The 69,527-nt window shown below is 40.7% G+C and overlaps 8 protein-coding genes across 12 annotated transcripts in view; 5 read left to right on the top strand and 3 right to left on the bottom strand.

Moving 5' to 3' along the window:
• The window catches only part of fibpa (fibroblast growth factor (acidic) intracellular binding protein a), a 5,119-nt gene extending 3,237 nt beyond the window's left edge, over positions 1-1,882 (bottom strand). The window contains exons 1-4 of the mRNA XM_030396376.1: positions 1,470-1,882; positions 1,255-1,339; positions 486-684; positions 1-15 (exon numbers count right to left, since the gene is read on the bottom strand). The exon at positions 1-15 is cut by the window's left edge and continues 112 nt beyond it. Of these exons, the coding sequence (XP_030252236.1) occupies positions 1-15; positions 486-684; positions 1,255-1,339 (299 nt within the window). The 5' untranslated portion in view covers positions 1,470-1,882. The remainder of the gene's footprint in view (positions 16-485; positions 685-1,254; positions 1,340-1,469) is intronic.
• A 4,360-nt stretch (positions 1,883-6,242) lies between these two features.
• ccdc85b (coiled-coil domain containing 85B) lies at positions 6,243-9,042 on the top strand. The gene has a single exon (XM_030396378.1). It carries the CDS (start codon positions 7,188-7,190, stop codon positions 7,788-7,790), a length of 603 nt encoding a protein of 200 aa, XP_030252238.1. The 5' UTR covers positions 6,243-7,187; the 3' UTR covers positions 7,791-9,042.
• Positions 9,043-11,549: 2,507 nt separating this feature from the next.
• On the bottom strand, positions 11,550-15,181 carry fosl1a (FOS like 1, AP-1 transcription factor subunit a). Its single transcript, XM_030396377.1, has 4 exons — positions 14,791-15,181; positions 14,030-14,287; positions 12,938-13,045; positions 11,550-12,818 (listed from the first exon to the last, which is right to left on the bottom strand). Exons 1-4 carry the CDS (start codon positions 14,893-14,895, stop codon positions 12,261-12,263), a joined length of 1,029 nt encoding a protein of 342 aa, XP_030252237.1. The 5' UTR covers positions 14,896-15,181; the 3' UTR covers positions 11,550-12,260.
• Positions 15,182-20,015: 4,834 nt separating this feature from the next.
• Positions 20,016-27,435, top strand: yif1a (Yip1 interacting factor homolog A (S. cerevisiae)). 4 transcript variants are annotated; one of them, XM_030397297.1, is made up of 9 exons: positions 20,016-20,169; positions 20,600-20,651; positions 22,142-22,389; positions 23,167-23,271; positions 25,030-25,108; positions 25,249-25,306; positions 25,406-25,561; positions 25,684-25,777; positions 26,711-27,435. In XM_030397297.1, exons 2-9 carry the CDS (start codon positions 20,621-20,623, stop codon positions 26,867-26,869), a joined length of 930 nt encoding a protein of 309 aa, XP_030253157.1. In that variant the 5' UTR covers positions 20,016-20,169; positions 20,600-20,620; the 3' UTR covers positions 26,870-27,435. The 4 variants fall into 4 exon arrangements, with proteins under 4 accessions (XP_030253157.1, XP_030253155.1, XP_030253156.1 ...); XM_030397295.1 differs by having other exon boundaries at positions 20,018-20,169; positions 22,139-22,389; XM_030397296.1 differs by having other exon boundaries at positions 20,065-20,165; positions 22,139-22,389.
• A 657-nt stretch (positions 27,436-28,092) lies between these two features.
• LOC115568390 (forkhead box protein N2-like) lies at positions 28,093-33,989 on the top strand. 2 transcript variants are annotated; one of them, XM_030395624.1, is made up of 5 exons: positions 28,093-28,242; positions 29,732-30,362; positions 30,622-30,743; positions 31,862-31,917; positions 32,379-33,989. In XM_030395624.1, exons 2-5 carry the CDS (start codon positions 29,778-29,780, stop codon positions 32,723-32,725), a joined length of 1,110 nt encoding a protein of 369 aa, XP_030251484.1. In that variant the 5' UTR covers positions 28,093-28,242; positions 29,732-29,777; the 3' UTR covers positions 32,726-33,989. The 2 variants fall into 2 exon arrangements, with proteins under 2 accessions (XP_030251484.1, XP_030251483.1); XM_030395623.1 differs by having other exon boundaries at positions 28,093-28,250.
• An 865-nt stretch (positions 33,990-34,854) lies between these two features.
• LOC115568987 (atlastin-3-like) lies at positions 34,855-47,170 on the top strand. Its single transcript, XM_030396798.1, has 14 exons — positions 34,855-35,055; positions 37,078-37,300; positions 38,051-38,185; positions 38,606-38,710; positions 38,797-38,847; positions 39,078-39,134; positions 39,224-39,316; positions 39,424-39,562; positions 39,671-39,798; positions 39,880-39,936; positions 40,989-41,060; positions 41,161-41,352; positions 41,554-41,793; positions 44,262-47,170. Exons 2-14 carry the CDS (start codon positions 37,097-37,099, stop codon positions 44,322-44,324), a joined length of 1,536 nt encoding a protein of 511 aa, XP_030252658.1. The 5' UTR covers positions 34,855-35,055; positions 37,078-37,096; the 3' UTR covers positions 44,325-47,170.
• Positions 47,171-49,820: 2,650 nt separating this feature from the next.
• On the top strand, positions 49,821-56,234 carry cfl1 (cofilin 1). Its single transcript, XM_030396718.1, has 4 exons — positions 49,821-50,000; positions 53,753-54,063; positions 54,148-54,224; positions 55,194-56,234. Exons 1-4 carry the CDS (start codon positions 49,836-49,838, stop codon positions 55,304-55,306), a joined length of 666 nt encoding a protein of 221 aa, XP_030252578.1. The 5' UTR covers positions 49,821-49,835; the 3' UTR covers positions 55,307-56,234.
• Positions 56,235-57,693: 1,459 nt separating this feature from the next.
• prss23 (serine protease 23) lies at positions 57,694-61,540 on the bottom strand. The gene is made up of 2 exons (XM_030395298.1): positions 61,102-61,540; positions 57,694-59,472 (listed from the first exon to the last, which is right to left on the bottom strand). The coding sequence occupies exon 2, from the start codon at positions 59,452-59,454 to the stop codon at positions 58,333-58,335; it is 1,122 nt and encodes a 373-aa protein (XP_030251158.1). The 5' UTR covers positions 59,455-59,472; positions 61,102-61,540; the 3' UTR covers positions 57,694-58,332.
• Between the last annotated feature and the right edge of the window lie 7,987 nt (positions 61,541-69,527).

The raw sequence follows: 69,527 nt of genomic DNA, 5'->3' as shown, positions 1-69,527 counted from the left end.
TCGAAGGCATAGTATCTACAGCAGGAAATAAAAAAAGCCATGAGAGGACACTTGTGAGAATATATTCTCATTTATAGGAATGCAAATTCTAAGCAATTTAGTTGCGCTGATAGTTTGATTCTTTATTGGTAAATCATTAATATGATTATTAATCCAACATATGAAATATTTTGGACATTTTTTCATCATAAAACTGTTTAAACCACTGACTTTATCTGTACTCCCTGCAAAATTAGAGTAAGATAAATCAAGCTCAACAAAATCACGCCCATATTAAGGCTGCTAAATGACTAAATGTAATAAAATCAGTTTGTATTGAACATCTTTTTTTTTATGTGTTTGTGCAAATCTCTGAGTGTCGGTTAATTATTCGGCTTATTCGCTATGGTCTGCTATGCTAACTTCTAACTTGAAAGAAATACACATAAATCCTTAAATAAATGTTGACAATTACAAGAGAATCAATGAGAGCATCATTACTACACCTCTCGATGAGGATGGCTTGTCGATGAGGAGGGATTTGGAACAGTAGCTGGTTGGCTAGTTTGGCTGGACTGTACAGCAGACGCTCACACATCTGGAAAGTCCTGTATTGGTCCATGGTGTCACTCAGCAGAACATCTGCGCTTGCCTCACACTCCTCCATCACTCCTCCTTCCATTCGTACCTTCACTGCATCACTCACTGTTGGATGAATCAGACTCACTTGGTTTTACAGGGTTTTGTGGGTGATGTGTAACAACTGGTGCGTCTACCTCTAAATTGATACACCATCATACTTCACAATGGCTACTATAAAGGTGCAGGATGTGGATTTATGTTGCAGTTTTCAAATGCTGTAGCACATTACGCACATTAATACTTCCCAGTTTTTTTGGTTGGTAACCGTTTAAAAGAAAGCTATGTCCATTCACAGCAATTTAACATAGTACTACTGTACAGTGATGTTGCTTGATTTCATTCTGATGAGTAGTTTTCAGAAGAAAAAAAGAAGAAAGAATTTGTGTGGCAGCAATACTGATATTTCTTTATTTCCAATATTTCTTATTATCCCACAACCCCTTTAGACTTTATCTTATGATCCCTTGGGTGGTCCTGAACCCTGATTAGGAACAACTGCATCTGATTATTTTTTTTTAACAAACTCCATTAAAACACACAGGCTGCATTTTGAAAGTAAACGCCAACAGACCAGAACTTAGTAAAAGCAACCCTTCTCATGATTATGTTGCCTATCTGTGGTTTGATCCATACCTGTGTATCCATCCAACCACAGCTGGTAAACCTCTTCATCCATGATGGTGGTGTTACCCACGAACACATCCAGCTCCATAGCCATCTGTTGGAAGGCACAAGAGTTCAAGCAAATGTGTCAGGACAGTAAAATGTTTGTTTATCTTAAGTAGCTATCAACAAATAGCTGTGGGATTATTTTAAGAGTGCCAAACACAGCCGGTGTGTCATTATACCTTCTTTTTTTTTGCCTGTGTTGTCCCAAAGAGATCCAAGTACGAAGCTTCAATAAGAGCAGCCGTGTGAGGTATACCGTTAACTTATATTAGCTTAACTTAAAAGTCATTTCCATGGCGTCCTAATAGCTACTTAGCTAACTCCCCCCATTAACGGTTAGCTTCCTTTGCTAGCTACGTCGCAAAGTTAGCAGCGTCAGCGGACACTAAACTGACAACCAGTCAACAAAACGGCGAATGAAGACCAGATAAACACGAGGACATAATCCGGTAAATAGCAGACGTTTCTTTAAAACACGAACATGTAATAAATGGCAGCCTCCTGTCTGTATTGCTATGGGTGCGCAGTGTCAACAACAGCAGGCATGCTACTTCCGGTTTGTGACGTAACCGGAAGCGCTGTCAAGATGAGCCCTGATGGACACTGAGCTGAACACAAGGCTCAGGAGGAACATGTCAACATTTTACATAAAATACACCTTGTTAACTGTCCTTTTGTTAAGTTGTTAAGACTGTTTAAAGACGTTGATGTCTTCTACTATTTTCGGACAAAAAATCTTATCAGTTATATTGTTATTGTTATATTGTCCTATTGTCTTAAGTGCAGATAAGATGAATTTTGTAACATAAAGTATATTTTTCAACCGTACCAATAAAAGACACAGTGTTGCACACTACATCTGTGTGGTCTTGAGATCCATATGATTACTTATTGGATTTTTGTTTTGTTTTTGTTGCATTATTTGTTTAATGCAAAAGGTTTTTTTTTGTGAAATAACCTACAATATTTGTGTTAAATTATGTGCTTTTATTCTGAAACGGTCATTCCTGGATAGTCATTTATTCTATAGCGACAGTTTATCATCAGTTGTACCCTGAATTCCCTAACATTCTAATTAATCAGCGTTCATTTGCCATTCCAATGTCTCTTTGTTGCCTCTTATTTGCTACATTGTAACACTCAACGTTCCAACGTTCCATCACAACAGTGAAGCTGGTCGGCTTGTTTCCAGGACTACAGTCACAGTTACAGTAGAGCCAAAGCAGACGTCATCCATTATGAATGGAAGAGAATGTGGCTGAGGCTTATATCGGCCTTCGATAATGCGTAATAACATTATTGGGCCATTCATCCAGTCGGACCCAAGAGACAGATCTGATCAGTGAGTATAAGATGCAGGCGGAGTTCCAAACTGAAGAATTGGCTGCCTGTAAAAATGTAAAGTCAAAACAAAAGGGGGGCAGTATATCACCAGGGTAACCACTAACTGCTGCTAACTGTGGCTGCCCTTTGCTCAGTTAGCTGTGCAGCTAGCTGTTCAGGCTGGGAGCACAGGGACAAGGGGAGCGTTGAAAGGTAACCAATATCCTTAATATCCGCCAACTAATGTTGAGTAGTGTATATAGACATCAGGTCAAAACTCCCATTTATGTATACTATGCTGATAATTTTAGTATTCATTTTAAGTTTTTCAACTAAAATTCTTACATGTTGCCTCTTTAACACCAATCTGAGATAAAGCAGAAGGGGAGACCAACGTCAAATGCAACATTTTTTACATTTTCCGTCATAACTCACAGACAACTTGAAATAAACTAGTCAGCCTTTGATATAATATGTCCACTTCTTAATAATACAATCTATATATTTTCACAAATAAGGACAAGACTATAATATCAAACTCAATACAAGAAGATGAGTGTTACAAGTGCCTCATGCAGTCATATTAACCCACTCTCTGTCAAATAAAAAGAACACCTCAGAGTAATCACATTACTGCTATAGTATCTAATTGTGTTAAGATGTAGCGAAGCAAAAGTCTGTTTCTATTTTGGAATGACTGGGCAACTATTTTAGTGGTAATTAGATTTTAATTATTAAAATTAGGTCAGCTGATGACTCAAAGCTGAGTCCTCTATCCGTCTCCCTGGGCCTGAATACAGACACAGTCCTAATGGACCTGCTGTTTAGGGTTTCTGTCAATTCAAATTAAGTGGATTTTAATAAGAGATTGTGCACTAGTAGTACAGCACTCTAGATAATGGAAAGCATGATAACCAGTTTCATCACATATTAATGAATTTGATACACGTGTAGACTACAGATTTACCTCAGGGTTTCTTTTTTTATCACCCCTGCCCTCATTACTGTGCGCCGCCACACTTATAAACCCAGGCCTGAAGCTGAAAGGAAGGGTTTGCTTACATTCCTAGCAGTGTGCCGACCAGGGCCCCAGAATCTGTAACGACCTGCCGTAATGCCTCCAGTCTCCTGTGGGCCAAACGTGAGCCGTAAAGTCGGCACACAGCTTTTTAATCCTATTGGCGAGTAACACCGTCTGATATTCTGCTGGCTGAGTACTTTGGAGAGACTTCACAGTGAAAGGAGTGGATAACTAAACCAAAAAAAAAAACAAAAAAAAAAACAGAAGACTCCATAATTGTGAGTATTACTTTACAGTACAGACCAAAGCCCTAACACTCAACACCATGATACCATTCATTTAAAGTGGGCTGAGAAAAATCAGACCACAATGGATGCTTACGCGAAGATTCAAATTACAGCAGTGCGTTTAGCAGCCGGGCAACAACCTATTGTTGATCTCTGGCCTTTCATTTGTGCGCCTAGTTATTTCAAAACGTGTCAGATCAGGGATAGGCCTCTGTGTGAGCGCCAGCCCCTCCTATGTGCTTTGCCTGCTGCGTGTACACAATCTGCTCGCTTTTCCTCCGGCGATTAATCTAAATAAATCCCTCCAAATCCCTCTCCTCACCCTCCCTTTCTGTGTTTCTGCATGTGTCCTTCAAAATCACAACATAAGGGAAAACGACTCGGTCAACATGTCTTTTTGTCGGGATCTCTCTTGTGCTGCACATCAACACTCTCATTTCTAACCTCACATGACACCCTGATTCCATCCCCAGCTCCCCCTTGCTCGGTTAACACCCTACATTGTTATGGCCTCAGTGAAACAATGGAGGTGGGACAGAGGGCGGAAGGATGTGGCTGAATGCCTCAGCATAAACCCGTGGAAAAAAAAAAAAAGGGCTGCAGTCACTTTCCGTCTGTGTTCTTTGAAAAGAAACGAGAACAACCGGGCGTCACTCATGATACTACACTGTACAGCGCATCTGTGTCTGTAGGGAACTCCAAAGGCAACGCAGGGCCAATTGATTGACCCTATTCCTCCTGGTTTACTGAGGTTGGGGATGTAAATGTGTCATATATCTTTAGTTTTGGGGGGATGAGTTCACTCCAGTGAGCAAGAATACCCAGAGGAAGTGGCTTCACACAGGCCTTTCCTCTTCATTTCCTCTCTAAATAATGCCTGTCCCCACAGTTTCACTTCCATGGCATGATAAGGGTGAAAAAAAAATAATAATATGTTTTTGAATCCAAATGGGGGCGCACACGTTCCTCCCTGAGAGAGCACATGGAGCAGATCTTCATCCTCACATCTTGTTGTTTTGTCCTGGTGTAGCTGAGGTGGTCAGAGGCAGTCGAGCTGGATCGATAGGCTGATCGATTCTCTCCTGCCATTTGAGACCGTGCCTCAAGTATGATGCGCGAAGAGCAGCTGGAAACCTCAAAGGAAACCACAAATATTTCTGATTACTATCTAACCGACGTGTCAAAGCGGCAGTCGTCACGAAAAGTGGCACTTCCGGAAGAAACATTCAAAATAAAACAAATGTTGTAGAGTAAAAGATGAGCTAAAGTAAGAGTCTTTATTTTGGTTCCAAAAAACACATGTTGTAATACTTCCAGCTCTATTCCAGTGATGAAGTGTCTAAGTAGATTTACTCAAGTACTCTACTTAAGTAGTCTACAATTTTGAGGTACTTTTTTGTGGCGTTTTGCTTCTACTTCAGTACATTTTCTAGGCAGGTTGTACTTTTTTACTCTGCATCTTTAATTTTCATTGATTTCAACTTAAGTTCCCACATGTTGCACCTTCAATTCGAAGTGTTATTAACTCAAATTCTTACATATTGCACTTTTGATTTTAAGTTTGTCTATTTCTTACATATTGCACCTTTAATTTTAAGTGATTTTAACTCAAATTCTTAGATATTGCACCTTTAATGTTCAGTGTTTTTAAATTCTTCCATATTGGACATTTAATTTTAAGGGTATTTTTAAATTCTCACAAATTGCACCTTCAATCTGATGTGTTTTTAACTCAGACTCTTACATAGTGCACCTTATATTTTAAGGTTTTTAAATTCTTACATATTGCAACTTCAATTCGAAGTGTTTTTAACTCAGATTCCTACATAATGCACCTTCAATTTTAAGGTTTTGAAATTCTTACATATTGCGCCTTTAATTTTAAGCTATTTTTTATTCTTATAACTTGGTCCTTTAATTTTTTGGTGATTTTAACTCAAATTCTTACATAATACATCTTTAATTTAAGGCTTTTAAATTCTTACATATTGTAGCTTTACTTTTACGTTTTTTTGTTATTCTTATATATTGGTCCTTTAATTTTGGGTGATCTTAACTCAAATTCTTAGATATTGCACCTTTCATGTTCAGTGATTTTAAATTCTTACATAATGCACCTTTAATTTTAAGGGGTTTTTTTTAATTCTTACATATTGCAACTTCAATTCGAAGTGTTTTTAACTCAGATTCTTACATAATGCACCTTTAATTTTCAGTGTTTTTAAATTCTTATATATTTCACCTTTAACATTTCGCACACCGCTGCTTTTATTTTGAAGGTCGCGGAGGCTGTCTTATGGTGGTGTGTGCGCGTGTGCGCGCGCGCTTGACACGCATCTTACTGCCGAGCGGAGTCAGAGCCGTGAAAGTGGCGGAGGCGGACATTGTTGTGGTAACAGTCCAGCCCGAGAGGATGAGCGGAGATGATGCACTTATTCTGAGCGGATAGAGGTCGAGATTGGATTGTGATTTATTTTGTTTGTCTGTTGTTTTCTTTTACTCTAAAGAATGAATCGGGCTTCATAAAAAAAAAAGAAAAAGAAAAGGCTGCTGCACCGTGCGGAATCATCACTGCAGCCGAGCGCGGAGCGGAGTTCATTCAGCCGAGGCGAGCCGAGCACAGCCTGATGAGACGATGCCAGCGACGTGAAAACCACAACATCTGCAGGGTGTGCGTCCGAGGCTGCTGGATTAAGCCTCCGTGGATCGAGCGGGGCCTTCGTGCAGAGAGAGTCCAGAAGAGCTCAGCGGGCTGCCTTCAAAACACTGCGAGAGGAGGTAAAATAAGGACAGCTGTGTTCTCGGAGGCCTTCGGAGAACACAGCCTGCTGCTGCTGCTGCTGCTGCTGGGAGGATGACAGATTGACATTATCGGAGGGGTTTTGCGGTGCATCTTCATCTTTTTTTCCCCACACATCAGGGCGATCATCATCATCCACGGAGAACAATCACTGGGTTAAAAGAAAACAGGACTGAAGTCAGAGAGACTTGCAGAGGAAGAAGAAGAAGAAGAAGAAGAAGAAAAAAGCCATCTAAATAAAGACATCACATGTTCTCTGCTATGATTTGGCCTCCGGTGCCGTCGTGATGACATCTGGATCACACTGGATGCAGATACAGACGAGGATGTGATGCCCGAGTGTTGAAGCATCGAAGCATCCAAACACATCTCAGCGCTTTTTTTAAATATAGATTCTCAGGTACCCTCGTAGGTGTAGGTGTCTTTTTAAAAAAAAAAAAAAAAAAAAAAAAAAAAACAGAACAAAATGAGTACCGAAGGTGAGATAATCAACAGGGAGCTGTCAAAGATGTCTGACGAGGATTTGCTGGCGTGCTCCAAAGAGGAGCTGGTGAGCCGGCTGCGTAAAGAGGAGTCGGACAAAATCTCAGCCCTCATCCAGCGAGGACGGCTGATAAAGGAGGTGAACAAGCAGCTGCAGGGACACCTCCTCGAAATCAGGGAACTGAAGACCATCAATCAGCGCCTGCAGGAGGAGAACGTGGAGCTGCGGGACCTGTGCTGCTTCCTGGACGACGACCGGCTCAAAGTGAAGAAGCTGGCGAGGGAATGGCAGCTGTTCGGCCACCACGCAGCCAAGGTGATGCGGGAGGACCTGGGCGGCTACTTGAAAAAGCTGGCGGATCTGGAGCGCATGCAGGACGGGCTGGTGAAGGAGAACCTGGACCTGAAGGAGCTGTGCCTGGTCCTGGAGGAGGAGTGCGTGAGCAGGAGCGACTCCAGCCCGGGAGGGTCCACCGAGCTCAACCTGCCCTGCATGGTGGCGCGGGACCTGGGGGACGGGAGCTCGAGCACAGGCAGCGTGGGGAGCCCGGACCAGCTCCACCTGGTGTGCTCACCTGATGACTGATGACAGGTTGATGTCAGCAGGGGCTCGTCCGGCTCTAAAAAGAGGAAGCTGTAGAGTATTATGGGTTGATGTGATTGACAGAGGCTTTGTCAGACAAATTGGCGCAGAAGCATTATAGATCCTCCTGGATTTGCTGCAGAGATCTGTGTGCCACCAAGTGTTTGACTCGACAAAGAGACACGTTTCAGGACTTTGAAGACATTTTACCAGATGATACTGCGTCTAAAAATTTTACAGTGTTTTTTCTAGCTTTCTGTTTTTGGGAAGAAAAAAAAAACCTCTCCTTTTTTCAGTGGTCTGTTGATGATAAAAAATAGAAAAAAACGAAATGGGACCAAAAAAGTGGGTCACATATATAAATTTATCTCATGCACTGGACTTAGCCTACACTGGTAGAAGCCTTGTTTTCTATTGCACTGGACAGCGTTACCATGGATCTCTTAAATCACACGATCTAAAGATTCATTACAATCCAGTTTTGAGCCATATTTAGTCCACCGAATCTCCAATAGCACTGAAAATAGATGAGTTGTGATAAAAAAAAGAAGACGAAAAAGAGAAAACATTGAAACTATTTGATATTTGCTTTTTTTGCTAGATGCCCAATAATGTGTAATATTTTATGCACTCTCTTCCTCAGGACAGGATTGGAGTGCCATACGTGCATGATGATTGTCACAGCATTTGTACAGGCCTGTTGAACCAGTCTGATGTGGAGGCCCCTTCAGGTTTACTGTGGGTGGGGCAGTGGATCAGACGCTGGTATAGATGTCCTTGGACCTCACTCAGAGCTGTCACCCCCCTTTTTTTAAAACAAACAAACAAACAAACAAAAAAAAAACAATCCGACTGGGAAAAAACTCTTTGTAACAAACTGGAAAAGGTCTAACAAACGTTTGAATGATTTCTATTCTATTCAAGCTGTTTTAAAAATTCACTTGTGTTACATTTTTTTCTTATGAAGTTGTTGTTGTTGTTCAATTAGCATATCACAGATTGTTTGAGCCGGCAATGCTCGGCTTCCTCTTCTGTAACTCATGCTTTGTATTTACCCTGTAACATTAGGGATAATCTTGACTTTTGACCCCTTCCTTATCTTGATTTATCTGTATTAACTACTAACCGATTTCAGTTTAAATCATAGATAATGCACATGGATTAGAAAAGATTTATTTTGTCGTTTAGCTGTTTATTGGTGGGCTATGCTCGTAGTGCATTGAAGAGCTTTAAATACAGTGGGTATGACACTTTGTGTGCTGTTCTGACCTTTTCTTCTTGTCGCGTGTTCGACTTTGCAGGAACAAGCATTTACATTTACATGACACACAGTGAAGGATTGATTTCCGCACTTGTTGTTCTGACCTTCGTGTCCGAACTGGCCGGCGCTTGATTGATGTTCCCTTCATGTCATACAGACTGACTTTATGGATGTTCATCAGTTTTATTTTTGGATCCCTATTTGCACAGTCTGGAGAGCTGAAGAGGGCAGTAATGCTTTTACCCACTTAGTGATGTGCAGGCGTCCTCTGACAGCAGCACACAAACACACACACACACACACATATTTTTTTTTTTGCTCTCCAGCGCTCAATCTGACTCTCGTTCCATCTCTGTTTCTCTCTCTAACCCCATTTTAGCAGAGCAATCCAATGCCCTCTGAGCCATGTATGTATTAGCAAGAGATTCGCTTCAGTTTGGGGAAATTGAGTAACAGAGAACACAGTGTTCATAGTCGAGGGACACTGAGCGGTCATCAGGGTTTGTCAGTACATGCTGCAGTACATCAAATCCTCTTGAAGGTTCAAGTTCACGGAAATTCAAAACATTCATCAGTCGTCTACTCGCTGGAAAGTCAGGTGAAAGTTTCGTAGTCCACAAAAACATTTCTGGAGCTTCACGGCAAAACAGAGCTGCAGGATTCTCCTAAACAAGTGAAGAAGATTGTCTTGTATTAAAAAAATATAAAATGACTTCATACAGCTTTCCGGCTTAACCCAAGTCTCCAGAAGCCCTGAGATCCCAAATTATGTTGCTAAGACGTTATTTACAGACTGGACATGTTAGCTTAAAGGCTAAAAATGACATCTTTTCAAATCAATTTGGGATCTCCAGGCTTCAGGAGACTTGGATGACGTCGTAGAAGCTTTATACATTTTAAAACGAGTCCCCGTCTACCTCTGTTGTTTAGGAGAATACTACAACGCTTGTTTACTGTGAAGCTCCAGAAATGTTTTGTCACCTGACTCTCCATCAGCATGGTGATGAGTCGATCATGACTCGATTCTCATTTTAAGGTAAACAGAGCTGCGCCTGATGATAATTTTCATTGCTGAGTAATCTGCTGATCATTGTCTCGATTCATTGATTAGTCGTCTGGGTAAAAAAGATGGTGAAAAACATCAATGAGTGTTTCCCAAAGCTGAGGATGACTCACTGAAATGTGTTGATCTGTCCACAACCAAAAGATATTCAGTTTTTAGTGCCAGACAGGAGTGAAGAAATGAGAAAACATTCACATTTAAGAAGCTGAATTTAACAGAATTCTGACCGATTATTCATCTGGAATGGCAATTGGTAGAGAGCATACCTCAGCCAAGGCCCAACCGTCCACTTCTATACTCGCTCAGAGATACCAGCCACCTGAATACCTGATATTTTTCATCAGTATCCATGTGGCAACACCCGATCTCACAATGGTAACAAATTATAGCAGTTTCACTTAGCAATCACCTGTTTAATCGGCCATATGTGAGCGGATAGTAGCGTGAAACCGAAACCTTCCCTCTCTCTCTATCCTTTATATCATCCTATTTCTCTGTGAAAGACTTGGGTCAGATTTTACACGACGGTTTAAAAGATGTGACTTCATGCACATTCTCAAACGCCCTGTTCCCCAGAGCTTCTTTCTGCTCGGCTGACAGACAGCAACAGTGGCTATCGTTAGTTTAGACATGGAGTCCGCTAACATAAACTAACAACCGGCTTCCAGCACAACACAGAGCCTCTTCAAAGAAAACTCCCTCAATCCGCCCCTTCGTCCAGATCCACACCAAAAGTTGCGGGGGTCTGTTCTGGGATGAGACTCAGCCTCCATCCAAGTTTAGTGGAAATCTGTTAGGTAGTTTTTGAGTTATCCTGCTGACAAACCAACAATCAAACAGACACGCGGGTGAAAACATCAACTTCCTGTGGGCGGAAATGAACAAAACAGTTGGTGATTAATTGAAAACTAATCAATTAATCATAGCAGCCCTATCTGAAATAAATGAATTACGCCCAATATGACTTCCCATTTTACAGTCCAACACTCCAATACACAAAGATTTTCATTTAACGATATGATATACAAAAGAAACAGCTGGAGATGCTGCACGCAGAAAACATTCAGTTCTCATTTTGCTTCATCAAATGCAAAATACACTGCACATTTAAAAAGTTTATATGACTTTAAAAAGGTCAGGAAATTGGATTACCCCAGAAGGTCCAAGTAGTAAAACTGTTGCAACTTAAAATTATTAGTTAACTTTACTTAGTCATTTTGAGGTAATCGATTTCCTCGATTTTTTAAAGTAAAACTCAACCTGTAATCTATCAGTTCCTACTTTGAGTCACTGTGGTGTCTAAATGTTCACTTTACACAATTTAAAAAATGTTAACACACTTTACATGATTAACACCAAGTAGAATCTGTAGTTTAAAAGATGTATTTCAGTCTTCACGTTGTTTGTTTCTCACCAAAGAAATATCAAACCACCACACTTTTCACACAGTTCTGGTCTGTTATTCTTTATTGTCTGTGAAGTAGCTTTGACAAAAGTTAACAGTAAGGCACTGCCCACCAAAGCAATTCATTCGTCGGAGAAAAACATTACCAAAAATAAATTACACTCTGAAAATAAATACATGATTATATAATCTGTATTAACTCCTACGGCCCAGCCTTAGTGGTCAATAATTTGCATAGACAATATTATGATTCTTTAAAGATTCTTACAAAAATAAGGACCATTTATTTATAAGTACTTTTCCTTTAAAGAGGACGTTTATAAAGTGTTACACAACATGACGTAACAAGGTAACAAGTCATAAAATGCAACATTAGGAATTATGACGAAAAATATATTATTATTGTTCTCAGTTATTTCTAAAGCTCTTATAATTCTTTATATAATATCTTCTGCATGCAAATACTCGCTCTACCTCGTAGCTTTTCCAATGAGAAATATAAAGGCTTTTTATTCATACCACAACTATAAAGAGTGTAACATTCATATCCTGATAATGCCACTAACTCGCATCTCTAAGCACAGAATCAACTTTCCCAACAGATGAAATGAGGCAGATGCACAAAGCTCATTTTGGAATGGTTGTTATCACAATTTTCATTTCCTCCAGAGATCCTTTTTTTTTGTCACACACACAAGGACAAACTGAACATTAGTGTTTTGCCCGGAGGACAAGAGGCGCCAATCACAGAGTGAGGATGGTCGGGGAGTGCAGGGAGTGATCCGATTGGTCACCGCTGCTGCTGCTGCGGCGGTGAGCGACTCCACACGGCTGCGGGGCGTGAGACTGCTGCTGGCTTCCTTGGTGTGTTGCAGCATGGGATGTGCTGGAGGCGCTGGTGTCCACCGGAGCTGAGGGGTAGGTGAACATCATGCCAGCTCTGAAGGGCGTGGGAGAAGGAGTAGACGTGAGCACCGGGGTGTGGAGCGACTCTGAATCGAAGGCTACAGCAGAGACGGATGGTGTCACAGACTTGTTTGGGATGGTTATCTTCGGTTTGGGCTTCTCCATCTTTGTTGGTAGTTTGGTTGAGGGTCCAGGTCTCGCCAAGTCCACTGGCTCCATCTTGATGCCTCCCAGAGAGGAGACTGATGGATGCGGGTCTGAATCAGAATCAGAGTCCTCTATTTTACAGATGGGGCGGTGGGCCTCCAGGACCAGCTCCAGCTTGTCTCTCTCCTTTTGTAATTCAGCTATTTCCTTCTGCAGACGGGACTTCTCATCCTCCAGCTGGTCAGTCTCCTACACCGGGGAAGGGGTGGGAAGCAGAGAAAAGACGGACATATTGTTAAATTCAGTCCTGAAATGAGAGCTTGTATTTCAAGCCTGAGCGCTGTGACATTTGTGTGATGTTCACTCACATTTTGCAGTGTGTCTGTCAGCTCCCGGCGGCGATTGCGACATTTTGCTGCTGCCAGTTTGTTCCTCTCCCTCCTTACTCTGCGTCTCTCTATCTCTTCTTGGGATAACTTTGGTGGGAGAGAGAGAGAGAGAAACAGAAAATATGTGAGTTACATTGGATTGTGAAACCTTCTTGCTTTGGGCAAAAACTAATTTGATATTATCAAACGCAGACACGCTGAGAGTCCCTACAGACACACACAGGTGAAACACTACCACCATGTGTGCGCAGTGAGTCATCACACTCATGGCAGCTGAATGACTCTGAAACGTCTGAGCTTTTTATGCCATTGTTCGCTCTGACTTCACCCAGCACTCCTACTGAATAATTGCCGCTGATCCAATAATTTCCCGCCCTTTCAGAGCGATGATGAGTCACACTCAGACCCCAGCGGTGACTCAGGTGTGAGTCACAGAAAATGACTTGCCCCTGTGAGTCACATGACACTCCACTTCCTGTAACATGAAATTACAACTCCAAGAACCAAACTGTGACGGCTGATGTGTGCCAACATGTGCCTGATGAAACCAAAGAATTACACAGTAGTCGTGACGGACGTGTGGACGGGTTCCTCAAGGCTGAGGTTGTGTTGAGTTGGGTCACTTTAACATCTGTGCTATCTTGTTCTGACACGTTTGAGTCGCTCTGCTAACACAAAGCAGACCGTTGCAAACAGCGTGTCACAGGTGAGTCCACACTGACTCAAAGCAAACACCACAGAAGAACATAAACAGTTCACGGTCGTCTCTGGAGGGTCAATTTTCCCATTTTTTTTTTCTTTTAAAGTAACCTCAGAATTGAAGAGGTATTGAAATTATGCATTACACAACATCTCTTACGTTATCTTATTTCTAAATGGTGATGTGTAAGTCTGAAGGAAATGACTGTGGGCAGTGTGTCATGGAGAGTTACAGGATATTACACATTAGTTACACTGAAATGATGAGCGGCTGTCCACACCTCACTACCTGCAAGCCCTCGAAGGAAAATGTCAAATGTCAACAAAGAAAATCCCCATAAAGCGTCATCTCTTTAAGGTCTACTTCCTTACATGTTCGTCGTTGCGGCGCCTTGACGGACCAGGACTGTTTGCAGCCGCCCTGATGACCCCTGGTCTGAAGAGATGGGAGCTGGAGGGCTGTGGGCCCAGCAGCCGAGCCCCTGAGAGGGTTGGGTACGGGGGCACCGGAGACCGTGAAGGGCCCGGTGGATGCAAGAGGGAGGGCTGGACCAGCCACTGGAGGTCCTGATTGGTCGTGATGGCATTGAGGCTTGGTACGAACTGACTGCTGCCTGCCATTGTAAATTTCTGGGGGGAACAAAAATGAATGAAGTTTAGAGGACAAGTTACAGAAGACTTAAAATTAAAATAAGAGACACATGTTTTCTGTGGCCTTGATGCAAAATAATGTGTTAAAACATCTTTACTTTAAGTCATTATGACACATATACAGTATAATAACTTATACATCTAACTAGAAATTAAGTTTAACAGGTTGACTTTGCACTGCCCTCGACTTTAAAGCAGCTTTTACTTGTTTGTTTTATTATGACGTAGTATTTATTTTATTAGCTTTTATCTAGATGTCTTTGTTCTACATTCTGTGCTCCCAGTCACATGTCTTTTACCTAATTAACAAAGAGAAGCCTAGCAAAGTTTCGCTGTACCTGGGTATAACGACATGACACTTTATTATAGTTATATATTTACACTTTTTTTCCCCCCCTGCTTGATTTACATCTTGTTTCACACATCTGACCTACATCTGTCAGTGACAACCTGTAGCCCAGTTTGAATGAGGGTCCACCTACCTGCTCCTGTTGTGTAGTGGAGGTGCTGGAGCCTCCCAGAGACCCAGAGCCGCTGCCTGTGTACGGCGGGTTGCCTCGTCCTTGACTCCCAAAGTTTCGATACATCCTTCTTCTGCCTTAAAAGAAACTTAAATCGGTCCCAGCTGCGCCTGCGAAGTCCTCAGGTCTCTCTCAAACCACTTTCAGATTGAGTCTCGTGTGTGAATTCAAACTTGGGGTAAGCCCACCTTATTGCGGTAAACGGTAGAGTCCAACCCGGTGTGTTTTCGAGGGGTGAACGAGGAAGCGAATGTCGCCTTGCTTTTTTTTCAAACCGCCCTAAAACTTCCTAAAACGACTTCCAGCACTTCCTCCCGTCCTTAGTCACACATCCAGGAGAGCGAGTCTGGGAATGATTGTGAGGTTGTAAACTCTTAAAGCGGCACTATAGGTTCACCACGCCCCTCCGCAGTTACGGGAAATACTGTTGTCTGGAATCTCTCACGAAGCCAACCACGTGTGGTGACGTCATTGACCATATATGGTGAGAGTTTCCTCCCGAGAGCAACAAAGCCGGGATCCCTCGGAGCAAAAAGCCGCTTCTCCTCAGATCGAGAGGGTTCTGGTGAAACACTTGTTCAGTTTTCCTCCCTCAGTGGAAGAACTGTCACCAGTGATGTATGATGCCACTTGTTTTTATCAATTCAGCCCTTGATGGCGTTAAAAAGTAAAACATAGTGTTGTTATTTAGGTTAAACTTTACTGTTATTTGAATATTTGCGGTACTTTTTACACATAAGGATACAAAAAAAAAGCTAGTTTAAAAATCTGAATGGAAAAAGTTTATCACACATTACAAAATAAAGGCAGATATTTATTTATTTGTTTACTTAATTATTTTTGTGGCAAATATACTCATAGTTTGGAAACACTTTACAAAACACCATCACCAATAAATGACAGAATAACTGTTAATATATATCTTAAAATAACTAGTTTATTTCACTGTAAACAAACAATGAATTGTTTTAAAAACTGTCTATAAAGCAACCGTAAATAGTTATAAATAGTTGCTTCATCTATGGTTTGAAAAACATTTAATTGTTTGTTAAAGGTGCATTATGTAGAAATGTTAATCAGACCTTGTGCTTTTTTTTTTATGCCTAAATAAACTAACTCATTGTTTCCATGAATGAATAAACTGAATAAACAAACTGGCCTTAAAGGAAAACACAGTTTAATACTGTTTTACTTTGTTTACATGTGGCAGACCCTGCCACCTTTTCTAGCCTGAAACAGTGATCTGGGGACCTTATTTACTTACTTATAAAAATATTATTGCTGAGTTTGTATTATCACCTCATTAATATTGAAAATATTAAAATGTTGAGTTTGAATTTCTACACAAATAAAAACTACATAGTGCTCCTTTAACTATTATTGTGAACCAGAGGCTTGGGGAGTGACAGTAAACAGGATTACATCATTAGGAAACAAAAAGAGTTAACTGTAATCTACTCACGTTATGGGGAAAAAATATGTATTACAAAGATGATTACAGATACATATTGTAAAAAGGGGATTACGGTTTTAAAGAATGATAAACTTCTCTGTAACTATGACAACACTTGAAGAGTCACGAGTGACACTATGTTCAAACTTCATTCATTCTTTCAGATAATATAAATGAAATTAAAGTCATCTGATTGATATTCATTTTCTTTTGTCTTCATTTGCATATGTTTGGTATTGAGGTAATCCAAAAGTATTTTTTTTTTAAAGTTAAGTAAACCTAGTTTTTCCATTTAACTTCCAACGCCAGTGGAGAATGAATGCTTGTATTTAGTAATTAATGTCATTTTAACCACATGCTAAAAGTACAATAATGTTTGAAATGTTGTGTTTAAGCAAAATTACAGATTTTAAATTCAAACTGCAAAATATCAAAGTAAAATTAAATAAACTTTTGTCATTAACTTGATTAAATTAATACATTTTATTAATTTTAGTTAAGTCAACTTTCTATACAGAACTAATGAAAACCTTGAAATGATTAAAGCATTTATATTCAGGGATGGATGTCAACAACCCTCCTTTTATATAATACTAGCTGCTTTATACTGCTCATGTAAATGTAAATGATGGACTATAAAATATACCCCAGGCCTACAAATACTTTTGAAACAGTAATGAGCACTTAGTCCTTCATCATAATGCTGTCAGGTCTCAAAACAACAGGAAGGAAAACATGCTTCTCATCTCTCCGCTGTGGGTTAACGTCAGGGTTGCGTGTAAACTACAGGACAGGTTATTATGACACAGATGATAAAGTCAAGTCGACGCTGGATGCATGTGCCTATTTGTGCTGAGGTCTTTTGGCAGCCACTCTCACTCTCCAGACCACATCAATGTGCACGCATGCCTGTGGAGATGAGTCAGTCGAACTGCCACAAAGCTGCTCGATTATTTCACCATCCGCTCCAACGACTGTTTTTTTTTTTTTTTTTTTTTACTCGCAAGCAGAATATAGTAACTAGTAGAGATTCAAAAAACGCCTGCTGTAGATACGGTAAGCTTCAGTCTGACACAACAGCTGCTGACCTTGCACTCCCCAAGGACAGAGTTCCCGGCAAGGCCTGACTTCTCCTCGCTGCTGACTGTCGAACCAGCATCTCACATTACTGCTAATTCTTCTCTGAGGGATAAGGATTGTCAATTTCTCTGAAAGAGTCAATACAGTTAATTGCAAGGATGGTTTCTAGTCTGCTGAAAAAAAAGATCTGCTTATGGGAGAAAAAAAAGGGGCGGGGTGAGATTGGGCAGATTAATGATTACTTTTCTAGAAATTGTGACATTGTGAATTGTGGGGCTTCAGTCTTGTCATAACTTATGAATGAGAACGAAAACAGCCGGGAGCGTGACATTTAATAGGGCTTGTACCTGTTGCACATACGACTGATGAGTCTCATATGTCAGATTTCAACAGGATTACACTCTGTAATAATAAGCGAAACACCGCAGGATGTTTTCTTTTTCAATGTAGTTGATTGTATCAGGTGAAGAGAATATAGGGTAAAGGTGAGCGTCAGATGAGTCGAGCTTCAGGAATGCAGTGATGACACACTTTCTGTGTCTATAACTGTGACATGTCACAACATGTTGATTCTCCCCCCCCCCCTTGATTATTACACCTCCATCGAGCTGTCTCTTTAATATTCTATCCGACCAGGAAACGCTGCTCAGGAGACAATGGCCTGATGTGTTTGTGTATACTTGCATGTGCCAGTGTGAGTAAGTTGCTGGTTTCTGTTTTACTCCACGTTTTCCCTCCAAAAGTTGACATTTTTTCAGGGGGGTTTCTGGGGAGGAAGGGAAATGTAGATTCCATTGCTGTTTACTCACCCTAAAAACCTCCATGTGCACTCACATAACTCATCCACACCCACCCACTCACCCATCCCACTCAGCCAGACACACACGTGCTTCACAGAGCATACCAGCATCCTCATGCCACCCTCATGGTGGGTGTAGTAAATTCATGGTTAGGTGAGGTTCTTTTGAACATTCCTGTACCGAGACAGTTCTGGCTGTCCGGGTCGGATTGTGCAGGTCATGGTTTGTTGAGGTGCTGCTGACATACTGTATGTGATTTCTACTAGCCATAATAACAATTAATGAATACTTTGATTGGATGTTATCTTAATAAAATGTAATATTCCCACAAATACAGTGGCCATACTGTAAAAAGTGTGGGGAATATTGTATATAATTTTTGTCAGCTTGGCATTTAACTTTAAAAAGTATGGATGTAAGAGCAGTAAAACGTCCTGAGGTCATAGAAACTGAGAATGAGTAAAAGTACACATTCTGAGTCACTGTCTGATATAGAAGAGGTAGGGTAGCATACAAATCCTTAAAATTATCGATACATGAGTACAATAGTTATAGTAGAAGCTCCAATTTAAAAAATGTTTAGTAAAACTCCTGAAAGAAAAGGTGAAGTTCAAAAAGAGAAAAAAAATCCAAGTCTTTACTGAGATGACTGTCTTAAAAACATTGACAATGCATTTTACTAAATAGCTGAAGAGCAACTCATACACTGTGACACAAAAGGCCTTTTACTCAGCTCATTTTTGAAACTGCATTGTCAATCTTTTCCTTATGAAACAGCCGTCTCACTGGCAAATGTAGTGTAATACTGTTTTGAGAAACCAAATGTTCAGCAAAAGTGAGATGGAGCTCAATTAAACTGCATTATATCGACAACAGTCTGAAGTTTTAAGAATGTGTTTTTATATAAGAAATCTAAATGTGAAGAAATCTCTCAGTATGTAGTAACTTCAACCACATTGGGATGAATAGAGGAGAGTAAAGAGCCCAGTATGTCTGTTAAATGTAGCAAATGTTCTTAAATAAAACGGACTGCTTTAAAGGGACACTGTAGTTTTGGGAAAGAGGTTCAAACTCTGAATTTTTTTTTAAATTTACAATATTAATGAGGGAATAAAACAAACTCTGAAATATTTATCTTTTCCAAAACTGAATAAACAAGCTATTCTCAGAATAAGGCCTCAAGAACACTGTTTGAGGCTAGAAAGGTGGCAGGGTCCGCCACATAGAAACAGAGTAAAACAGTAGGAAACTGTGTTGTCATTTAAGGTCAGTTTGGTCACTTCCCCAAAACCCACACAGTGCACCTTTAACCTGTAACAGAGCCCGACTGGTTGGCCAAAATTACCAGCGGATATATTTTTTAGAGATTATAATACGAAAACATTCTTGAGGTAGATTATAATAATCAAAATTCCAGAGACGTTTACTGTGTCAGTGCACTGGTGACATTTTAGACAATGAGGTTTATTGTTAAACTGTAAAATATCTTGCCTCTATAGCTTATCTTCCTAACAAGTATGAAAATTGTCTCGATATCGGCCGATGGATTGGTATCAGAATTTCTACTGGTATCAGTATTGGGGTAGGGGTCCCACCTGTAGTAAGTTAAAAAGATGTGGTTGGTCTAGCCGATGCATTAGCCTTTAATTAATAAGTATTTCACATTTTGAGAGCAAATTCTGTCAAATGAAAAGTGAGAGGCCCCACCCTGATATTCTCTCGGCTGCATACTTTAAAATAAACATGCACGTTTTGCTTTAATACATTAAAATAAAACTTGAGTCTTATCAGAAAAGAGAGGAAAGAGAGGAGATAAAAGAAGGATTAACTCATGGCAGCACCAGCATGGCTTCTCAGCACTGTGCACAGCTGCCCTGTGTTGTATACTCACACTGTTTGTGCCACGCAGGCACACTGGAGTCAACCAACCGCTGTGGATGATGGGTGGGATCAGCGCGAGCAGTCTGCTGGTAGCCACGTAGCTAGCCGTCAACGTTAGCTGTGTAGGTGAGTGGTCTTATGCTCATTATTCACTTCATAATCAAGACATTATCTTTTAGACAAGTTGTGTGGCCATTCGAAATGCTACTGTTAAGTATGATGTTATCAGCTGTGCAGCTCCCCGGTGTTTTAGTTGAAAAATGTGATGTTATTAACTTAGCTCGCCTAGCTAGGTAGCTAGCTATAACTGGGAGCAACAGTGGTCACCGTTAGTTAAGTTTAAATGCAGGTTAGCTAGGTAGCTAGCAGGTATTAGCGTAAAAGTGTTCCAAGCCGAGTCGCTCACTTATATCTTGTAATTTAATGCTGTCAGTGTTAGCTGTAGCTTAACATCACAGGGATAAGTTTGGCTTTGTGACACAGATGAATTAGCCTAACTTAGCGTTAAACAAGGTGAAATGTAAGTGAGCTAACGTGTGATTGTTTTTATTTTAAGTTAACGTCAGCGAACGTCACAATGGACTTGCCACATCATGGGTACCGAGCAAGTGAGTGCATTTGTGAATCACCGTGTTACCATCAGTTATTAGTTGTGCAAAATGTTCGCAAAATATCCACCCAAAGTGTCTACTTCCTAATTTCTAACTAGAGCAGGGCACAGGGCTAAACATACCTGTCACATGACTGGGGATCGATACGAGTTCAAATAAATACAAATAATGCAGTCTAATATACCAAAGAATAAATCTACACTTTTTTTGTATTTATTGGGATGGACAGTGTATAAGAAACATCTGGGAGTATAATGCAGTACCTTTCAGCAGACTCAGAAGCTACAGTCAGGTGTTGAATCACTACCTCTTCAAACTTTTTGCACAGAACTGTTAATTAACCTGTCTAAAGATAGGATGTGTTGCACTGTTACACTGCATTAGTTTTGGCAACGGCATGGAGGCATTTTAAGAACGTATGTGTGCCAGGGATGTTCATTTATTTGTTGCCTTTTAACCAGTGGCGGTTCTAGACCAGTTTTCATAGGGGGGCCAGGTTGGGGCCGGCTTTTTTGTTAGGGGGCACATACAACCTGGAAAAAAGGATAAATCCCTCATTTAGACAAAGCAGCGTTTACAATTTCAACAATTTTGATTGGGTAGTAAACTGCTGAGACACTTTATTTCTGCCTTTCCCTTCAGAACAAAATCATTGCAAGAAATCTGTCATTGTATTATTGATGCACACTCCCTGTTAGGGGGGCCACAGGGGGGTCCAGACTCAGAGTTACGGGGGCACTGGCCCCTGTTGGCCCCCCCCCCCCCCCCAGAACCGTCCCTGCTTTTAACCATTAAACCTATGGTTAATACATATTTAAACCTAAAAATCTATTAGCCAACAAGCAGAAATTGGTGATTGTAAGCTGATTTTTAATTAAAAAAAAAATACAGAAAGACATTCTATACACACTAATATTATTAAATTTTTGCCTTTTATTAGCATCTATGGGTTAGATTTTGTTGTGCCAGTCATTGAACAGCAATAAAGACATTGTATTTCGTTATTTAGCTTATTATTCAAGTAACTTGGTGTTTACTTACTTCTAATGTAGCCTACTCTGATTGGACATAGGTCATGTCAGTGCATAAAACTGTTTTCTGATGAAAGAAAGTCCCAGCATATTTCATATATTATTTATTGTTAACCAACAGTCGATTGTTAAAAGCAGCCGACTATCAATTAAAGAAACTGGCTAAAATTTTCATCTCTAATATGAACAATGTGTAATGTTATTGTAGTGAATTGAAGAGAAATACAATTATCACAAAAGCTCAGCAAAACAGCATTAATTAAGTAGCTCCGTATGTTAAATTAATCTTTCTCCCATGCTTAGGGAAAGAGATAATATGGTTGGAATGTCTTATGTTTCTATTAGATTTTGTGGATAATGAACTACTAACAACATGAAATATCAAGTAATTTTATAAAATCTTATTACACATTCAAATACCATGTGTTCACTCTGGTGCGTCTGTGTTTTCAGCAGCTAAACCAAGAGCCCGTGCGGCTCCACCCACCGCAGATTCTGTCTTGTTCGATGACACCAGCTCTGGAGGAGCACCAGCCATGAACAGTCAAGCGTACTACACTCCCGGGTACAACATGGCAGCGCCCACAAATGACATGCAAGGAGGTGTGGGGGTGAACAACCTGTTTACTGACCCAATGGCAAATGCTGCAATGATGTACGGCTCCTCATTAGCCAATCAAGGGAAGGACATGGTAAACAAAGAGGTGAGGAGAAGCAGGATATTCCTCCAGAGATAATGACTGTTACTGATGGGCTGTCAACCCAGTAACCTACTATAAATAAGGTCATGGTCCAGATGTGTCTTCAGTGATTCAATCACAAGTTGACAGTTGTAAATACACGTTTCAGTGCATCCCCAACCACATTCTGAACAGTTTTCGCAAGGTTTGGAAGTTAGTCTGTGTCTGCTTGGTCACACAGCTACAGACAAAGTCTTAAATATGTTATGAAAGGATCTAATCAAGAGTGCAGTCAACTCAAATACATTAATTTGCCTTATAACAGTGAAAAGAAAATGTTTTCCTTGATGCGAGGATACACTTCCTATATACTTTCTGCTTTTTAGCTATGCGCCAATACTCCTTTGCCAGATATTAATCACATCCAGAGCCTTTTCACAACTGAAACTCTGATGTGTAAGGGTTGTCACTTTTAGTGGGTAGGTCAAGCAAATCCATTCTACCTGGTTTATCTTCTTACATAGAATAACATGAATTTCATCACCCAGGCATAAAGGAAGCAGGAATCTGTCACCCATGAAAGGCACATTTATAAAACTGACGTTGCTCTACTGGATTGGTAACATTGATACAGGTGTTTCAAAGTACATAGACTAGGTGTCGAGCCAACATGATGCACAGCCCTGAGGGCAGGCAACGCCTTCTTAAGAAATGACTATGACTCAGCTGTGTTTATTGACTTTGGCAGACTGTCGGCCCTCATCTGTTGATGTTAATGTGTGCGCTTCTTTTTCCTTTCAGATCAGCAGATTCATGTCGATGAACAAGCTGAAATACTTCTTTGCCGTCGACACCAGATATGTATTGAAGAAACTTATGATCCTCATGTTCCCGTACACACATCAGGTAATCAGAGCCGTGCATCCCATCAGGCTTTGTCTTACATCAACGTACGGCACGACACAAACATTGAATAGTCTGAAGGCCGTCTGATAGTGAAACTAGTATCATATTTTCAAGATAATCAGCAACTTAATCTCTACCCCAGCTTTACTTATGACCATCATAATGCTGTGATTGCCTGTGTGGATATGAAAACACATTGAGCTCAGTAAATTCCCACACTCTTATTCAGATTATAATTAAAGTCCCTGCTCCAAACATTCTGTGCCCTGATAATGTACAAACTACACAAAGTGCAAACTCTCTTTACCAGGCCAGGGTCACACAGTATTCACTGATTGACCTTAAATGTTATGCAGCTTACTACTTCATATGATAAGACATCACAGTTTGGTTGTAATGTTCTTCACAGTTGGGGTTTACTTAATTACTGGTGATATTCTATGTTTTTCTTCCTGTCAATAAATACTATGAATATAACAAAATCAGCAACTGACCCTTCTCACAAGTACTTTTCTATAGTCAGTTCCTGGTATAACCTCTTCCCCATTGCCACAGACCTGCTCTGTTCTCGTAAACTGGGTGACATGTTCCCTCATTACCATTAACATGGTCACTGTAGTTTGTTTTGAGTCAATCCACACATGCACTAACCTGCTGACTCTGTAAAAGCACCACATCCACATCAGAATTAGTCTAAACGAACCAGTTATACCTGTTTGAGTGAAGGCCTTTGCATGCAAGTCTGTTTTTTCTTTGGAAATTGCCAATGAGATTCAGAGTCGTAGTAGTAGTAGTAGTCTGTAGTGAGATGAAGTGTAATAAAAGAGACTGATCACTGGACAATTATTGACCATGGTATTTTCTAAATATCAGCAGATCAAGGTGAAACTAGTGCTCACTTTCCCCAATGACACATTTTGGATTAATAATGTGATGTGTTTGTTAGTGTGTGTGTGTCCGTCCGTCCGTCCCTACCTACCTACCTACCTCTGGATCGACTGCTTCTTAGAAATTGGTGGTCTTCTTTTCATGTGAGGTTCCAGCATGCACCTGGAAGCGATCGGGATAATTCCGCAGCTCCTTTTATCAGCAGGTCAAACTGACCTGGCTCTTGTCTTGTTTTAAATTCTTCGCAACAGAAACAGAAAGAATAATAATACTTGGGATGTTTTTTTATGAGATGACAGATTAAAAAAAAACGGAAATTATTCAGGGTTTATAAGAATTGAAACCACACATTTTTTGGAGGCATTTCTTAGAATTACACTTTCAGTTAGAACTAATGGGTCAAAGTACCAACAACAGGGTGCAGAAGTCAGAAAGTAGTGAGAGGTAGACACTACATTTCTTTCGGTCTTTCACTTTCTTATTGTGACTGTCTCAACCAGACTCATTCGACTGGTGGCCCCTGAGCCGAATGCAGCCCTTTCCTCATTCCAGCCCACTGATCATTTTGTGAGTTGGCTAATTAGAGCATTTTAACCCAGGCTGTTGGTGCAGAAATAATTTTCTGATATCAAGCGGACACTCCTTCTTAGACTGAAAAGTTCCTGCACCATTGTGTGAACATTATTCATTGTTCAACTGTGACAACTAATGTCGAAGAGCATTGTTTTAAAACATTTAGATTCCAAGCTGTAGAGGTCAGACAGGAACTGTAAATGTTTGGCCCCTTGGCACTTCACTTTTCTCTGTAGTTGTATATAACACTGAAGACTCTGCAGGATGAATCATGGTGTATTTATGTGAACTTTGTAGGATTGGGAAGTTCGTTACCATCGGGACACTCCACTGCCTCCAAGACAGGATGTGAATGCGCCTGATCTTTACATACCAAGTAAGTTTCCTATAAATACATAATAATAATAATAATAATAATAATAATAATAATAATAATAATAATAATAATAATAATAATAATAATAATTTTAAAAACAGCATTTTGGGAACTCTTATGTGTGCTTTTTGTCCTTTAAGCGATGGCTTTCATCACTTACATTTTACTTGCTGGAATGGCCCTCGGTATTCAAAAGAGGTGAGTAATTCTTCCTTATCTAATTTGTTTTATGACTCACGCTAAACAAATTCCTATCAAATAAGTTGAATATGGAGTGTGTGCTGTCTTTGTGTGAAGGTTCAGCCCAGAGGTTCTTGGACTGTGTGCCAGCACTGCCCTCGTGTGGGTCATCATCGAGGTCTTGGTGATGTTGTTGAGTTTGTACCTGCTGACGGTACACAGCGACCTCTCAACCTTTGATCTCATCGCCTACAGTGGATACAAATATGTTGGGTAAATGTCACGTTAGACTTAAAATGTGTATAATTTTGTTTTACTGACAAAGAAAATCGGTGTGATGGTTAGACAATTTTTTTTTTAGTATTGATAATATATATTTTATGCTTCTCCTCTAGGATGATCTTCACAATGTTGTGTGGCTTACTGTTTGGCAGTGACGGTTATTATGTGGCCCTTGCCTGGTCCTCTTGTGCCCTAATGTTCTTCATTGTAAGTATTCCAGCCCTTATTGACATCATCCACTGTGTGTATGAATCTGAAGTAGTTGAAATGTCGAAGCTATTCTCTTAAACAGAAGACGGAGTCACCTTCTGCTTAATCTGAAATAGATAATCAGATCATTTTGCTACAATAGACTGGACATTTATGTTGTGTATGGCCGAGATCGTGTGCTCATATAATGGATTTCTCAGTACATCACAAGGATTATACTTTGCTCGTGAATAAGATTATAATCTTTCCTCTCCGATGCACTTGTGTGTGTCTTCAGTGTGGTATATTTCAGAAAAGGAGCTGATTGTCTATGTTATTATGATTAATTACATCCCATAAGTAGGTCAGATATGTACATATTTAGTTTCAGTTTTTTTTCCATCTCAGTAATTTTTCTCCCTGGGGGATGGAATAAAGAGAATAATAACAAACAGACAGAATACACAAAGAAAATAGGCCAGCTGATACATATATATATAATAATGTGTGTATTCAAAGTGGCCACAGACATCCTTCCCCGCCTTCTAGTGTTTCCAAATATTATTGTTGGCAGCGCTGTTGGAAAGACAACTGGACCATGTCTGTTTTCCTCAGAGTCACAAATAACAGCAACACAGGACCAAATGTAATTCGGTCATTTAGTTTAGAAGAGATGTGAAAGCATTCAAACATGGCTGCTAACCTGAGTAGATAGCAAATTAACTTTCCTTTTCCTGGGAGATGTCGGACCTGGTGGCAGACAAAATTGTACAGTGAACAGAACAAGAGTAGTGTTTCTTGTTAAAGCTAAGCTAACCAGCTATTTGTTCTAGCATCATATTTAGTGAAGGTGCATATTTCCCTAAAAGGTTGAATTCGTCCACTGTGTTACTTGCATGTTTTTAGTTTTAGCCTGAATTGCAGGTTTTAAAAATGTTGCCATCTTTGCAGGTTCGATCTCTGAAAATGAAGATCCTCACCTCTCTCTCCTCGGACTCCATGGGAACTGCATCAAGTGCCAAACCTCATCTCCGCCTTTATATCACTGTGGCGACTGCACTCTTTCAGCCAATCATTATATATTGGTTAACCTCTCACTTGATCAGGTGACCAAGAGGCATTTTATAACTTGAAGTCCAAGTGTATTGGACCCGAAAATGTGGTTGTTGAGTGTTTGTACACCTGCCTTTATATGCTCTTTTGTCAGTAAACTCAAAACGTATGTAAACAGTGTTGATATGCAGCGTGTGTTGAGCTTTTCAGAGGGACATGTTCGTAATGCAATAGTTTCAATGATTTAACCACAAAGTGTGGCACAGAAAATGTCTCACCATGAGTGTACAGTAACAATGACAAATGCTTATTTTTGGCCACCTAACTTTGAAAACAAGGGCTTTCATTGTGGCTTTTGTTTAATCAGAGTTTCCTTTTTATATCATGTTCCCAGACGTGCTTTCCATCATTTACACCACACAGTACGAACCACACAGACTGAACCACTCAGTACACACATGATTCGAGTGCCACGTGTCCGGTATGGTGATATTTTCTGCATTATCTCCCCTTCTCTTGTGAATCCTGGATTTTATTTATCTACATTCGACAAAGCATGACAATGTTTGGATTTTTTGTAGAAAAAAAAATAAATATATTTAGCTTTGTGCATTCAACTTCAACTGTTTGTGGGACTTTTTGAGACTCATGTTCTATGCAAAGAGTTAATTCTGTAAGTAATCTGCAAAGTAACTGATATCCAAAGTTAGTGGAAATGTGGTGGCGTAAAAAGAACAATACGCTACTCAAAATAAGTTGGGGGTATTTTTGTGTGTCACTTGATTGTTTATTCTGTGATATATCTGAATTTTTATTTAGATGTTTTTTGAATATTTTTGGTCCACAAAAATAATGCAACACATTTCATTTGACTTTTTTTGCATATGAATGCACATGCATGTATGCACCAATAACGAATTCTGAGTAATGTATTTGCCTCCAAACTGTAGCATATATAAAGAACAGAAATTGGAAATCCTCAAGTGCAACAACATGGAAATCATTCTCAAGTTTAGTAGTTGAGTAAAGTTACTCAGTTATGTTCCATAACTGCATGTAATTATATGAATGTTTAAGACAGGTGTTACTCCCCACCTCTGTACTACTATTACTACTTGGTTTCCTAATACTTAATGAGGTATTTTACCCCTGAGTATTGTTATTTTTGCTGTACTGCCCCAGTGTGTTGGAGCTCTGTCTCTCTGCTGGCCGGTATGAGACTGTGCACTGGGCTCGGGAGCGCGCCCGCGAACGTGCACGTTGCAGAGCGTCCTTTTGGTTTCCATGGAGACCTCGGACGGCAACAGAACACGGAGAGAGAGGTGTCCGACCCGATTCTACTTCTGAGCACCAGAATTTCACCTTTAACTTTTCAGCGACGTGTTCTGGACGCTATAGGAGTTCCGAATCGCGACAGAATCATCGTTTAGGTAAACTGGTGAGTGAACAGTTGATACTTTGCTGTGAAAAGACAAGCTAACAGCACCGACTGTGTTACCTGTGAGGAGAAAAGGCGGCTTTCTTCACTAAATGAAACTTTATATTGTTCCGCCATTTGCCCTCTGGACTGTGTTGTAGAGCCATGTGGCATCACATACAAACTGTCAGAGCGTTATAAATCAGATTTTACACACAATAAGTCTTTCATTAGGTTGCTTTATTGCATTTAATCGATTCGATGCCAGCGTATATTCGCCACAATCACTTTCTGTGAGACGTGCACCTGTCGCGCTTTGTGTTCATTAGCTAAAACATGGTCCTGTAAATGTACACATACTGGACTTTGAACGTGTGAACGGGTAGCTAACATTTAACTGAATCAACCATCAAGTTTTTTCTTTTCTCTAACAGTTTTTACCAGCTCTTTCAGTCTAACTAACTTGTTAACGAGTAACTAACCTGCTTTTTGTATTTTTGAAAGGTGTTTACATTTTATTTACTGTCCTTTTAGAGTAAGGGTTTGAAATAATTACAAAATACTTACAGTGTGGCCTTACGTCACTATTGTTATTGTTAATGTTTGAATTATTTGTTTTATTTTGAAAGGAAGACTAGTTCTTAACGTGTGGTTTACTATTCCTGCAAAATAAAATAGATTATAATACTTACAGTGTTGCCTTTTGTCACTATCATTATTGTTATGATACTTGAGTATTTAACCTGCAAATTGGAATTATTGATTTTATTTTGAAAGGAAGGCTTGGTTTTTAAAGTTAGGTTTGCTATTCCTTCAAAATAAAATAAATAATATCACCATTGACTTTTTTTTTTTTATCTTCTAAAGAATTTTTTAAAGAAGACCTTTTGTAATTCTGTCCATCCTGAATGAGGATTATTTCCTCAGGTTGTTTTTTTGCTTTACAGATTGGAAACCCCTTTGAGTGAGGCAGATGTGATTTGGGGCTATATAAATATTTGATATATATATAAGTTTGTATATATTTGTATGTATATATATTACAGGCAAGTCATTAGGAAACACATGTTTACTCTACAATGGCAACCTGGCAAAAGGCAATTGAAGTGGAGTTGGGGGCGTAAAATTAAAACATCAAAGGTTATAAAAGAAAAAGTAGAAACAGAAGCAGAAAAAGTTCAGAAATATGTGTGAGACAACAGTAAGGAGCAGACCAAGAACGGTTAGGGGAAATAAATGTGTTAGTTATTACACCTGCATGTATCATGAATGTCTATGCATGTATGCCCATAATTTAGTTCTTGAAAGCTGCTTTAGAGATAAAGTTAATCCAGTTTTGGGTTTTTTTCAGATCATTCAAATCTCTTGCTCCAGCAGACAAACAAACGATGACAGATCAGATACAATATTTGAAATAATCCTGACATGTCCACTTTTAAACCTGACTCACATTTATATTCCTAACAGCAATAACTATGATCGATTTCTGTCATATCTTTCAGTGGTCACACAGCTGAATGATCCTGGAAGTCTTTTCCTGGGAGAGAGATGGAGAGTAGCCCTCACACACTGCCACCCTCGTCACCATGTCCTTCCCCTTTTGGAGGGTCCCTGCCTTTTTCCTCCTCGCCACAACAGACCGGCTCACTCCCACTTTCCCCTACTTCATTCCCCCCGTCCCCTGATTCACTCTCTCCAGCCACAGCAGAGTCTGTTCACTCTTCCTCCCCTCTCTCACACTGCACAGCCTCTCAGTGCCTCGAGGGACAAAACATACAGCACCTCAGCCCGGCAAACATATCTGACCAGGATGACCTGACGTGCCTCAACTGGCTGCATCAGAGGGGCAACCTGCTGCCACTGCAGCCTCTTCCCAAAATGACACAGCTGCCTCAGCAACCTACCCATCCTCTTCCTCCTGCCTCATCCAAACCACCGTACTCCTTCAGTACCCTGATTTTCATGGCAATCGAAGATTCACCTGACAAGAGGCTTCCAGTGAAAGATATCTACGAATGGATTGTGAACAATTTCCCTTACTACAGGACAGCCGTTGGAGGCTGGAGGAACTCTGTTAGACACAACCTGTCTCTGAGCAAGAGCTTCCGCCGCCTTCAGCGGGACAAGAGCCAGGTGGGGGCATGACTCACGTCTACCACATTAACAACAACGAGTCATGTAGTGAGTAAAGAAACTGTGATAATTTATAGGACACACTGAAATGTCCTTGAGTGGCACACGGACTCCATATGTGCCGCTCTGTAATCAATTAAACAACCCTCTAGGGAAATTGTTATAATGTGCTCAGCATGTGTTACACTTGTTATGTTGTCTAATGTGTCAGAGTTGGTTAAGTCTGAATGCTTTAAGTGGCTTTGTGTATTTGTTTCAGTCCGTAGGGAAGGGATCGCTGTGGTGTGTGTGTCCAGAGTATCGGCCGGCGCTCCTTGAGGTGCTGAAGAAGACCCACAGTTATCACAGCACCAACAGCAACCTGATCAACACGCTGGCACTGTGAGTACAATCACACAGTTTATGAGTGTGCAACAGGGCCACAACAAATACTACTACTTTAATTCAGAATTTGTATTCTTTTTAATATTTATCTTTAACTCTAGATATGTGTAACGTCCTGGAGAAAAATAGTTGATTGTTGAGTCCCATTCCGAGTCCATCAAATACAGATCCTTTGAGTTACTGTCAGTCCTTTGGATTGCATTTTGTAAGGTGGTCCGGGGAATTTCTGTCCCTCATCATCTCCTTGTATGTTAGCATGTTGATGTTCAAGTTTGCTGTCTGCTATTGGGCAAAACGTTCCCAAAATGTTGTCAGTTGTTGTTCATGATGGCCAGATACATGTTACCCTGGCCATTCAAATGAATACATAAAACATGAATGTCACGCAAAATGTACTATGATGTCATTATATAAACCTGTCAGCCACCCCTACTGTGACTGACTTCATGCGTCAAAAGGTAGACATCGGGTTGTATTAATAAGTAGGCAGGTTTTGTTACTGATTAATCTAGCAGAACAAATGCCAGATCTAAAGTGTCTCAACTCCTGATGGTAAGAGGGGAAAATGCATATCAGCAAGGGAACAGATGTTGCTCCACATCGAGTGAATATGCATCTCTTCACTCTTTTTCTATCACGCTCCCTCACTGGGATTCTTTTTCTTTTGCAGCGAAGAGTTTCCACAGTTATTCCAGTTGTTCCAACATAACCTCGGGACAGAGACCGGGTAAAACAATGCCTCTTCCTGTTTTGGTTGAGCAATAGCAGACGCATTTTCTTTGTGCTGTTTTTCAACCTAAATTTTCCAGGAAAAACTGCTTTGATAAATGGCTTTAAAAAAGGAAGAAAAATAATCATTAGTTGCAGCCTGACAAAATATTATAAGAACTTGTGGGTATTCATATGTTGAATGGGTTTGCTTTGCTGTTAAAACAGCCACTATTTTGTTCTGGGTTGCCTGCTAACCAGAGCAGTACAACCTCATTTGTCTGCAGTGGGCCAGGTGTGTCTGAATAATTTAACATTTCAATGCTGCTCTCTTACTGAGGTATATTTTGAACAAACCACAGACACTGTATTTATGTAAATGTCTGTTTTTCCTGTGTTGTCTGCAGGTTGGAAGAAGCTGAATTTGTTGTGCCTGAAGTGTGTGACTCTTTTGAAATCTCAGGTTAGTGATGATGATGATGATGAGGTGACTCACAGCAGGCTCCTGACGCTTAATTAGCGCTAGAACCCACATATTTGACCTTTCATGAGGTTATTTCAGTCGACAATATCTTATCAACCAAGTAACAGCTCTCTGTGACACTTTTATGACCTGCAGCTTTTATACTGCTCTGCAGCTTTCTCCGCATGCAGCATTGTTCCTGTGTTTGTCTCCTGTTGTCATGGCAACAGCCTTCTATTACCTTGGTAGCCCAGCAATTGCCTAGCTTCGTCCCCTTTATGTGCCCTCGTTTTTTTTTTCCAAGCCTATGTGCTATATGGGCCAACATGTTCACTGAACAATCGGTCAAGTGGCTGTTCAGCCGGCCTGTAGGAAAACATGTTATTAATATTAATGTCTCACTTTCCGCTTCAACCGTCTGATCTGTCATTTCCTGCGTTTACTGTTTCTACCTCCGGCAGATCCGCTTTCTCACACCCTCCTCCTCTCTACGTCCTCACCACAAACTTTGACCCATGGCAACCCAGATTTCTCTGAAAACCCACCGTGCCCTTTGACCCCAGATCATGAGGAGCTCGTCACCATGGAGTCGCTAGATTACCAGCAGGAGGAGGTCTGTGAGGAGATGGAGAAGGACCCCCTGTCAGACAGCGGGTACATCGAGTTACACTATTACCAGTCTCACCAGTACCTGGTGCTGCCAGGTGACACCGAGCTGGACCTGGAGACTGTGGAGATCCTTCAGCTCGATGCCGAGGCCCAGGAGGCTGCTGGGTCACTGCTGGACCTTGCCGGCGGTGGATATTAATATTTTATCACATTTAACAGATGCAATTCTTCAATCCAACTTCAACAAATCAACGTTATCAGGATTAATGTTAAAAGTCTAAAATGACAATGGAGGGAGTATTTTTAAGATCGATTACTTCTTCCTGAGATGTTGACACTGCCCTATGGCTTGTTCATGTTTTGTAGTTAGTCAAAAATATATATAATCACCTCTTTTAATGGACTAACAAGGTTATGGATCATATCACTTCACATGTATTCAGGCACTTTCAGAGAGGCCGAATTTAGCATCAATCAGTGACAACCTAGACACAAATTTGAGAGCGTCTTTGATGATAAAAAATAAGGACAAAATGATACTTTAAAGTATTACAAGAGGATACAAAAACATACATTATAAGGTTTTCAAATGTGATTTTCCAACACATTAAGTTCATTCTCAGGGGTGGAAGGAGTGCTTCCAACTCAACTAGAAAGTATGTTTCTCGATTAAGATGTTTCCCAAGTTAAAGTAAGTTTTATAGTGTTGAAACCTGCATATAACGAAGAAAACATAAGGTCAGTGCTGCAGTACAGATCGACTGATGATGTAAAAAATCAGGTGCTCTTCAAGGATAGGAAGTAAAAAAATTTTTTTTTTACAAAAATAGCTCAATACACTGCTCAACATCTGCACTATTACCATTTCAATATAAGATGTGTTACCAGTCAATTATTCAGTGGTGACCATCTTTTCTTTTATAAGGTTTTCATAGTACTTACTCAATGAGGAAAAAGCAGCATTTAAAACAAACTGAAGTCAAATGTTGTGGCCCTTAACACTGTTACTGCTGTCTTTTTAAAAGTAGTTGAGTATAACACTTAATAAAGAATATTTAATTTATTATGTAGTTGTGATTGTAGATGGAGCTCATAAAGTGAGAAAGCACTTCTCAATTACATAAAATATAAGTACGTCCAATTTTATGTCCAATTATTTTTTTTACACTTGTTCTTCAGAGTTGATTTAATGTACATGTTGTCATGTTATTGAATCCCTGGATGTCTTTGAATTTCTGTGAATCTGAAAACCCAGATATGCTCTTGTAAGCTAAGCTATACGCTGTTTCAATCAGGAAAGGTTTCTGCTACGGAGTTGAAATGTAAAGATGAACTCACTGCCATTTAAACCACTTTACATTTCAGGGTACTGAGATAACTGTATGTAAATTATATGTATTTTTGAAATCTTTAGATTTTGTTATCTAACAAATAAAATCTGTCATGCAGTTCTGGTGATCTTATCCTGGCTGATTTTATGTTCAGGCAGTATGTCAGTGTTGGTAGCGTTAGTGTGTTACCATTAAAACAATGAAAGCAGGTAACTAAGTAATAAATACAATTTTGAGCTATATATTCTTTAATATTCTACTTTTTACTCACTACATTTATTTGTTAACTTTAGTTAATAATTAATTTTCAGATTTCAAAAATAAATTATTTTATCTGCAATCAGATAAAGAAAGGAACAATAGAAAACACATGCTGGCTATAAGAAAGATGCAGAAAATTGGAGGCAGTTGATTGTTTGAATCAGTATATACAGTATCTACATACATGTAAAAAATATATGTATCATTTACTTTACTTGTACTTTTTTTGCTACTCTAGTAGTTGTAATATCACATGTGTTAACACTTATGTGCTTTTTACATGATATCCTTACTTTCACTCATGTATCAAATCAAATCAGTTTTATTTATATTGCCCAAAATCACAGTCACATTGCCTCAGTGGGCTTTACAATATGTACGGATACAGATATTTGTGTTTTTATTTATTATTTGAATATTCTTCTATGTATTTGTGAATATTCTCATCATCTGTGGAGGATTGTTGTGGTTCATATTATACCATTAGGGGGCGACTGAACCAATAACAGTCTGCTCTATACACACATGCTATCTTCCCATGCAAAAACTTGTTGCTAGGCAATACTGTCTTTTCATTTTTTGTATCCATGGAAGTTCTTGATGATTTGTTTACACGCAAAACACCTAACGTCTGCTTTACAGAACTCATCCTGAAGTTCCGTATTCGTAACTTCACGTATAAAAACTACATTCCCCGGAGCTGTGAGCGTAGGGTTGGACGTCGGGTAACGTAGTGCGTAGTCATGTACAAGTACAAGCAGAGAATCGTACCAAAACTACATTTCCCATAAGGTGGTGCGCACACAGCGGACAACCCGGAAGTGTGCGAGTTGATGGTGGTGGAAAAAAGTTCTCATAGTTGTTTTCGTGCCAGTGTAAATAGTCACGTTTCTCCACTCTCTAACGACTCTGTTGAAGCTGTTTGAAGACATCAAAGGTAACATTGCGCCCTGACACCGAAGCTAAAACGAGGAGATACGTTATTTGCAAACTGTGAAAAGATTGATGCAACGTTATTTTTAACTCTTGTTTTCGGTGACAGCTAACAACCGATACGCGTCAACAATTAGCATTTAGCTGTTTTTGTTTGAGTACATGGAGATGTAGAAGCTATTAACAACAACCGTTACCAAGTGAGATAGTAGTCTGTTAGCAGTCATGGGAAGTAGTTTGCCGTGAGGCGTCTTGAAAACATTTGAGGTTAACGTTGCTATCCGTTTAGCTTAGCTGTCACGTTGCCAGTGCAAGTAGTGCCAACGTAGCCAACATCATCGCTGTCAGCGCTAAGTGGCAGTTGCTAACATCGGTGCTGTGGGGTACAATTTAGTTCATCTCATGCGGTCACGTTCTTGCACATAACAAAACCCACGTACATTTCAACATTTGGTTTTGTCTGATGGCTGGAGATGTATATATTTCGTTTATTTTACTCGTTCAGCACATTCACCGTGCAGAAATGCCTGGCATGCTGCTCCTGGCTGCCACACCTTTCTGAGGTGTTGCTCAGTTTTTGGTGAAAATGCAGAGCGAGCTTTGATGATTGTAGTCCCACAGACGAGCTGTCATGAGAGCACATGCCTGTCTGACTCATCATAGGAAAGGCCATCCTCAAAAGAGCGACAACAATGAAGTCTACTGAAGCAGCTGAAATGAACAGGGCATGCAAAATCTACTAGCTAGAGGCAAAGCAGCATGACTCCCAGAAGAGCATCCCACAGTCATCTATACACAGAGCTGATGATTGTGTGGAAGGATCAGTGCATGTTAGATTATTAGTCAGCAGCGTCGTGTGTGTGGTTATAGTCAGTTGCATGGCTCAGCAGAGTGATCTCTAAGAAATTTGCACCAAAGTTCTAAAGATAATGTCTGTTATTGATTAATGCACTGATTATTTTTCCATTATGATTTCTAATCTGACGATGGGCAGGAAAGGAAACCTTTTATGGGCCACAGTTGTTGTGAATAGTTGTCATCCATTAGAGCATTCATTAATAATTATGTTGTGAACTGTCCATTACAAGTAACACAAGCCTAAACAATATCTTGGCAATGCTTGTGGCCAGCCAACACACACACACACACACACACATACTCACTCACAGCATAGGAAGTTATCGTCAACGCAAAAGTTTTTAGAGTAACCTAAAGTACAGAAAAAGTACAAGCACCTCTTCACATTTGTGAAACAAATGTTTGATGATTGTGTCTTTTTAAATATTAATTTATAAAACTACTAAGTGATTATCAAATGTCTTCTGGCCACCCATTCAATGGAAAGACCATTAACAGTAAGGATTTAATTGCCTATAAAATAGAAAGTGTGCTCCATATTGTAGCGTCAAGCGTTTTACTGAATATAGGAGCTCTATTCAGAGGGATGATGTACGGTCAGACCGATCAGCAGAGCTGATATACAGCATTTTTCTGATTATGAGGGTTTTCCGTGTCCAATTGCCCATAAAATAAATTGATTTTTAAAAATGTGCTACTTAAGCATAAGCATGACCTCCACAAGCTGAAATCCGTGGGTCTAATAATACGTGTCTCTGGAGTTTCGTTCTCTTTACACTTTTTCTCGTCTTCATGAACCTTGGAAGTAGTTGAGGCGTTCCCATAAACGCCCACTCTATCAAAATTTAAGTCAAATGCATTTCTGTCTCAGACTGATGTCATTTTTTAGAGGAATATCTGTGAGTTAATTGAGTAAAAAGTAATCAGCAACTATATTTCTAATTGATTGATCATTTAAAGTCATTCATCAAGATAAAATGTCAAAGATTTTACTTTTCTATGCTTCATGGCTTTGTAATTGAATGTGTTTCAGAGATCACCTTGTACATTTTTCACTTTTTGTGTCGAAATAAAGACAACTCAGTTTATCAATCAGTGAACAGATAAATAAATAATAACAACTAACAAACTAATATCTACCTTGTGTTTTTGTCTGTGCTCCTCACAGGGACCAGTAGCTCTTAAGAATGGGGAGTGAACCAGGTCCAGTTCAGATCGTCACAGTGTGCAAGGAGGATCACTCCTTTGCTTTGGACACGGAGGCGTTGGGTCGGATTCTGTTGGCTCCTGAGGTCCGAGACAAACATGTGGTGGTGCTGTCAGTGGCCGGAGCCTTCAGGAAGGGCAAGAGCTTCCTGCTGGATTTCATGCTCCGCTACATGTACAGAAAGGTGAGTCACACTGTAACATGATTTATCAGTGTCAGAAATTACATCATACTCCTCACATCTGTCTACAGCACTCATACACCAAGTTCACATACCTGAGGGGGACATATTTGGTGCTGAAATACTGTCATGTAACTGATGGGTGTGTAACAGCAGGGACGTCACACTACTGACTCATTCCTCTGCTTGTGCCAAAGGTGTGAAGAAATTGGTCTCGGTTGGAATCAAACCTGTATGCAGGCATTCCACATTATTTCCCCTCCCTGCTTTAACGCGTCAACTGACAGGTTCGCTTAAAGGGAATCATTGAGAATTTAGTCATTTAAGGAGTGGAGTCCTTGTGAATGCCTTTTTGGATGTAATCAAACCTAAAACTTGGCATTGCATTTGCTGAGATTTTGGTCACTCTATCACCTTTACTGTAGCGCCGCTGTCAGGCCAGATGTTTGCTACCATTTTCTCTCCATCATGTACCCAGTGCAGTCAAAAGAAAAGCTAACTGTGAAGATAATTATGACATGACTGAGGGTGACATTCCACATCGTACTTTTTTGTGCTGTAAATTATGTAGAACAGCTGGAGTTTCTATTAATGTTTCAGAATAAAATGTCTGCTGCTGCAGCTGCGGCTCAATTCTTCAGCATAATCAGACGTACATGACGAGGCACGTTGCAGTTTTTGAATAAGCTAGAAGGTTTTGATACAGAGTTTCAAAGATACATTCCATGGTGCCCCTAATGTGTATCTCTGCAGGGTGATATAAACTGGCTGGGTCAGGACGAAGAGCCGCTGACTGGATTTTCTTGGAGAGGAGGTTCGGAACCAGAAACGACAGGCATCCAGCTGTGGAGTGAAGTTTTCCCCGTCCAAAAGAGCGACGGAACAGAGGTATGTGCACTATTTGTTTGTCAAGCAACTAGTACTAAATAACTTCTATAAAATTTGTCTGTGACCGTTGTCTGAATTTTTGCCTCTTCCTCCTCCTCATCCCTCGTTCTGTTGTGATTATAATGAAAACAACTGTTTGTTGTTGCCTTGCATTTTAGACAGTGATACTCCACTAAAAGGATGGATGGGTGAACATTATCTATCATCATCTATCTGACTTGTAATTTACTAGTCATTTTATACATACATGCAGATAGTTTCATATGTTATGTTTTTTTTTTTTACTGCTTCTGTTGTTATTTGTAATTTGAAGGACATATTCAGTTTAAACAAGCAGCTTTTGAAATTGAATTATTCTTTCTCTTGACAATTCATCAGTGTTTATGTCCTGTGCTGTATGTTGTCTCTGTGCTCCTGTAGGTGGCGGTAGTGTTGATGGACACTCAGGGAGCCTTTGATTATCAGTCCACTGTAAAGGACTGTGCCACCATCTTTGCCCTCAGCACCATGACCAGCTCAATACAGGTGACCGATCTCTTCTGATGCCACTGATTGAATCGTTTGTCTTTTATATTTATCGTAAGGCGTGCTCACATTGTCCTCTTTTGTAGATCTACAATCTGTCTCAGAACATACAAGAGGACGATCTGCAGCAGCTACAGGTCTGTTTATTTGAGTGTGACAAAGTCAATCTGATGATGACAGCAGACATTTTGATGCAAAACACCTGCTTTGATTTGGTTGATGAAGTATGTTTGAAAGAAGAACAGGCAGGAAGACTGTGTGATTTGGTCTGAGTGGATATTTAAGGACTTACACTGCTTGATTAGTTGCTCTGCAGATTTTAGCATCTCAGTATTAATTCAGCGTCATGGCTGCCTCCCCCTCACAGCTGTTCACAGAGTACGGTCGTCTCGCCATGGATGAGATCTTTCAGAAGCCATTTCAGGTGAGAGAAACAATCGAAGCGGTTTTGCTGAAGTTGTGTCTGATGTTTTGGTTCTCTGTTTGATAAAACTGTTTCATTTCCTCCTGCAGTCTTTGATGTTCCTGGTCAGGGACTGGAGCTTCCCCTATGAATACCAGTACGGGTTTAAAGGAGGCAATGAGTTCCTGGATAAACGCTTACAGGTACCACTGCTGTCTTATTGGTTTGGCAGAATATAAATGATACGCTTAGTTGATTCTTAAATTCTGAGTTTGGGATTTTTACCTGACTACTGTCTTTATTCTTAAAGGTTAACGAGTCCCAGCACGAGGAGCTGCAAACAGTGAGGGATCACATCCATTCATGCTTCACCAAAATTTCCTGCTTCCTGTTGCCTCACCCCGGGTTGAAGGTTGCCACCCACCCTTCTTTTGATGGAAAACTAAAAGGTACGATCTCTGCTTTCCATACTGTTGTGCTCGGTTTGAGGTTGCTAATGAGCATAATAACTAGTGTTTTAAGCGCTGCCCTGAGTGTTGATGTATTTGTTTTGTCAGATGTGGCCCCAGAGTTCAGAGAGCAGCTGGAGAGCCTGATACCTAAACTGCTGCACCCAGATCGTCTAGCTGAGAAAGAAATAAATGGAAACAAAGTCACTTGCCGGGGCCTGCTTGAGTTTTTCAAGGTAACATCTTTTCCTAATGAGTTTGCTTGCTAATACTGAACCAGTTTCTCGTTCCTAATATTGTCATTATTGCCTTACCAGGCCTACATCAAGATTTACCAGGGTGAAGATTTGCCACAACCAAAGACGATGCTCATGGTATGTATGTGTGGGCTTTAAGGTTCAATATGCAACATTCACAGCCACTAGATGGCGCTCTAGAGCTACAGCATCTCAGACCAGAAACAAAAGGGTGACGTCTGCTGCACCTCACCCCCTAACCAGAAACAGCTGTTGTATGGTTCTCCTCAGAGCCACCAGACCCCATTGAGGAAAACAGTAATTTTACCTTGCAGGTGATCATAAAACGCCTCATGCGATCTTGACAGAAACAAAGTAAAACTCATCAAAACTGTCATGGTTAGTCTTTCCACTGTTCCACCAATCACCAACTCTGGTTTGGACAAAGTGAACCCTTCATTCACCACACGTGGGAAAATATTCTCGTCCTGAATGTGTGTGTGTGTGTGTGTGTTTTTTTACATGCTGCACATTCGTAACGTTTTCAGCTCGATAAGGAACTCTTTCTTTGATCTGCTGAACAACAGAAATTCATGAAGTGTAATTATTAGCTCGCTAGCTATCCTACTACTGTGCTAGCTACCTGAGGCATCAAATAAAAATGTGCTTTAAGTAGCTAAACTTTAATGGTTTCAATAGAAATGTGAATGCCTTCAGTTTTACTGTCTAAACTGCACGTCATTTTACAATGATGTGTGTTAACTCTGTTAGTCTCTTTATAAATGTGCGAAGCGCTGACAGTTTCACTGAGAGGGACTCAAGCTCTGGTACCACTTCTACACCAAAACTAGAATAAAAATATATGTGTTATATTTAAACTTGGTAAACCCACAAAAAAGTGATGAGCAATTGACTCATTTTCTTTTGCCAGGAGATGAGTCTGCCCTTTCTGTTTTTTTTGTCTCTAGTTTGTCACGTTCATCAACATGAATGTGCAGGATAGAACAGTAGAAAGCAACAGATCATAAACCACATCAGACTACATCCAGTCTGCAGTCTGGTTGCTGCTATATAAATGTTAAAATTCTCATCAATAGAACCTTTGAACAAAAATTCAGGCAAACCACTAATTTTCCTGTTAACAAGGAGATAACTTTGATTTGTTAACATGTGTCTGTTTGTCTCACCAGGCTACAGCAGAGGCCAACAACCTGGCAGCTGTGGCATCAGCCAAAGATCAGTATTATAAGAACATGGAGAAGGTGAGCTCACCTACGTGTGAAAAATCCTAACATTATAAACAGAGAAAGGATAGATAATTATCTTTCTTATGTCTCTTTTCTCTGTTCATTCATTTTTAAGGTGTGTGGTGGAGACTTGCCCTATGTGTCCCCCGAGTCTCTGGAGGAAAAGCATAATTTCAACGTCCGAGAGGCTCTTCACGCCTTCTCCTCGACCAAGAAGATGGGCGGACAAGAGTTCTGTGACCGTTACCAAGAACAGCTGGAGAAGGAGCTGGAGGATATGTGGCAGTCATTTGCCAAGCACAATGAGGTTAGGAGACTGTTCCATAAACATCATTTAACCTTTATGCTGATTTTTAAAGAAATGATTTGTTTAAAATAAACATCTTAACATTTATTATCTAAATTACACAAAACAAAAGTTGTTTTGGAATTTTGATTATTTTGATTGTTGTGTAGTGTTAATGCTGTGTTTGTTCTAAACCATCTGTTTTTTTCTTTGCTGTTAAAGTCCAAAAATCTCTTCAGCGCCTTCCGGACACCTGCAGTGCTGTTTGTCCTCGTGTGCTTCCTCTACGTGCTGTCAGGTGTGTTGCTCTTCGTCGGGCTGACCACCTTCGCCGTGGTGTGTGACTGTACTATGGGTGTGGTCATGATGTCCATGCTGACGTGGGCCTTCATCCGCTACTCTGGTCGGTACCGGACTGTGGGAGTAACCATCGACCAGGCCGCAGGTGTCGTCCTGGAGCAGGTGAGAATAATGTGTCTGGTGTATTACTATCAGGGTTTCAGTCAGACCACCATACCCTTTGTCCAGTGCATGCACACATAAGAGCCACTAGAGGGAGCAACTGATGTGTGTAAGAACAAAATGGCATCTCAGAGACATTAGTAATGGAGCTTTTGACTCACACTGCCTTACAGAACATGCACACATTCCATTAAAGTCATGCACTGTGTGATGTTCAAAAACTATTAAGAGCTCAAAAACAGTTTGAATTTAAATCATGCTCACCACTCTCTATGAAAGGATTATTTGCCTATATTAAAAAAAACTTTTTTAATTAGAACACCAGCTGGCACCTTGTTTTGGTGTTATTTCACCTGCTGAAGGAGTGTTTGGTGGTCAGTAGGAGTAAAGTTTTATAAACAAGCAGGCTGAGATTCCTCCCTTGATTTAGTTGAGGTTATTTCTGACCTTTTTCAGAGTAGCAAAGAATTTGTTGTCATCAGAGAGAAACTGATGGTCATGTGGCTTTTTGTAATCAAATGTTAAACATGAGGCTTACTAGCCAGCTGCTGTGTCCACAATTAAGCCACTGTAGTGGTGTCTTTGGGCTCAAACAATCTGTTTTAAAGGCTTAAAAAGGCACATAGTTCAAAGTTCTTACGAACTTCTCAGCTGAATGGCACTGAGGTGTTCCTCCAGGTCCGGCCTCTTTTGGGTTTCAGGTACAAACTTGTGATGGCAGCAGTTCGCTCATTCTCAGCATAAAACAAGTAAATGACTTAAAACAATCAGCAAATAATTTAGTTACAGGGCAATGAATTTAGCAGTTTTCAGTAACGAATTATGTGCATTCAGTGCTCTAAAGTCCTCAATCCTGTTTTTTCTTCCAGAAAGAAAAAATCACGTAATCAAGTTTAAGGTTTCTCTGTAAATCACACTAGGATGACGGTGCAAAACTTGAAAAGTTCTTTTGCCAAATACAGTGCAAGTTTGAGAAATTACATAATTATTTAAGTTTATTACAAGTCATGTGAACGTTATCTCATTGTTGGTCTACCAGTTGTACTAACAATAGTGTTTGCAGGTCTTGGTTAGCGCTCTGTACATGAAAAAAACAACTCTGAAGCGTGTCTCTTGAGTTGGCATCAGTTCTGGCTGAAAACCGCAAGTTTGACTATGAATAAAACATCTAAGGGTGTGGAGTTAAAAAGGAAGTGGCTTTACCAAACCTCTCCTGCTGGCTTTTCTCTGCTTGGGGCTACGCTAACCTCTGGTAGCATAACATACCCGCATCTCTGAACAAACTCTCAGCATGCGAGTTGCACTGTTAGCGATGTAGGCCTCACGTTTTGACAAGTTAAAGTAGACGAGCAGGTGAAATATGTCAATATCGTTTTCAACAATACATTGATATGTATTTAATTTTTTGGCTTCAATGGCTGACGATACGTGGCTTTCAGACAATCTCTCCTGGAAGAACCTGCACTCTTCTGCTAGACACAGCAGGTCAAACCCTGCTTGCTTTCCCACTACCTGGCCCATCGTGGCATGTACTGGAAATTAACAACAGAATGTTTGTTTTGTGTGTTTTTGGATCTCACTTCCCAGTGTTACATGTGTGATATCATTCTGTTTGCGTCATATATAGTCGGCTCCATGTACCTTCTTTTGATGGCTCATTTTGATTGGATAAAGTCATGTAACAACTACCGAATTCAAATGTAACTCGGGGTGACATAATGTGAAACTGCAAGTGGCTTTTGTGTAGCAAGCAGAACTGTTAAGTTGGAGGCCTGTAATGGATTGCAGGTGGATTTTATTTGGTCTTATTTGGTCAGTTAACATTTCCCCTCCCCCTCCTGGTCTTACTCCACAGGTGAAGGGAGGTGTGTGTCGTGGCCGTCAGTCCTCCACAGCGTCATATCTCTCAACAGCTCCATATAAGTCATCCTTAAGTTGCAGAGCCACGGCCACTCAGAGCAACCCAATCATTTGATTTAGCTTCTTCCGGTAACCAAACCAGGAAATGCGTCACGTTTCAGAAGCTGAAGACGCTCTAACTTGTCACCTGTTTCACTGTGACTTGGAACTGTTACAGCCCCTTTCACCTCACAGTTAGTCATTATATTCTTTAATACATTTAAGGAATATGTAGAGCTTTATTTTAAAGTTGGAGATTAGCAGGATCCCGTGTCAACGCAGCATAAAACGAGAGTATAACATCCCTGCCAACAGCCCACAGGGAGTATTTGGAGTTCACTTTTAAGTTCACGCTGCTGCTTACTTACACAAAACCAGAAGTGGTTTCAATGTATCGACCACAGCACTTCCTGGATAGTTTAAAAATATGAGAGAGGGGCCTGCATGTTGTCAGTGAATTAGCCATAGATTGAAAACAAAAAAAAGGAAGTCAGCAGATGTTGCAAGAAACACATGATGATACAGTACGCAGTCAACTGAAGTGTCTTCTCTTTTCTCTCTGTTTTCAGGCCACCGTGGCGTTGAACAAGACGAGAGGGGCGAGCGCTGTTGACCAGAAGAAATCCAGTTAGAGGACCTCTGAACCCTCATAATCTCGATGCAATGCAACCAGCACACAACACAAGCACACATTCAGCACTAAAGCCTTATCATGCCACCCACTGGAATAAACATGCAGCTAAACACATTGGCACAAGGTCAAAACGTGATGCCAACACACCAGCATCTTTATTATGCACGTTATTCTGCCTGCTGAAGCCCAGGCTCATATAAAGGTGACTGGAGTGAAATCATCCCACTCCCTCTTATGGATACATTATGTCTTAAATTGACACTGCCGTCATTTAACAAGTTTACAATTGGTCTGAATAGACAAATCGATGTTTACTTTAAGAACTTCTAAAACACTTAAATGTTGTAGTTCAGCTGAGTGCGTCTCACGCAGCTGTACATTGTTCAGACAGGGGTAGTCAGGGTGCTTTTGAAACAGCTTCTGCAGTATATCTTTAAATAATTACCTTTTTAAAAAAGCTGGCTTGAAAGCTCATACATGTATACATCTTCGTGGCTATATTTTTTTTACTTTGTGGCCTTAAAAACATTCCATTCTGTTTGTCGACTTGCTTCATATTTGATATAAAGTAGCTTTTCTAGACTGGTGAGCTGTCACTACTTAGAGAAGAAAACAAGATATGCACTTTCTACACAGCACAGTAGGGTTACGTAGCCGCGCTTAACGAGAATGTTACTTTGTTTCAAGTGCTTTGCGGTTTATTCCTTGATGGAAATGTGTTACACTTTGTAGATTTGTTTGATACTGCATACTAGACTCTTCCAGTGAACATATATATAGGAACTCATGTTGTGCAAAACTTTCCAACTCCAAAGATAAGATGTTATCGGAATACTCAAAGGTGTTAAATATCCCATATAACAAAAAAAGCCAACGGTCAGCCAAAGAGTTAGCTTTAAATATTTGAAATATACTTTGACCTTTGTGCTGTTATTATTTCAAACCTCAGTTAATATATGCTAAAGAGCTTTACTCCTTCAAAACTTTACAAATTGGTGTCTATAATCATTTTATTCAGACAAAAACTGTTACATTTATGCGAAAACAATAACAAGCAAGATGTTAAATAGACTAGAAAAGCATGCAGGTTTTGTACTTCTTATTAATTGTGTTTTCAAAGATTGCAGCACTTGAAGAGATTCTGATCAAATGCGGTGGTTGTCAAAAACGCCAACAGTTTAAAACATTTAAGTGAGTTTACAGGTTGTCTTCAAGAGTACGACTGCAAATGTGAAAAAAAGTCTTTAGTTGCTCCGGAGGAAGCTGCATGGAAACTGATAGATTGCCTTGATTACGGTCACTCAGTGGCTGAGTTGCATTGTGGGTAATGTAGACGTCAGGTTTTACACTGCAGTGTTATTACACTGTATGACTCACTGCGGACAGTTGATTGAAATCAAGACAGCATAAACTAGAGACATCACCTGTTTTATTTCACTCACTCTCCTGTCTTTTAAAAACATGGTGCCCACAATACCCACAATGCAAGTTAGCCACCGAGTGACATCACCGTAGGTAGCTAATCATATTACAGGCAGTACTATTTCTGGAGCCACAAAAGGCGTTGTACTACTTTCTTCACACATGCAGTTGTACTTCACAAGAACTGTAAACACGCTTGAATGTGTAAAATTGGCGGAGTTGCCCTTTAATATGTAGTCATGTTGGTATGTTTGCACCTCAGAAATGATGTCCTGATGTAATGCCTTTAGGGACCACTTGTAGCCTGTGTTATCAGCTCCACTGGGTGAAAACACCATGACACTTCACTGTGATGCAGTTTATAGAGCTGACATGGTGACGTGGCTGCAGCCAAAAGCGATATTTAAACTATTTCACGGTTAAGTATTCGCATAAGAAATCTTAATCCATGTGACATTATTTTTGAAACTTTGTACTTTTGGGTAAAATAATCCCTATACATGGCTATCAATCCAGCTTGAAACTATTGCATGTTTGGATCAGAGCTTTGCTTAAAGTGACTTCATGTAACGGTTGCATAACATACTGCATAATGAAACCAGATTACATTAAAGGAGTAAGAGTTTTGGCTGACGTGGTTCTTACATCCTCATTTCCTTTCAGTCATTTAACCAAACAGCTGTGTCTTTCAAAAATAAGTCATAGAGGAATATAAAAAGGTGTATTACACAGTGGATTTATTAGGTTTTAGTTCCCCTCTGTTGGGCCACGCAGGGCTTCTCAGGCCAGCTCAGAATGAAGCAGGCATTGGATTAAAGGACTGATTATTTGCAACCCTGCCCTACATCTCTGAATATGATCAAACGCACATTCTTTTGGGAAACATTGGGATTGGAGAGGAAGCAGTGGTAAGCATTTAGTGTCATAAAATATTACTTTCAATGTCACAAGACTGTCTGACCTGAGAGGACAAGTAGGATCCAGTAGTCTGTTGATTTTGCATTGTGCACTACCAATAAACCAGGTAAATTAATGCAGATTGGAGACACTAAACGCTGATTGACAGTGCTTTAATCCCACAGTGATTCCATCAAACTGTAGGTGTAAGTCATCAAATCACAAGGGCCAAAAAACGAAATGTGGAAATATGGAGCACGAGAGACTCGATCCATGATGTTTCACCATCTTTTTGCACATTCCATGTCTGTCTCTTTCCACAAGAGGAGGAAAATCTGAGATGTTTTACAAGCTCTTTTGCACTTCCCCTCCTCTTTGGTGCTTTTTGCACACAGCTCATTCCAAACTTTAATAAATGCATGCAATATTGTAATAACAGCTGATGTAATCATCTCCTGCAGGGCTATGGTGGTCTTGGCTCGAGAAATGCTGTTTTGTAAAGAATAAACGGAGCTTGAAACTGTTGATGCGCCTTTCTGATCTGTTCTATCAACTGTTCTTTATCACAAAAGATCCTACAGGGATGAAACTCTATTTCAGGTGTATTAGCACACAGATCCACCAGCAAGAGTTTGGCCAAACAGCGACTAAAACCATTCTCTCAACATTTTCAAAATACTGTTCATGTCAAGCTTTGATTTAATTTGGTGATTTCCATTTCATGTAAGTGTGCAGCCACAACATTTTCTTTGACAAGTTGCATTTGAATATTTGACTCCGAATGCATAAAATCAGTTTAGATTAAACTTTGTTGTCATTGCACAAGGCCACGTCGCTGTTGGTGACATGTTGAGTGAGACAGATTATTTGTCTCTCTCCTTTCACTACCATACATATTTGTTCCGAAATAAGGGCCTGTGGGCTCCAATGGAGAGGGCGTGACTTCGGCAGTCTATATGTCTCCTTTAAACCAAAATTCAAAAACAATGTTTAAAGGTGCACTATGTAGTTTGCGGGAAGAAATATTTATCAGGAGTAAAATAGCTGATTTTTTTTTTAATGCCAAAACAAACTAAACCAACCAACTCTTTGTTTTATTGACTGAATAAACAAATTGGTCCTAAAGAACAACCCAGTTTCATACTGTTTATGTGGCGGACCCTGCCACCTTTCTAGCTTCAACCTTATTTTCCTCTGATAACAGCGTGTTTATTCAGTTATCATGAATCCTTATTAACATTGTAAATATTAAAATTCTGAGTTTGAGTGTCTTCTCCAAAACCACATAGTGTCCCTTTATTGGAATGATATGTAGACTACAGTGTGGGTAAATGTATGTCCAGTGATGTACTGTAATAATAATAATAATAACAATAATAATAATAATAACCATTAAATAACATGTATTAATGTATATTATTTACTGTAGGATGAGTGAAAACACTTTTTGTGATGTGCAATTTATATATATATATATATATATATATATATATATATATATATATATATACATATATATATGTATGTATTGTTGGCCTGTATCTGCTTTATTGATAGAACAGCTGAAGGTATGACAGGAAACAGGATGAGAGAGAGGGGGAGCAACACTTGGCAAAAGACCCCAGGCCGGGACCTGAACCCGGGCCCTGCAGCGAGGACAAAGCCTCTGTACATGGGACACCTGCTCTACCATAAATGGCGCCTGTGATGCGCAATATTGACAAAAATCTGGTGTGTAATGTGAAAATATTGTCAACTAAGGTCATTTGAAGACACTACTGGCAACATATGAGTTCATGTGTATTTGATAGAATTGTTTTATTGGCTGTTGCACCACATAATGAATGTGGGTCATATTTTACCGATGTGTTTACAACTAAAGCGCCGTTTTCCTTCAGGCCGCATGTCCCACAACAAGAAAGGCAGCAGTGCCGCGGCACGAATTAGCCTCAGCTGTGATGTTGTAGCGGGAGCATCAATTAATTCTCCAGAGAAATGTGTGTATTCATCGCCGTGCTTGTTGTGTCATCGCCGTCCCTCATCTTCCGCCTCTCTCTCTCTCTCTCTCTCTCTCTCTCTCTCTCTCTCTCTCTCTCCTCCTCTCTCTCTTTGTGTGTGTGTGTGTGTGTGTGTGTGTCTCCCCTTCACGAGATGCCGTGTACAAAAATCTGCTACAACGAGTTTCGTGTCCCTTGTTTCCTTATATGGTGATCAGCGTCGCGGCCCCGCCCCTCCTCATGCTGTGAGCGAGGCGCGTGCACCGAGCGCCGCCGCTCACTGTTCGCTTCCATATTTGGAAGTGAGTCCAACCAAAATCGCGCAGAGGGGAGGGGGGGAGTGAGGAGGGGGGGAGACGAGGGGAGAGGAGGGGTGGAGGGAGGAGGGAGGAGGGATGGCGGAGAGTCTCCTTCCATCCTGAAAACCGCTTAGCCATCGACCGACTGCTGAATGTCGGTTCAAAACAGCAGCACAACAGTTTTAATTATTAATCACCCATCACGCCATTAGTGTAATGTTCCATAGCACGTATAGACGTCAATGAAGCAGACCCCGACATTACAGCGTTAGTCCCGATAACGGCTACATACACGTATTAAAAATAAATAGGGCATCATAAAAACAATAAAGGAAGAAAATACAGGTATAGCTGCAAAACATCAAACGGTTGACCCTCGCCTGTTATCGAAATCTTCAATCGTACATCAAGCACTAATTGAACACGATTAAATATATATATTAAATATATATATTTAGCACATCGCCAGAGAACTGTAAATTTATTGAGACACTACATAAACACATACTCCCATAATGCTCTACGCTACAGATTTGGTGTGTTTGATTTGTCTACGCTTGCTGGCCGCCACCGCTAAATTACATAAAATAATTATTTTAAGCATCCAATAAAACAGAGAAAAAATGAAACTTAGAAAAAAAAAAATTTCAATAATTTAAAGGTAAAACATTGTTCCACTCAAACGTGTCATGTTTGATAACACTGGCAACAAAAATATCAAAAATGCACCACGAACAATAGTTTTTAAACGTATTTAATTTCTGTATATAAGATATTGAACTGAAGCTAATCATTAAATCAATTTGGTTTACGGCCCTCGTTGTTTTGCCACAAGCACTAAAATAAATGGGTCAAAAGTAAACACTAAAGAACAAAACAACCAGCCGGAATCTCATGGTTAATAGACATGCGCTCAAGCTCGTGCATGTAGCTAGAGCCAGGCGCGCGTATTTATACGCGTTCACGTTGTGTATCCAGTATCTGAGCGAGAGCCACAATTCATCATCACAGTTCATTCAATTTCTACCCGACGCTGACCTATTCAGAGCTGCAGCCATGGTAGGTTAACATTAACACCTTTTCCTTTCTTCCTGGTTTGACTGTCTGTCGTCGATTTGATCTCAACATATTCAGAGGTTTCAGGTCGACTGACGTGTGTTTTATTTTTATAGCTGATTGTATTAGTTTTAGCATGAAACGTAGTAAGCCGGTCCTGTGCCGCAGCAGCCGCAGCTAGCGCCGGTGCTAGGCAGCTTCCTCCTCTGTCTGAGAGGCTCGACAGCTAACAAAGCTTTCATACGTTTTTACAGTCGTCAAATTCAGCGAACATGTCCCGTGGTTAGTTTTTATTAGCCTGTGATAACGAAAGAGCTAAAGTACGTAACGGTCCCATACAACTGGCGCCATTTCGTTCAATTCTCCGTGTTTTGCCGACAAAAAAAGTATAAATGTTCTGCTGTGTGTTCGGATGCACACGATGCTGTTCTAGTGTTTCACTGCATCATGTTTCCGTTATTTCTCCTCGGCTCGTCGACGCTTCCACATTATCGCAGCGCAGCGCTGGCAGGTGCAGAAGCGCCCCGGGGCTAACTTGCTAACGGTATTGTTAGCTGCGTTAGCACAGGAAGAAAATGACACCCATTTTGGCTGACGCTAGCTGAGATTTTCCTGCTCTTTGTCTGTTCACGGCTCTGTCGCGATCACTGTTTTAGACGCTGGTTGACTTCCTGCTCCACATGAAGACACTTTTCACCCACAGTGTCACTAAACTGACATTTCTGTATGTTTGTGGCCGAGTCGCATCGTGACAAAATGAATGAATTGTCAAACTAAAGGTCCGATCGAGCCGAGCTTCTCCTTATATAGCAAGCTAGCGCTCACATGTGCGTGTGCTGCATTCATGGCCCCACCCTGAATTTGGTGCAAAGACCCTTTTTTTGTGCTGTATTGTAACGAAGCAGCAATTAGATTTACTTGACGGCCATTTGCTGGATGACTACTTTTGCCTTGTATCAATTAGAATATAGCAACTATTTGACTGAATTGTGATCATTATGTAACGGCAGGTTGGTTGTGTTGGATCCGTTAGCTGAAGCTAATGGGCCGCTGTCTGTGGATCTCCATGGTCGGCACTGCGCATCTTTTTTTTGGTTGCGCATTAAACTGTACAGCCCTTTTATACACACTGCACGCTCATCGCGCCATTAGACAACGAAACAATACCAACAAAGAATAATTAATGAATGTTTCCATTTATTCATATGTAGTCATGAAACCTTAGAGAAGCAGTTTGGTGTCGGAAATGGCAAAATCTGCGTTATATATATTTTTTTTGCCTCATTACAACACAAATCGAATTTCATAGTATCATGTATGTGTATAAAATGATTCATATGGAAATCATTTTTGTTTTGTTTGAATGGCATGTGGTTTTGGAGAATAAATTAAAACTCAAGATTTCATATTTACAATTAATGAAGTAATACCGCAAACCCAGTAATGTTTATGTTTTCCCATAACTGAATAAACAAGATGTTCCCAGAGCAACATAAGGACACTGTTTGAAGCTAGAAAGGTGGCAGGGTCCGCCACATATAAACGGAGTAAAACAGGATGAAATTGTGACGTCCTTTAAGATCAGTTTGTATATCCAGTCATGAGAACAAAGAGTTTGATTCAGTTTGTTTTGGCAAGCCTAACTCTTTTTTTTTTTTTTTTTTTTTTCTCCCAAAACGACACGGTGCACCTTTAGCGTCTGGCTATGTTGTCTTTGGGCATTTCATTGCTGAGTCGACACCAGCAACAACCTGACATCAACTAAATCTGCCTGCTGCACTTTCCCTTTGCAGCGTTTTCTAGATTTAAAGAGTTTAAATAGATATAATCTCATCAGGCCTGTGTTTGCAGGTGAAATTGGCCTACGATATGCCTCTAATCTGAACTGTGTAGAGGAATTAAAATTTGTATTGTGACTAGATTTGTGTTGAGTCACTTGAACCTTGCCTTTTGTAAAGAAAAGCATCGACGGTTAAGATTAGATAAGGTAGGAGCTCAGTAATCACCATGGTGATACAGGGTTGCTACTGCAACAAAACAAGAAACGGAATAAAAACAACATGGTGACCGACAGGGCCGAAGTGAGGCAGTGGAAAGGAGGAAGTGAAAGCAACGATTTTGTTTTCGTTGACTTTACACATGTAAGTTATGTCTGTGTACTGAAAAATTAGACATGCAAAGCATATGGTCATAGTATTTTTTTTTTTTAATAATGCAGTGAGTGTCTCGTAAGCTGAGACAGTGTAAACCTCAGCAAATATTTTGGAAACTTTGCTACAGTTGCAAGGAGTCCAAATTATGAAGTACAATAATTTTATTGACCTGTGATAAAGGAAGTGGGTTGTTAGCTGGTTAATTATTACACTAAAATTCACTATCTCATACAGGTCTTTAACGCCTTGTGCAAACATACAGTGCCTCCTTGTACTGTTTTGCAGTCTGTTTTCCGTCTTTATTGCCCCATTATTTCCCTTTTTATTGTGTCTATTTTTTTTTTTTGGACACATTGCTGGTAGATGGCAGTTTTCTTCCATCTCCTCCTGAGATCACATTTTCCTGTGATGAAGCACCTTTAACACAGTCAGAAGACTTGATTTAGTTTATGGAGGAGCTGTGACTCCCCGATGTGACTAGTATTCTGTATGTGACAGAAGCTCCATTGTCTGTGACTCAACCCTGCCCTGAAACACTTAATTCCTAACCACACCCTCACCCACATGGTCTCCTTTATGGTATAGACACACGGCTGATCTCTCTGTAGAAACAACTTATGTAATGTTTTTTTTTATGCCTATAGTCCTGTCATGAAGACTTGGCCACACCTTTTTAAACTGAACTTCTTTTAGTATTCTGATTCAAGGTGAACTTTGGACAGGCAGCACTGGCGTCATATGTTTTTTTTTTTGTCCTTTTGTATTCATACAGTTCGACCTCATGCATAATAAATGTCATTAAAAGGCTACAATTTTAAGCTTGCATTACAGAACCAAAATCTCCCATCTCTCCTACCTCCGTGGCGAACAGCTTGTCATGGCCGCGCCTTTGCATTTCGATCCTCTTTATCAGTCGGCCTCGTAAGGAGCATTCCTGCTGTGTAATGGTGATAGTCACATGACGCCTTTCTTCAGCTTCATGATGTCTACACTAACTGTTGCAGATGATAACAACTGTTGCCTCATCCAGACAAAGCTTACTTTTGTCTGTTATTTTTCTAGACTGATACTCTGGGAGCTTGTGATACATTGACCAGAGCTCAATAATCATATTCAAATTTTGTGTTTTCCCCCAACAAGACTGTAAAGATAAGATTCAGACAGGGAAGCACTGGTAGCACTGCATGTGACTCGAGTGTAAAAGTGTTTATTGTCATATGCACAGTTAAAGAAACAAGTTCCCTGTACAATGAAATTCTTCCTTTGCCTTCCACTACGAATGCTGTTTTACAACCAAACACAGTAAAATATATAAAAAGTACAAGAATATAAGAAAGAATAAAATGTATACACACAAGCTGTAAATGTATAGTTAGCAAATATACAGTATAAATACAATATGCAGTATTTGCTTACTAAAAGCATTAGTTTCAGTTTAAGTTTAAAAGAGGATAGCAGTTTAGGAATTAACCTTTTCTGTGACATAATCTGTTAAAGAAATAAAGTTGCAGGTAGTCTGTTCAGACATTATCCTGTAGTGAGGGTTCAGCAATAAACTGTAAATGCATTAAACTCTAAACTAACAGATTGTTCTCTCCACAGGCCTCCGGTGTGAAAGTCACAGATGAAGTTATCGCAGTCTTCAATGACATGAAGGTGCGTAAGGCTCAGGCGAACGAGGATGAGAAGAAGAAGAGGAAGAAGGCCATTCTGTTCTGCATGAGCAAGGACCTCAAGAACATTGTTCTGGATGATGGCAAAGAGATCCTGCTCGGTGACTTGGGAACCAAAGTCCAGGACCCATACGCATACTTTGTGAACATGCTGCCCCCAGATGACTGCCGCTACGCCCTGTACGACGCCACCTATGAGACCAAAGAAACAAAGAAGGAGGACTTGATCTTTATCTTCTGGTATGGGCAGAAATTATCATTAAAGAGTTACTAACGATTATTAAGATGACATTTGGCGTTAATCATTTTGGTTCCCACTTGCAGGGCTCCAGATGGTGCCCCCTTGAAGAGCAAGATGATCTATGCCAGCTCAAAAGATGCGATCAAGAGGAAATTTGAAGGTAAATAACTGTGTACATAGTTTTGTTTCTGTTGATGGATAAACGGTTTAAGAATCACAAAGTTGCAGGCGCAAACATAATAACCATAAACCCAAACCTTCAGCAGTTTTGACTTCAGCAGCTCAACTCGGTAAAACTGGTAATGCAAAAGCAGTCATCGTGGCTTGGTTTGAACCGGCGCGGCCAAAAGTGCTATGGGAAAAACATGTGATGTGAAATGAGTCACTGAGAAGTAACAAACTCAGAATTACCCCTTGATTCTGCAGTCTTGGGTCTCAATCTTTAGCTGTCTGGCCCGCAACTTGCTATTTAGTTCACCGGCGTTGCAACGTTTTTAGCAGAAAACCCACTGCCAGCTACCTGATGGGGCAGCAGATCAAAATGTTAGCGTCTAATTTGTGAACATACTGGGATAATTGGCAGCTATAGAACACGATGTAACCATCTGGAGTTGTTGGACATTAAAACAGAGCTAAAAGGAGAACGAATGGGAAGGAAGCCAGAAACATGACTACATGAATGTTAATGTTGGTAAGTCCGGATGTGGAAACAGGAAATTGTGTGATGATGGTGTCAATGTGTGAAGAGTTTGTTCTGCTGCCCCCGTGTGGACAAAACACTGCTTAGTGCTGCTCAAATCATTGAAACTTCAATTTAAACTTGCTATCCCCTTAGTATAACTATTCCTCTCCTTAAACCCACAGTGTTGTCGGTGTTTAATTTAAGTATAGATTGAGATGAGGTTAAGTGGGTTAATGGTCCTGTAAAAATGATGACGGTTCCCAGAAGCAGAAATTGGACTGCTTTTTTAACAAAAGTTTAGTCAATAGACATTTAAGTAAGCTCAGAGGATTAAGTCCTACTAAATGAGGCTCTACTGACCAAACCTTACTAAACCTTACTTTTTACTAAAAGTGATTAGATTTGTGTCCTTGTCTGAAACTAGTTTGTTCTTTTGTTTGTTTTCAGGTATCAAGCACGAGTGGCAGGTGAACGGTTTGGAAGACCTGAAAGAACGGCACACCCTGGCAGAGAAGCTGGGTGGCAACTCAGTAGTGACTCTGGAAGGATGCCCTGTATAAATATTGTCTCCTTCCCCCCCCCCCCCCCCTCCCTCTCTGGCTTCGATCGAGGCCTTTCAGACACATCTGTTGGGTTTAGCCGTTCATTCCAGTGTGGTTTGGTGAAGGGCAAAAGCAGAACCGGCACCAATTGCGGGACTCTCTGGGTGGGATATTTCGGGTGAGTTCGGGGTCAAAAGATAGACAAAACAAAACAAAAAAACAAAACAAAAGGAAAATTCCACAAATGCAGACTGTCATCCAGTTCACGCAACATAAATAATATGAACAAAACACACACTAAGAAAAACAGTAAGATACAACTGAGGAAGGATGATGGTAAAATGAAATACACATAATTTATGTTAAGGACAGGTTTTTGTTCTCTCCGGGTTCCATTTGAATGATTGCAGAGAAAGGGACGGGCAAAAAAAAAAAATTTAGTTTTCCAACAATCGAAATCCCGACAAACAAAACGTTCCAAGTACTTTTATTTTTTTTGCCAAACTTCTAGTTAAGTTTTGTAAGTGTGTGTGTGTAGTTGAGACTAGTTGTAATATGAACTAATTCACTCTTGATTGCACAAGATGTAAAAAAAAAAAAAAAAACTTTCTCTGGGGGAACACGGTTAAATATATATATTTTTCTTTTTTTGTTTTGTTATTCCATTTGTTTTTTCTTTTTGAACATGCAAATTCCAAAACTTGAGTGAATTCTTTTTATTTCCAGTTCTGGGTCAGAAAACCATTGCATTTGATGTAGTAAACGGACAACATTCCTTGTACTTGTTAAACCTGGATCCTCTTGATTTAAAAACTTCGGTGTTAGGAAGGTCTGATGGGGAGCGATGTGTATATGAAAGATCAGCGGTCAGAGTTAAGACTGAATATTGAATGGTGGATGTTTTGTATCGTCTCCTTATCTCTAATAAAAAGCACTAAACTACTGACTTGTTCTGCTCTTTTTCCACTTTTGTTACTTGTGAAACACTTGATCCTATTCTTCCAAAGTTATATTTCAGTTTGTTTTCTTTTTTCATGTCGCACATCAGATGTAACTGTATCTATAGCATCATATTATGATGGATGGCACCCGTTTGTAAACCATAAGTTTTAAGGCTGGTGCACAATCCTCAACCCAACAGACAAACAAGTGATAAATATTCTGCTCATCCAATTCAGTTATGACTAAAATGATTATCAACCGATTGTTCTGTCTGTGAAATGTTATTTTTTAAATTGCCCATCATTGTGTCTTAAAACCTAAATTGAAGTATTCAAACAACTGATTTTGTCCAACTTATACTGAACAAAATTTAGTTAACTATTATCAGAGGCTGAAGAAGAAACATTTTAGCGTGATCTTGGCTTGAATAACTAGTTACTGCCATGATCTGTCAATTGACCAATCAGTAAAATTCAGCTCTAAATTCAGTTTAACCAAACAGGAGTAGAGCTACAAGCTAAAGGTTTTCATTACTGATGAATCAGTCCAGCTCATCACAGCTTCCCACAGTCATAATTCACGTCTTCAACTTGCTTCTTTTCTCCTTCCAACAGTCCAAAACCCAACCCAGACTCTTCATTTCAGGGCTCCAGGGTCGACTGTTGTAGACAAAATGTTTAGCAGAAGAAAAAGAGAATTGACAGATTTAAAAAGATAAATAAAAATATATGCCTAAACAAACTGAAAAAAACAAACTCTTTGTTTTCATGACTGAATAAACGATCTGACCTTAAAGTTCAACACAGTTTCATACTGTTTTACTTTGTTTATACGTGGCGGACCCTGCCACCTTTCTAGCTTCAAACAGTGTTCTGGGGACCTTATGTACCTCTGAGAACAGCTCGTTTATTCATTGATGGAAAAAGGACATATTTCTGAGTTTGTACTATCACCTCATTAGTACTGTAAATATTTAAATTCTGATACTTAATTTCTTCTCCAAAACTAGAGTGCTCGTTTAAATAGGAAATTAAATTAATCAAACATTACAATCATTAACATAATGTGTGTAGAAACCAACTTAAAATGTATTACTGGGTGAACCTAAATGATGTGCTTGTGCATCTAAATGAAAAGTTAGTCCAGAGCCAAAGTGTTCACAATCATAAATGACAAAGAGAAGCAGCAAACTCTTAGATTTAAGACGCTTGAACCAGCAAATGTTTGACTTTTTTGCTTGGAAAAAAGACTGAATCCATTATCTGAATATCAATATAGTTTGCAGTCAATTTTCTCCTGACTGACCAATCAATTAATTGTAAACTCCTTGCAGCTCTAAACTGGAGAGTGTCCTTGTTGTTCAGCTCCATTGGTGCTGCGGTACCGGTTCTGACCACAGGAGGGAGCCCCAACACAACTCCTGAAGCCAGGCCAAGACGACAGAGACACACAAACACACACACTGCTATAAATCTCTGTTTATTAAAATATATATCAAGCATTTTTCACAAAAATAAAATTAACACCGTGTCTCTTCGACCACACTATGAAGGGCATCCGGTCTGCTGAAACGTCAAAAAGCATCAGTGGCTGTCCACAAGCTGAATGATTTTTTTGAAGAGCTATAAAATACCAAACCATTTCCCCAAAGTAAGAAAACAGAGCAGGAAAGATGTAAAATGTCAATAGTCTGCCGTCATCCACAGTAGGAAAATAATCTGCTGCTACTGACACGCGCTGCACACACGAGGAGAAGAGTGTTTTTTTTCCCCCTCTTGTAAAAAGTGGTTTAGTTTAATACTGTGGAAACACTGAGCGTGTTATTAATCTGACTGCGGGCCGAAACATATTAAAAGATGCCGTGGTGATGATCTCACAGGCAGATCTGTTTAATAGGCCCAGAGGTTACAGGGAGAAAATTAAACACACACAGTGGAACTGGATCCAAAAGTAACTGAGTGTGTCACTCAACGGTGTTATTTCTGTATGGATCAAATCCTGTTTCACTCGTCTGTCTTTAGTGGATGTAAGACATCTCACCCTGTATTTTTATAGTCGCTTTGTGCTTTCTTTTCTTTTTCACGCTATGCTGTCAAATCTTCTCAGTCCTGGACGCAGTCCAGTCGGTTCCCGTGCACCCAGTAACAGATCTGAGCAAACTTCAGAGGAGTGATGCGCACGGCCACGTTGTAATCCCGGTTCTCCCCGTCTATCTCCAGCCACTGGTGTCCAGAGAAGATGCCGATGACCTTCCTCTCCCAGCGCTCTAAGCTGTTGTCCCACACTCTGCCGTACACTCCTGATCCGCTGGCTCCAGGTCGGGCGTCACAGTGCTGGTATATCAGATCACTGGACTCTTCTTCGACTGGACAAAACCTGTACACCAGCTCTCCAGACCTGTCGCTGTCAAAACCAGAGAAGTGGATGCGATTCCCTGCCAGGTCGTCGGAGGAGGGAGCCACGGAGAGGCGCATGAAGGGACGTCTGTGAGGCCAACGCAGCTCCAGCAGGGCATAATCAAAGTCCATGCTGACCTCCTGAGGGCCCTGGATCCAGCCCTTAGGCACGCGGGTACGCTTCACCCTCACCCAGCGGACCAGAGGCTTCTTCGCAGAAGTGAGGCCCACATCTGTGCCGTTGATGGACGGAGGAATCAGGAAGCCCACCCTGAGCTTGCGCGCCCCCTTCACATAATCCTTCCCATCGTGCACACAGTGGGCAGCTGTGAGGACGTGCCGCTGAGACACGAGAACGCCGGTGCAGCCGGTGGAGATGCGCACAGCGGTGGAGAAAGGGTAATCCAACAGGAAGTTGTCCCCTTGGATGTTAAAGCGTCCGTCTGCTCCGTAGATCTGACGCCTCACACGTCTGCGCCGGGGCTTCACTCTAGGAGGAAGGGCGAGGTGATCCCCATCAACGTCCTCATCAGCCTCCACATCTACCGTGGTGAGAGTGCGGGAGCCGTCGGCGTACAGCGTCTCGAAGGCCAGTTTCTGTGTCAGCTCCCCCTTCAGGGCCTCCTGCTCACCTCGGTGGAAGCAGCTGGAGTTGCAGTGAGTGGTGAAGTCCAGCTGAGTGTGAGCGCTGAAGCGGGAGCGGATGAGAGGCGTCGGTGCGTGAGGGACCAGCGTGGGGATGTGGACGGGAGGGTGGTGAGGAGGCTGCAGGAAGGACAGGCTGACGGGGAGGAGGAGCAGGAGGAGCAGGAGCAGGTGTGGCGTCATCTCGGTGACGGGAAAACACTGCAAACGACAGAAAATTAATCACAAACATGAGAAAAAGATTTGCACGAATTCCTCGATGTTTGTCAAGAAAATGGGAAACATTCCCACAAACAAACAGTCCAACAAACTAATCCCACATAAATCTGGACTCTTTCCCCGTTGATTATAAATCACAGCTTATGCAAAAAGTGAGGTCAGCTTGCAAAATCCAATGCCGTAACGCGGGCCTGAGTTTCATCTGGTGTGGCGAGGCAACAATGGGCCTCTTGTTCCTACAATATAGATTACCAGGAAAACGGGATTTCATCACGATTGAGGCGAACGAGCATTTTCAATATCGGTTTGGTCCAAATTCCAGAGGGAGGGAAAAGTTTCAATTAAAGAGGAGGCAAAGTGGTTCACAGACATTGCTGAGTGGTTCGCGCTCTGAGAGGAAAAGAAATGCAGTGTGTGATTACTTGGAACATCGTATTATGTTCACTGATGTGGATCCACAAGAGTGAAGAGGTGAACAAGAGGCTGCGAGGTCACAGTAAAAACCCCTCCAACCAAATATTTGTAAAAGCTCAAAAAGGTAAGAGGTTGTGTTCCATCAAACACTAACTCCTCCACAGTGTACATCGAGGCTTTCAGGGCAGATTAGCAGAGAAAAGGAGATACTTGATCCCCTCTGAAGGCTGTGGACCCTGAGGCACTCATGGCACGGAGAGAGCAGGTGTGTGAAAAGTGAAAAGAAACAAGTCGAGGCACGGCGGCGAAGACAGAGCATTATTCCAAACAAAGGGCAGGGTGGGGTCTGTCCACACACCTATGTGCTGCTCTGTATAATACTAGGGTTACTACAAAGGAGGCAGAGAAACAAAAAAAAGGAGCTTCTGTAAAAAGGGAAAGTGTATGTTCCTCTCCATGTTGACATGTCAGACACATGACAGCTACAGAGGACCTGAAGTGGTAAATTGGCTGGTGAAGAAGGGCATGTAAAGTGTATGTGTGCCGAGAGCGTGTGTCAGTGTTTAAACACGACGTTTGACTCTCGAGACAAAAATGCACGGCTCTGAACCAAAACCGCGGCTTTTCCCTGAGGTTTGTTAAAGGTTATTCTGATGGACACCACTGTGAAATGATCCAGAGGAACATAAAACTAAAGAGAGAGAGAAGGAGAGCTGATTTTTGGAGATTAATCTGCAACCCTGAGGAGCAAAAAGTGGTGCAAATGAATCCTCTCACAGTTATGGATTGCATATTGAAGGGAAAATGCACAAAGTTTAGTCTTTTCAGTTCACAAATAACACAGGCAGGCGTCCAAATCACTCCACAGAAGACTCCCTGTTCAGCATCTACATGTGATATAACTTTATCTAATGAGTCAAATGAAGTTTAGCTTCATGTAACATCTGTCCAAAACACAAGTTCCCCCTCAGGGAAGATGGTTGAAGGGATGTTTAGGACTATGAAAAAAAAAGTTTGGAAACACCTGTAACCCTCATAGACATCATTTATTGAATCTTTAACCATAAATTTCACGACAACGTTTGGTTTGAATAATCAACTTAGACATGGCAAAGAGTGTAAAAATCCTTATTTTACTTCACGCACAGAGCTGTAAATACAACATGGTGGTCTCTCCTGTCAATCTAATGCAGTTACCTCCTGATTAGAGATCGATGGTTCGTGTTTACATCCCAGTCAAGTGTTCCTCCCCATCAGACGGCTCCTTCTCGATCGTTCCTCCCCAGGTTCTCCTCATCCTCTCCGGTCGCCGGCAGGTAGTTTCTCTCTGGTCCTCCACAAGGGAAAGTCTCACTTGCTCTTTATAACAGCGTGTATAAATAAATAAAGCGCCAGATGCAGAGTCTCTCAGGACCTAGAGTGCTTCTTCTGAAACCTGCCCGGCTCAGTCACACAGCCACAAATAAAAGTCTCCGGTCTGAGCAGAAGTGTTTGCCCTCTGAAGCGTCCTGCCTCACGGTGCTAGCGCCCCGCCCCCGCCCCGCAGCCGGCCCGCTGACGGCCAACCGACGGGGGAGCGACCGTTAGTCTGGACAGTTATAGTGTTCGGTTAGCAGTTGGAAATAAACCATCAGTTAAAGCTTATTCTCACACTTTATACACATTTATACTTTCCTAACATGAAATAAAACGTGGAGAAAAATCTGATTTAAGTCTTTAAACCAAGTAGAAGGCAAAATATTTTATGAAAATTATATTTGTAGTTACATAATAAGGCTAATCGTCTCCAGTTATGCTAGCAGCTCTGTGGAACTGCTGAGTTGAGCTACATGCTAATATCAAAATGTTTACATTTAAGATGCTCTTCGTAGCCCAACATCAAAAAATCATCATCAAAACTTAAATAAAAGGAATATTTGAAACATTTGTGACGTCATAGATAGTATTGTGGTGAATGGAGAGAGACAAATTATTTGTTAATGCACCTTGAATTGTTCCATTAAACTACATATATGATGTTAACCAATTTAAAAGATAATGTTTCATCTTGAGAAACTCACAGTTGTAAAATGATTGAAATATAAGACTGTGAAAATCTTAATTAAAAAGACTAAATAACCAACATTCGCGTTAGTGACGTTGTGCTGTTAAACTCCCTGCTGAAAAAAACAGCACAGACCAGCACCAAAATACATGTGCTGGTCTTGCTGGTTAGACCAGCTTTATGTTGTGTTTTGGTGCTGGTTTTGGTGCTGGTCTATGCTGGTTTTTTCAGTAGGGCTGTCACCAAAACCCTGAATTTAAACCGTTTAGAGCTGCTCCTGAGTATTAGCAGCTCACAGAACCGACAAACTCTCTCAATAAAAGATTTATTGTAAAAAAAAACCTCTTTCTCCCAGTGATCAGAAACTCCTGTGCCAGCAGCATAAACACCACTCCCTTGGTAGTCCGGCTAACTGAGCTAACAAGCTAACAGTAGGCTAGCTACACTCATGGATGGCTAATGGAATAACGTTAGTGATAGTTAGCATGTACTCTGACAAAATGAAGGCCCTATTTGTTGAGAGTTTGAATTCAAGAGGTGGACATTTCTGGTTCCATCTGGACCATCAATGGTGTTTGTTTAGCATGTTAGCATGCTAACATTTGCAAATTATAAAACACAATGTACAGCTGAGGCTGATGGAAATGTTAGTTTTGTAGATTTTTGGTCATGACATTTTTTTATAAATAGAATGGCAAGGAGTAGAGTGCATACCTCCGCCAAAGCCCAACATTCACCTTTAAATCAATGAGGCCTTATCGAATATGATAAAAACATATTTAAATTTGCAAAGCTGGATTGTTCCCTATAAACCTCACCATTACTAGATATTTGCTTGTAGGGAAAGGGAAGGTTAACTGGAGATCAATTTCTATTAAACACTAATGACTGAATAAACTCATGTTTTGTCTTGTGTTGTTCTGAGGAAAACTGTCTTTGTAACAGTGGTGCACAGAATATTACCAGTTGAAAACTTCAGGGGGGGAAATGTCCTCTGTTGCAACTTTAACTTCAGTCAGTCAGCAGGCAGAAAAATTGCAGTTTCAGCAGCACCAGTCAGTTTTTATACACATTTGCTGACAAAGCCCATTTTAAGTTCCTTCACTGAGTTTTATGATACCGGAGAACATTTGACTGAACTTTCCAGTCAAGTTGCAAATTCAAGGTTGCAAGAAAACGGATGATTTTAAATGAAGTATGATACTAACGCATTTTTTGATACATTTTACTGTCATATAGATCATAAGAAATATATCTTAGCCCCATTAGAGCCTAAAGATTTAACATTCAGTCTGGTGAGTCAACATGTCTGATGATTTTCTGACTCAGTCACATATAATAAGTGTTTTTCTTTTCATCATATTAGGTATTTGGCACTTTTATTGGTCGCCTACAGCTACACAGAGCAATAAAAGTCTTGTATCTGGCATTTCTAATTATCAGCAATGCCAAAAGCCAAGGGAGAGACGTGAAGACAAACTGGCAGCTGGCGGGCAAGAGGACTGTCGGGGCACGTTGTCAGCAGCGCTCACCTCGCCCTCTGCTGCCTGACCTTGATCTCCAAGAGGTCTTTCATCTTTCATTTAGGATCCCTGCAAACCTGTGGAATTTGGGAAGCCGTGCAAGCGACGCTCCCATGGGGTTCTCGAAGCTTCGGGGGTGCCGAAACAGAGCTCCCAGTCACGGCGACAGTGCTTTCAGGAATGCTGAGGAATCTCCCAACAAGGAAACAAGTCAGGCTGTCAGCACAATGTGGCCGCTGTTGTCCCTCGGAGCAAAATGTCACCCCAGAGGAAACACCTACCGAACCTGCTCCTCATCCCTGTAATAAAATCCTCAGCTGGTACTGTTCCTGCTCCGGGAGCGGCAAAGTGTTGACAGATTAAGTGTAAGGTATATTCCCCAAGAAACATGGAGGGAAATCATTGAGGATGGGAGGAAGGTAGCAGGCAGAGGGCCAGAGAGGTGTAAATGTGTAACTCTGTAAGCATGCTGTGTGATGATGGTATCACTGCCTGTGTCTCTGCTGCACGGAGCGAGCACAAGAGATTTCCTTTGTGTGTGTGTGTGTGTGTGTGTGTGTGTGTGTGTGTGTGTGTTTGGCATTGAGAAACTTGGCCTCCGTTTGTCCGTGGATTCCTCTCTTTCCGTCCTCGTCTTTCCGCTCCTCCTCCCAGAAAGTTCTGCTCAAAAACATCAAAACTATATGGGGCAGAGGAAACTGTCATTGAAGGAACAGTTGGATATTTTGGAAAAATACGCTTTTTTTTTTTTTTCTTCTTTTCTTGCCAAGAGATGAGAAGAGGAGAGGAGATCAACACCAGCCTCACGTCAGAGAAGGGAGGTGGTTAGCATAGCATAAAGACTGGCCCCATTCAAAGGAAACTAACTCGGTCTGCAAGCACGACTAAAGCTCAATAGACGTACTGACATGTTATATCTTGTTTGTTTAATCTGCCCAAAAACTGAAGCGTATAAAAAGTGGTACCAGGTAATAGTCTTGCACAAGCCTCCCAACAGGACAGGCTTCTACATTTTAGATTTTGTCCAACTCTGCAGGTATAATTTGTAAGTTAGCGGGCTTTAAAGGTACAGGTATGCAGGCTAACTACCCAGTAATGGTTAAAATGGTTAAAAGATTATCTTCTAATGGTGGCTTTCAAATAGTCTTCATTTTAAATACCTAATCGTCTGAATACGTCGATTTTCAGCGACGACATATATCACCGTTCCCAAAGCAGCAGACATTCCAAACATTTGTCATATGCTCGCTGTTTAGTCAGTGAAGGCACAAACACTTGGTTAAGTTAAGCAAACATTGTGTCAGTTCAGTTAACTTCACTACGCCACCTGACTTCCTCCTTTGCTGCCGCAATACTTTGACGACAGCCACTAGAGGCCGCCACCTAACAAGAAACATCTTGATGGGTCGCACTTTCATATTTGACCTGTGTTTTTTTTTTTTTTTTATGCGGACGGGTTGTTTGAATTTATTTCAGTTGTGCATTTGTGTTCTGTTATCTTTTTATCCCACGTGATTTGGTTTACGTTTACATTTTGTGTCTCTTGCATCACTCGTCTTCACCCCGTTTTAAATTGTAATCACCCTTTAAAACACTTTTTAATTGTCCTGATGTATGAAATGTGCAATGCAAATTAAGTTACATTCCCTAATCTTCTAGTCTAACTCAAGGCAAGCAGACAAATGTTGTTAGAGTATTTCTCAAAGTCATTTTTTCATTTTTTTTCTGTAAAATACTCTAATTCTAATTCTAACTTTCCATCTAAAGCCTGCATTTCATTAAGATGAATCAAAGCTTCCTTGGACACGATGGAAACTTTCCTGTACATTTTTCTCAATTTGTCAACCTTTGTAAATGTATGTGTACGGTAGGAAGTCAAGATAAAAGTTCACCTGTCTCCTGTCCGTTTCACTGATTAGCAGTTCCTTGTCTTACACGTGTTTCAAGGCTTTCAGAAGAGGCACCTGCAGTATATTTGACAGTTTAAAAGGACAAATCAGACTTAAAACTGTTGAAAACAGCTGTTGGTAGTAAATCTTCATTTCCGAAACCGTTTGTTTTGTTTGACAGCGTTCATTGAATTGTTCAGGCTTTACCTGCTAATTCCAGTCAAGGGTCACAAGCGGCTGCAGCCTCGCAGAAGGGTTTTGCAGTGGGTGGTGGAAAATAAATTTTGGAGACGTTTCCAGTCCATCACATGATTAATACGGACCCTCACAGCACAGATCTTAGACCATAAATTCGCCTGACTTGCATGTCTTTGGCATTTGGGAGGTCACGCAGTTGGACGCAGGCAGAACTTTTCAGCTCCAGATGAAAGAAAATTCCTGGACCGAGAATCGACCCTGTGACACTGACACACTACTGCCTCTGTTTCATGGTGTAATTTTTTCCACGCTGCACTGCAGACCATGAGCTCCACGTCACAAACTGTGCTTGTTCATAAATAAGACACCAGGTGGAATGGTCATTTCATTTCCCTGGCATCAGGTAAGTCATTGGATTTGACTGAGCAGGATGTCCGGTCAGTGAACAGACCAGAAATATCAGGCGGTAAAGTAAAGCAAAGAAAATACATCCTTGCCAAAGATGTTTGGATGTTTTTACAGCCATTTTAATACTGTTTGCTGTGTCTAAATGGCTGCTTAAAGTGAAAAATCATTTCCTTGAACGATGCAAGCATAAACTTTTGAATCCGACAGTCCTGGTGGTTATGTGTAAAGACAATAAGACAAAGAGTCTGCAGCATTGTTCACAGCTCTGTAAGGCAAACAGTGCTATGAGCATGCCAAGAGGATCATCAGGAAAGAGGTGGTTTTCTTTGTCCTGTTTTCGAAGCCGCAAATTTGGCATTATGACGAACCCCATCTTGTTTTTAGAGCACGAATATGACCATATTTGGATGAGACGGTCGAGCTGGGGAAGAAGGGATTGCTACACCACAACCCTGATTGGATCTGGCTGTGAACTCAAGGACAATCACAATCCTGAAGTAGCCACACTCTGCTTTATTGACTGTTTTACTGTTAATGGGACCCTGATTTACTAAATAAAGGTAATGCTGTTTTGAAGTAGACTGGAAACAAGAGACTGAGACCAAAAACTCATGAGGGAACGTGTTTACTCAGGTAGTAAATCAAGTGAAAAGTAGGGTAATCTTCTCATAAGCTTATATACAATCAGACTTCTTCTTGCAACCAGTGTAGTCGCCCCCTGCTGGTTAAAGGCACGCTGGCTTCACATATCTGAATTGTTAAGATGTTTCTTGCGAAGTAGCCGATACTCTCACCTCCTCTGGTCTCTTTAAACCCTTCAAACAATCTGAGAAGGAAAAAATTACTGTTTAGTTGAACTGCTGATGCACATTAAGGCGATTCACAAGTAATTATTGCTTAATTTTACAGTGTCACAAGCCAAAACGATTGAGAACCACTAGACTAAAGAGGTCTTCTTCTTGAAAAACCTAAATGACACGATGCTCGGGTTTACTGTGATTATTGAAATCATAACAGCAGTTTCTCAACCAACATGGAGATGGAAGACAAACGCAGTAACTATTTGGTCATAACTCAGCTAAAACTGAACTCTTTGACATCCGTTTCATTAGTTGAAAGCGAGCTTTGGCATACTGCTTGTTGATCTTTTTATTCCCCCTGTTATTTGTACTTGAAAAATATGTTTTGATGAACAGACATCTTGGGAATTCAGTTTGTTTTTCCACATATGTAAATGAGGATTTGTAGTTAAATCCGATCAAGATGGAGTGGGGAAAAAAAACAACAAAACTCCTGCCAAAGCTAATCTGCTCAATTTATTATATTAATAACTTAACAGAAGACAGACACAAAGATACATTTTACATGTATTCCCTATGAAATTCAGCTATATACTTTAAATCAATGCTTCCTAATGCTGTTTGCCTTTGTAGGGCCGAGCAGACGGCAGCTAACGACTGCAGTTCACTACTGTTTCTGTTAAAGAGACATTATTTCACACAGGATTACACTTCAGATCTAACAGCGAGAGTGCACCATGTATTTTTCCTCATCTTCACTTTAACACTGAGGTCCTGAAGGTCAGTGACCCCTGACCCCCCCCGAGTCCTCACACACTCTCTGACCAACTCACACGCTCACACTTTCCAAGATGATTCATTTAAGAAAACAAAACACAGCAAAAAAAAAAAAAATCCTCAGAGACCAACTTTTTCCCCTCTCTGGAGGAAAAACCTGTCGTGTTCGTTAACATGCGACCACTTTTCAGGGAAGTGCGTTATTAGTGTGTCACTGTTTGACAGGCGAGCGAGGAAAGCAAACGCGATGAAAGCCAGCAGGTTACCAGCCATCTGCGGACACTTGTGTTTGGCTTTCTTCATAACGACTCGGTGTTTGTGCAGGATTCCCTAATATATGTCATTACTGGTAGCTGTCTGCGCTGAGCTTGTTCAGCCGGGAGGATTCCAGATGAGTGAGTTCACGCTGGGTATGTGTGAGCAGGCATACCTTCAATTTCCATGGAAATGGTGCTGTGTCGCTGAGCGCAAGTCAAAGCCTGTAACAGATCCACTTTGGCCAGAGTTCATCCCTTCATGTGTAAATCAGGCTGAGCTGAAGACGTTAATGTGGCGAACATGTGGTCCCTCTGCCCGGTACAAGGCCAACACGGTGGGCCGAGGGATCAGCAGCTCGTGTGACCGCTCGGCTGACATGCTGTGAGGGCCCCACGACAGTTTCTGTAAGCAAAGGGGGATTTATTAACTGGATCACAGGGTTTTCTTTGGACTCTTTAATCTGATAATTGGCATCAGATTCAAACAAACCGTCTGAGGCTTAAAACAGCCGAGTGGACCTTTTATAACAACCCTGCAGCTCTTGACCGGACCCTCTCGTCACTTAGAAACCGCCGAAACAGGAGCCTTTTTCAGAGAGGAGTTTTCAAAGAGAGGGGCTGTGAATACAAAGAATGTCCCCTTGTGCCTGTGCCTCGGTGTTTTATGTCCCCTTTCTTTTTTTCCATCCGGATATATTTATTGCTTCTTCACCCAGTCCCTTTTCATCAAATCCCTCCCACCCCATCTGTGTGTCCTCTTTATCTCCTCATCATCGGGGTCAAAACAGAGCGGACATTTTCCACATTTTCAGTCCACGTGTTGTACCAGCACTTGACAAAAGAGCTTCGCCCGTGCCAGGAATAACCCTCTCAGACAATCTTATTACATTTTCCTCCCTGATAAATATCTCAGGAGATACCCCTCCTCCCGTTGGTCCCCGGTTCTCCTGCAGGGCCTTGTGGGTACGTACTCAGCCCGACTTCCCCCTCGGCATGATGTCATTTCAGTTTGGCTGCGTGAGCCGTGAGAGGAAAGGAGCAGAAAAAAAAGGAAAAAAAACACAGTTAGCAAAAACAGAACTATGGAATGCAAACTGACTGGGATGAAATCCATCAGGAGAGGTGGAAAGTGTGTCTCTTCATATCTTTAACCAGTCTGGGCAGATTGAAGGGTGCGGGAGGGAGTCTGCTGTGGAGACTGGAAGTCGTCCCAAACGGTATCTCAACGCTCCAGACTCCGGCTACTCACAACAACCTTAAAACATCTCTCTGGCCTGGAGATATGGAAAGGAGACGGGCATCTGTTGGCTTAATCAAGCGATCTAACGGTTACAACAGGAGTTATCGTTCCCAAAGGCCACATTATAGCCACTTATCGCTATTAAGTCACTTCACAGATTGTTGTCGAATCAGTCGAAATGCCAGTTTCTGTAAAAGGGTAAGAAAACAACTGCATTTACTAAGTGTTGTAGAAGAATAACAGGAGAACAATTGATGGAAACTGACGTGTAATTTCTTATTATCTGACCCAGATACAACTCAGAACCAAACCCGGTGATCTCTGACTGTCATGTTTCTTTTTAGTTTCATTTCTTTTTCACTAATATTATTCTTGTTATGTTAGCCATTGGCCTGAAGACACCCTGACCCTGAAAACAATGCTGTACAACTGGGAAATTAAGTAAAGCAAATAAATTTGATGTCCTCAGTTCCTCGTGAAAAACCTC

Source organism: Sparus aurata, chromosome 18 (genome assembly GCF_900880675.1).
Source record: "Sparus aurata chromosome 18, fSpaAur1.1, whole genome shotgun sequence".
Classification (NCBI taxonomy): Eukaryota; Metazoa; Chordata; class Actinopteri; order Spariformes; family Sparidae; genus Sparus; species Sparus aurata.
This window is presented reverse-complemented; position numbering and strand designations above follow the sequence as displayed.

Coding starts and splice junctions, on each gene's coding strand:
- ccdc85b (XM_030396378.1), top strand. CDS start 7,188: ATGAGTACCGAAGGTGAGATAATCAACAGGGAGCTGTCAAAGATGTCT.
- fosl1a (XM_030396377.1), bottom strand. CDS start 14,895: ATGTATCGAAACTTTGGGAGTCAAGGACGAGGCAACCCGCCGTACACA. Junction 13,046..14,029: donor GGCGCCGCAACGACGAACAT/GTAAGGAAGTAG, acceptor CTCCCACCAAAG/TTATCCCAAGAAGAGATAGA. Junction 12,819..12,937: donor TGACAGACACACTGCAAAAT/GTGAGTGAACAT, acceptor TCCCCGGTGTAG/GAGACTGACCAGCTGGAGGA.
- yif1a (XM_030397295.1), top strand. CDS start 20,621: ATGGACTTGCCACATCATGGGTACCGAGCAA. Junction 20,652..22,138: donor ACATCATGGGTACCGAGCAA/GTGAGTGCATTT, acceptor CTGTGTTTTCAG/CAGCTAAACCAAGAGCCCGT. Junction 22,390..23,166: donor AGGACATGGTAAACAAAGAG/GTGAGGAGAAGC, acceptor TTTTCCTTTCAG/ATCAGCAGATTCATGTCGAT.
- LOC115568390 (XM_030395624.1), top strand. CDS start 29,778: ATGGAGAGTAGCCCTCACACACTGCCACCCTCGTCACCATGTCCTTCC. Junction 30,363..30,621: donor TTCAGCGGGACAAGAGCCAG/GTGGGGGCATGA, acceptor TATTTGTTTCAG/TCCGTAGGGAAGGGATCGCT. Junction 30,744..31,861: donor CTGATCAACACGCTGGCACT/GTGAGTACAATC, acceptor TGTTGTCTGCAG/GTTGGAAGAAGCTGAATTTG.
- LOC115568987 (XM_030396798.1), top strand. CDS start 37,097: ATGGGGAGTGAACCAGGTCCAGTTCAGATCGTCACAGTGTGCAAGGAG. Junction 38,186..38,605: donor AAAAGAGCGACGGAACAGAG/GTATGTGCACTA, acceptor GTGCTCCTGTAG/GTGGCGGTAGTGTTGATGGA. Junction 41,794..44,261: donor CAGGTGTCGTCCTGGAGCAG/GTGAGAATAATG, acceptor CTCTGTTTTCAG/GCCACCGTGGCGTTGAACAA.
- cfl1 (XM_030396718.1), top strand. CDS start 49,836: ATGGTTAATAGACATGCGCTCAAGCTCGTGCATGTAGCTAGAGCCAGG. Junction 50,001..53,752: donor TATTCAGAGCTGCAGCCATG/GTAGGTTAACAT, acceptor TTCTCTCCACAG/GCCTCCGGTGTGAAAGTCAC. Junction 54,064..54,147: donor GACTTGATCTTTATCTTCTG/GTATGGGCAGAA, acceptor TCCCACTTGCAG/GGCTCCAGATGGTGCCCCCT.
- prss23 (XM_030395298.1), bottom strand. CDS start 59,454: ATGACGCCACACCTGCTCCTGCTCCTCCTGCTCCTCCTCCCCGTCAGC.